We start from the raw sequence: 68,543 nt of genomic DNA on the forward strand, positions 1-68,543 counted from the left end.
GTTACTCTTTGGATGGAGGTGCTGGAGGATTGCTTATAGTTGTTCACTACCAGAAGAGGAATAAATATTAGTAAAGTGAGAATGGATAATTTCTTGAATCTTTTTGTCATCGTGATGAATATAACCCTTCTTATCTTGAATAGAGGTGATGCGGTTCGATGTTTAGATGTTTTACTACTAAAACCTCACTAAATCTATGTAACGTGGTAATACCATCTTTGGTTCTAAATTACTTTTTTGGTTCATTATATATCGATAAATTAATATATTTAATTTCTTATGTTATTAAGTTATAGAGGTTTTAGTAGTAAAACATCTATAAATTAATAAAAATTATAAATTTGTCTGTTCCCAAGTTAAGTAATTGTAATTTTAGATACAATTCGATAATATAATTATATAATATATGTTTTAAGATCTTATATGAATACATGGTCTCACTAATACTATAAATGAGTAATTGTATAAAATTATTTATATATATATATATATATATATATATATGTGTGTGTGTAAGAAAGTTTAGTCAGTTAAAGACTCTTGTGTTTTTTACCTTTCTTAAATTTACATTAATTTTGGTTAGAGTTAATTTCTAATATATTAATGTACTGAAAGCTTTTGGTGCTCTATTCAAAACATTATAATTGTTGTTTTCCTTGTAATTATTTATATAAAAAATAATTATAACAATTAAATCTTATTTTTGAATATATATATTCCCTCTGTTTCAAAATAAAAGATGTTTTAGCCAAAACACGCATAATAAGAAATGTTACTTTTAAAAGGTTTAACCAATGTGAAACAAGAGTGCATAAAATAAATAATAAGAAAATATAAAATTAGTCTAAAAGTTGCCTCAAAATTGAAAACATCTTATATTATGAAACAGAGGGAGTCTATTTTTTAAAAAAATATCATATAGAAAGATTTCACTATAAATTAATAATTTATCGATAAGTTAATATCTCTATCTTATTATATAAAGTTTGGTTCTCAAAGTTAGTAACTCACCAGACCGTGACACGTGTTAGTTTTAACGATCATATATCAAAATTAAAAACTCACCAGATCGTGACATGTGTCAGTTTTAATGATTAAATATCCAAGTTAGTAACTCATCAGATCGTGACACGTGTCAATTTTAACGATCAGAAATCACATATCAAAAGTTAGTAACTCATCAGATAGTGACAAATGTCAATTTTAACGATCCGAAATCACAGTTTTCAAGCTTCGTAAAACGACGCATAAGATAATTGTAACCTTATTATATTAAAAAAAAACTTTGTTAATCCTAAAAGGGAAAGGATTGTAAATACACCATTCTATATAATCAAAGAGATGATGATATATTTTTCACCAAACAAAATAATTTCGACTAGCTTTTTTTTTCTTGCTAAAATTTTCTTCTTTGTTTTTTATTAACCTTTTGTTTGACACATCATTGTTCTTGAACAAGTCTCAAATGCAATTTATTTGTTTTCTAATCGAAGCAACTACATAAAAAGATTCATAGATATTACCACGTGTTTTCGTCATCGTTTCTTTGAATTTTGTTTTGTTTCTCAATTTCATAATGCGCAATCTTTGACTTTGAAGCGTTAAAAAAGTTTCTTATGCATAATAACTAAGGTTTCTGGGATTAACAAATTTCTCACAGTATTATTATTATTTCTATTAATTTACAGGACATGTAGCATAAAAAAAAGATGAATACACAAATGCAAGATAACAATAGAGATTATATAACACTAGATCAACTAAACAGAAAGCGTTCTTATCATCGAACGATCATACGTCTTACAAGAAAGTGGGAAGCAAAAAAAAATTTAAAAAACAATGAGCTCATTGTAATAAATTTTCTAATAAAACAGAAAAAGAATTAGGAAAATATACAAAAAAATATTAATTCTAAAAGATGTAAATACTCACTTCTATATAAACATAGATAGTCTCATATTATTCATCTAACAAAATAATTTATTCAAAAATATTGCTTTCAACTTTGTTTTATTGGTCAAACTTTTTTAATGGGAAGACAAATTTTTCTTATTTTTTAAAACCAAAATATACTCATACTTTCTATTTTTTTCAGTTTGGAATAGGTAAGATTAATATGTTGACCCAAAAAAAATGGAAGATTAATATATGCATCTTCTTTTTAATACTGTATTTTAAAATTTATTGTAGTAGTTTTAGATTGTTTTATTTAATTTATATTTTCATCTTTGAATGATTTGAGATTCATATATTACCGTGCTTATAATTTTCTATTATTTCATTAATTATGTCAAATTAATTTTCTTCTAATTTCTCAACTTTGATTTGTTGGTCATAGAATTTTTTTTTTGTAAATATAATTGTTACCATTCGTTCAATCTCAAAATGAGATAAAGATGAGAATGTCATCAACCTAAATTACCTAATAGTTGGATAAAATAGGTTAATCAAACACAAGCCTACAACAAACATAGATAGATTGGAAAAATATAAATCATTGTTGATAGATCCATAGGAGCTTTAAGACATAGGCTACATCATGGTTTGTCAAAGAAACTTCCATGAATACATTGGAAAATTTAATATTAGTTACTATCAAAAGATTTTGTGACGTTAGAAAATGGTCTTTAATTTCATTGGTTGATGGAGCAAGTCACTTTGAGATAGCTAAAAGACGTGAATATGGATATAAATCAATTTATTATAGCAAAAAAAAGAAAAACTATAAATAATCTACAATAAATTTTAATAAATTATTATTAAATTTTATTTCATTTACGAAATTTTAAACCCGCATATGAGACGGGTTTTTATCTAGTCAACATAACAGAAAAAAAAAATATAAATTGACATCGGGCGGTTTTTTTTTTTTGGGCAAACAAAGATTTCATTATAAAACGAAAAGAGAGAGTTACACTCCATGGTTAGAGGAATTGTTTAAAGCCATTAAGGCAGATTTAGCAACAGAGTCAGCTGCAGCATTGCAGGCTCTTGAAATAAAATTAAAAGAGATAGAAGCAAAGGAGGACTTTAACAGAGCTATATCATGGAGGATCCCCTTGAGCTCTGTAGTACTATCCTTTGTGTTAATGAGTGTCATGAGGATTTTAGAATCCGAGAACACTGAGAGATTAATGGCGCCTAGCTTTTCTGCAGTCTTGGTGAGAGCACTGCGGACGGCGAGAGCCTCTGCTACTAGGGCAGAACCTACAAATTCTCTATTCGCAGAGAAGGATGATGACTGTTGGGACACCGAGTCTTTGATCACCCATCCCAATCCGCTTTGGCACGAAGAGGGTGACCACACAGCATCAACGAAGCAGGAGAAAACCAAAGTGAAAGGTTCTCGAACTTGTGGTTGCAGAGTGATCCCTAATGGTTTGGAGATCTTGGTTTGAGCTTCATACCAGAGTTTGGCTTCCCTGATGGCCATCGGGCGGGTTTTATCTATTATATAAATTGTTGTAATTTGGGTGTGAGAGAAACTGAGAAAACATAACAGGAAACAATAATATACACTACAAAAAAGCTGGATAATGTCGGTATATTAACGCCAGTTGATAAACCGACTTAAAATTTTCGATTAGGAAGGAATTTTGCGTCACTTAAGAAACCGACATTTTGTTTTGTGTCATTTATCTAAGGGGGTGTATTCAACTTGACATTTTAAGTGATTTGTGTAAAAGTTACAAATCCTATGTTATTCAATCATGAATTTTAAAAAGTCTCATGAAATCCACTGTTATTCAACTGATGATTTAAAAATCTACTTTGAAATCAACTGTTATTCAAAACAGTTTGTGGATTTGGATTTTAATAAGTTTTAGGGATTTTGGAGGACTTTGGAGGATTTGTTTAGTTAAAAATATAGAAATACAAATATCATGGTTTTAGTTGGGATTTGAAAGAATTTTACCATAAATCATAACAACTCTCCTAAAATCTATCAAAATTCCAAATTTATTAAATCCCATCAAATCCTCCAAAATCATTGTTTCAATACACCCCCTTAGTATACTCTTGAAACTCCTATTGTTTCGATCGGGTTTGGACTAACTCTCCTCTGTACAATGAAATGATTCTCAGATGGTTTTAGATTACAATGATCAAATGAAGATCCCTTTCTTGAAGAATCTTATAGAAGAGATAACACAAGACTCCGTTAACTTGAGGTATGTTCTTTTATTGACTCTGTTAGAAATAATCAGATGAACCGTAATCATATAACATTTGATTCTGAATCTAGTGATGATTATATTATATGGTCAGGAACGATGAAGAAGGTGAACTGGGAAAACAAGATTTGCATGTGCCTGGGATAGTTCCCAAGATCCCGGGACGGTTTTATGTATACTTTGGGAAACCAATAGAAACAGAAGGTAGAGAGAAAGAGCTAAGTGATAAAGAGAAAGCTCATGAGGTTTACTTGCAGGTCAAGTCTGAGGTAAAAATGTATGACCTATTTGAAGATCAAAAGAGAAACTGATCCTTACAGAAACATTTTGCCGAGGTCGCTCTATTACCTCCTTCATGGTTTCTCTTCCCAAATCCCAACCTTTGTGTTAATGAGTGTCATGAGGAACTGGCCAGAGATTAAGTCACAGATTGACCTGATTCTAAGAGAAGCATGGTTGCTCAGTTTTCACTGTCAATATCGATTTAGAAAAAGGAGTTGATTTAAGCCAAGACGGCCTCAAGTTTTTGTTTTCCACAACTTCAATAAGTTGAGACTTAAGAGTATAATCTTTGAGGATCTTCAAGGAGCATCGTGGACTTGTTCCAATGTTTTAATTTGGTTGATTTACCCTCTAGTTTTGGCAATGATGTTTTTGGTTGCTCATCAAGAAGAGCAACTACGTATATGTTTTGTTTTACATGTCGCAGGGGCAGATGAGTAAGCATAAGCTACAATAGGTGTGAATAACAAGAGATTGTAGTTTTTTTTTTTTTATCAAGATATTGGTATATGGCTTTGAGATTGTTTATAAGTGTGAGAAGAGATTGCAAAATGTTAACTTAGGCCATAGGCTGTTGTAGATTGCAAAAAGTGTGGATGATCAGGATTGGCAACTGATGCAAGAGGTAGAGATGTTACAGTTGGATTAGTACTACTCCCGGTTTCTTTTCCAAAAGATGCTTGATCCTGAAGAGGTAATGGCTATTCCCTGTAGTAATCTTTGAACTGCCAAAATCTGAACAATTTATCTAGCCATTGGAGTTATATGATAAGTCTTTGGTTTTGTATTTCAGCTTCCTTTAAATGATGAACTGATTTTTTTGCTTGACTTCATTTGCTGAGCTGAATTTGGAATTACCTTGTGCAGGAGTAGGAAGGGAGATATATATAGACATGTTTCATCCAGCAGCATTTGACACTTCATCTATTGTATCAAACGACCATGTAAGAATCACATCACATCATTTTCATTATAGTATACTAATTAATTTTTATAATATTTATATAAGTCTGGTATTTGTATATGATTCCAGGCCAGAACAAAAGCAAATAACTGAAGAGGAGAATAGCGAGATACAGGGATAATAAGATGGCATATGTGTGTAACTGTTAAAGTGACATTTATATCCTATGTAAAACAGATTTATTTTATTAATGGAGCTTTTATTTGAGTTTTTTTTTTTTTTGAAATTTGCGTTATTTTTTTAATAACATTTAGATTTGAGTTATATATACTGATGAGCATAAACAATCTGGAGAAAAAAAAAACAAATACACTTCGGTTTACAAGTGAGAACACGTCGGAAGAAAATCGTTGCTAAGATAGCTTCAGTATATTAGCTTCAGTTTATAAAATGACCCTACCAAATATTAAAATTAACACCAGCTCAGTATTCCACGGAAATTTGACTGACTAAACGAAAAAGCATTAGTATATAGCAAGTTAAAAAAAAGCTTAAACTTAGCAGTCAACTCTAACTTCTAAGAGCTCAGCCTCAAACAATAGAAGCAGAGACATAAGACTGATCAGAAAGTGAGTGCAAGCAAACTTTACATGATGATGATTGCAACAGGAATAACATCTAAACCTGCATCCACCGCTGGCTGAATCCCATATAACCAAGGTCAGACCATAACAAGAATAGGACCAAGAAAGAATAAGTAACATGAAACACACTCAAATCAGATGCCATAAGATTTACAAAACTAAAAGAACTCATGCATTATTCAGCTTCAACCGTAACAAGCAGGCTATGTGAGACACGTTTCAGATCAAGATAGATAGCTTTAAATCACTATCTTACGAGAGCAGATGTACCTATTTCTAAAAATTAGGTTAAAGAGACAAATTCACAATAAAATAAAAAGAACAACATAAATGATAGAAACACACAACATCAGAAAAATGAACAATACAGCCAAATTGTGGACATCATCACTTCGAAATTGCAAACAAACAACGGTATACAACAACAATAACAAGAAGACAACCAATACAGCCAAAAATGCAAAAGAGAATTCAAACATAAGCTTCTCTAAGAATCAACTAAGACAGTCAAGATGTTTGATTTTCATACGTGTATACCACGTTTTAATTGTATTTGTTTAAACATCTATATAATGAATTGCTCACATTTTGCAAGGTTGCAAAATCTTTCAAACATAAGTGAAGATATGTGTGAGAATTTTATCTTTTCAACAAACAATAACGAACTAAGAAAAACCAGAGTTATAATTTCTTCTCCTACTCTGAATCTTAGGTTCACACTTACAGCAAGAGAGAGAGGGGGTTGTTATATTCTTAAAGTTGTAAACGATCCTTCATCAAACTCGATGTATCTATCAGATCATAGCACACAATATCATTAAAACATACATGACTAGGATAAGAAAAATGAACAAAAACAGCCAAACTGTAGACATTTTCATCACTGGGAAATCCCAAACAAACAAGGGCATACAAGAATAACAAGAAGACAACCAACACAGCTGATAATGCAAAAGAGACAAAAACCGAGAAAGTAACTAACAGCAAGATGGCTTCATCAATACATGATGCAAAGGGTAACCCAATATTTTAAATTGGATTAAGAACTCACAGTGAGACAATGCACTCTAAATCCAAACATGCAAACCTTTATCGCTGCACACAACTTCCTATCTTTCCATAAGGCAAATGGATCACATCAAGAAAAGCCTGACAGATTTCAGACATAAGCTTCTCTAAGAATGAAATATGAACCAACACAGACAACACTTACTATACTAATCATTCTACACTAGTCAGCGAATACACAGTTTGCTTTTTCAACAATGTGCACACCAAATATAATTTAATCAAAATAAAGATGTCAAGCACAACCAGCTATACGATCTTCCAGAATAATCTGAATTATCACATAGTCACCTACACGGTAACACGGCTACACTTAAAGAAAACACACAAAAAAAAGAAACTATAGTAACACTCACACGGCATGTAAATAAATGATTTTCTAATCAAGCTTGGTTGTCACAATTAAATATATGTAAGTTGTATACAGGAAACAAGATCCTACCAAGACAAACAATTGTAGACATGTCATCACTGGGAAAACCCAAACAAACAAGGGTGTATACAACAATAACAAGACAACCAACAAACACAGCTTAAAAATGCAAAAGAGATTTCAGATATAAGCTTCCCTAAGAATCAAATATGAACCAACACAGACAAAAAACACTCATTGTAATAATCATTCCACACTAGTTAGAGAAAAAATAGTTTGCTCTTTCAACAATGTAAACATCATATATAAATTAATCAAAATAGAAATGACAACCCCAACCAGCTATACGATCTTCAAAAATAAAATTCCTGTCACCTAGTCATCTACATGGTAACACGGCTACACTTGAAGAAAACAGACAAAAGCCCCGACAACTGCATAAAAACTGCAAAGGGAACTAAAGAATAACCTGAAACTCTTATGACGATCTTCAGAAACCCGAGAACAACTGCATGCGAAGAAAGATAAAAAGGCGATGTTAGAAGACCTATGTAAGTTTGTTTGCTACTTGTCGAGAATGGGTACACAAGGTAAAGAATTTTATAAACAACAGAAAATATTAACCTTAAGAAATAGAAATTCACATACCTGATTTTCAGACGTAGAATATCAAGAAATTCACATACCTCAGTTCAAATGTAAGCGTGATCACGCATGCTCCATGGATGTCATACTTCTGCAACCCAAGCAGTTTAAAGATTTGGGACTGCTTCATTTGCTAATAAGAGATCACGACCAGGAACAATCAAAGAGGTAATTTAGATTACCTCAACAACCGAGGCATTTGCTTTTAGCACCAGGTGACTAGGAACCTGAATGCATTATAGCGACAGGGACAACCAAACCGATCGGGACAGGGACAAGGAGAGAGGTAATTTAAATTACCTCAGCCAAACCGAGGCATTTGTTTTCTTTGCTCAGGTGACGAGAAACACGTATGCATTCAAAGGGACAGGGACAATCATACCGATAGGGACAAGGACAAGCTGAGAGGTAATTTAAATTACCTTAGCTAAACCGAGGCATTTGTTTCTTTGCTCAGGTGACTAGGAACATGATACATTCAAGGGACAGGGACAAGCAGAGAGGTAATTTAAATTACCTCAAATAAACCTAGGCATTTGTTTCTTTGCTCAGGTGACTAGAAACCCGAATACACTCAAGGGACAGGGACAATTTAACCGATAGGGACAGGGACAAGCAGAGAGGATTTAAATTACCTCACCCAAACCGAGGCATTTGTTTTCTTTGCTCAGGTGACGAGAAACCCGTATGCATTCAAGGGACAGGGACAATCATACCGATAGGGACAGGGACAAGCTGAGAGGTAATATAAATTACCTCAGCCAAACCGAGGCATTTGTTTCTTTGCTCAGGTGACTAGGAACCTGATACATTCAAGGGACAGGGACAAGCAAAGAGGTAATTTATATTACCTCAAATAAACCGAGGCATTTGGTTCTTTCCTCAGGTGACAATCATACCGATAGGGACAGGGACAGGGACAAGCTGATAGGGACAAGTGATAGGGACATGGACAAGCTGAGAGGTAATTTAAATTACCTCAGCCAAACCGAGGCATTTGTTTCTTTGCTCAGGTGACTAGGAACGTGATACATTCAAGGGACAGGGACAAGCAAAGAGGTAATTTATATTACCTCAAATAAACTGAGGCATTTGGTTCTTTGCGCAGGTGACAATCATACCGATAGGGACAGGGACAGGGACAAGCAGAGAGGCAATTGTTTCTTTGCTCAGGCGACTAGGAACCTGATACTTTTAAGGGACAGGGACAAGCAGAGAGGTAATTTAAATTACCTCAAATAAACCGAGGCATTTGGTTCTTTGCTCAGGTGACAATCATACCGATAAGGACAGGGACAAGCAGAGAGGCAATTGTTTCTTTGCTCAGACGACTACGAACCTGATACTTTTAAGGGACAGGGACAAGCAGAGAGGTAATTTAAATTACCTCAGCCAAACCGAGGCATTTGTTTCTTTGCTCAGGTGATTAGGAACCCGAATACATTCAAGAGACAGGGACAATTAAACCGATAGGGACAGGGACAAGTAGAGAGGTAATTTAAATTACCTCAGCCAAACCGAGGCATTTGTTTACTTTGCTCAGGTGACGAGAAACCCGTATGCATTCAAAGGGACAGGGACAATCATACTGATAGGGACAAGGGACAAGCAGAGAGGTAATTTAAATTACCTCAAATAAACTGAGGCATTTGTTTCTTTGCTCAGGTGACTAAGAACCCAGATGCATTCAAGCGACAGGGACAATTGAACCGATAGGGACAGGGACAAGTAGAGAGGTAATTTAAATTACCTCAGCCAAACCGAGGCATTTGTTTACTTTGCTCAGGTGACGAGAAACCCGTATGCATTCAAGGGACAGGGACAGTAGGGACAGGGACAATTAAACCGATAGGGACAGGGACAAGCTGAGAGGTAATTTAGATTACCTCAGCCAAACCGAGGCATTTGTTTCTTTGCTCAGGTGACTAGGAACCCATAGGAACCCATATGCATTCAAGGGACAGGGACAGTAGGGACAGGGTCAAGGAAAGAGGTAATTTATCTTACCTCAGCCAAACCGAGGCATTTGTATTTTCAGGTGACTAGAAACCCGAATACACTCAAGGGACAGGGACAAGCAGAGAGGTAATTTAAATTACCTCAGCCAAACCGAGGCATTTGTAGTTTTTGCTCAGGTGACTAAGTACAAGGACAAGCAAAGAGGTAATTTAGATTACCTCGATAGAAACAAGACAAAGAGTATTGCATACCAATACATAACAATTGTAGTTATGACTAGCTAGCTCATCATATGAGTGAACGTGAGACTAGTTAATTGGCAAGCAATCAAAAACGTATGATACACAAGATAAAACCAAACCTATAAGGAACACAGACACACACAAAACTATAGGCAGAGTAAACGATTTTGAAACCCAATAGACGTAAAATTGAAAACCAATAACCGAAAATACTAAAACCAAAGAAAGTAAGATCTTTGTTATAAAACCATAGTTATAGCCTAACGCCACACAAACTATGTAGGAGTATTGAGTAGCATCAAAGTCATCCCATACCTTTCGATAACCATTAGGCTTCCCAATAGCTTTTGTCCTGATTTCAAGTAACGAGATTATCTGATATCGAAGCTAACGCTAACGCCCCTCCACGGAATCCAAAATTTTCACTGGCTGACTCCAAATCATGAAACTTTAAAGTGGCTGTTTCCATAGATTGCTTAAGATAAGTTTCTCAATCGAAAACTAAGAAGTGGCCTTTATTTGTGCATCAAACAAAAAAAGATGGCCGCAACTTACTGTATCTTTTTCCCAACAAAACCAAATCATCTTTGGAAACGCCTGATCCTGAAAACAAAAACCAGTAATATATTTCCAAATTAGGACTTAATCATGAGGTAAAAAGTAATCATAGTAGAGCTATACCCAACGTCATCCACAACCTTGACAGAGCACGAAACAACACCACGAAGATAGGAGAAACCTGAATATAGAGAGATCAATCAGAAGAAATCGAAGTACAAGGGGAGAATTTGACTTTTGTCGCACCAGCAACGAGACTGTTGAACCACGGGTTCCAGAACGCTTGGAGTGATGAACACCCTCGGGCAAAGGCTTGATCGACTTCATCCCTCGAATGAAACACGGAGAAACAAAAACCCTAAAACCCAAAAATTTCAAAAAGCAATTCCGGCGGATATCAATTATTGGAGATTGAGAAGCAATTTATCGCGATTAGACCCAAAAAAAAAACCTAACGACAATCAAATCGAACTTACCTAGAGATGGCGATTTCATGGGAACTGGGAAGTGATTGATCATCGCTAAAGGATGAAAAGAACAAAACAGAGTCAGTCAATACAATCGAAATTGAAAACCCTAAAAAGGGAAAATCAAAAAAGGCAAAGAAAGATCTAGAAACTCATATAAAAATAAGCGAAGAGAACTTATCTAGAGACTGTGGATCTCTCCTCGCAAGAGATTTGATTGATTTCTTCTCTTGAACTTGATTTCGTCGGGAGTGAATCAACAAATCGCCTCTTTCCTTTCAAGGAAGAAGACGATGAGAGCAGAGAGAACTTTAATTTACAAAGGGAGCAACGGGTCGGGTGTTAAAATAAGACTTTTCTCTCTCTAAGCCTTTAAACGGTGCCGTTTGGTTGTTTATCGTACGTACCATATACAATATAGCCGTTGGAAAATATTGAGATTCGGAATTGGAAAATAACCGTTGTAAAAGCCTCACAAAAGTTAAATAAAAAAACTCTAAGTTCTTTTTTGTATATTGCACAGTTGGCTTTTTTTACAACGGTTTTTTTCCAATATGCTGAACCCATTGCAATTGTGACCCAAAAAAGAAAGATAAATGATTTGCTTCTCATTTAAGATCACAAATAAAACGAGCCAAAAACACAAGACACTGGGAAAAATCCCACGAGTTGCGTGGGTTATATTAATACTAGTCTATACCCAGTGCATTCGCACCGAAAAGGCATATAATTTACCGTTTAAAGTTGAACCAATTTTTATTAATTTACCTAATTAAATTCCCTTTATAAAAAAGAACATACGTGCGAAAAAATGTAATAAATTTTGTTGTGATTGATCATCACTGTTACAACCAATAGAACAACATTCAGAAGTGACCAAAAATTTAGTAATTTAAATAAAAGTAAAATTTGACTTTTTGGTTGTATTCATACCTGATGGTTGAGTATTTTAATTTGCAAGAAATAATCTACATAGCATGGCTTATGTTTCATAGCTTTCTTAATACATGCTGTTAACAATTTCATTTATGTATGCTTTAAAGCCTTTTCTTGTTACATTTATGAAGCAATAAAATGTAATTGTACTTAAGATATTAAGAAAATAGAGCGTGAGAACCTTTTTATTGATGATCAAAAAGTACTACAGGTAATACTTCTTAGAATTTAAATAAACTACAATGTAAACTCTAATAATATTTTTTCTTAAGAAAACATTGTTAAACAAACCAAAATCTCTAAATCCTTCGTCTGCACATAAAAAAGATAACTTGCTTTGCACATATATCATTAACCAAACATTTCCTCCTCATCAGGTGACTTCTTCTTATAACTCACTTATCTCTTCCTCGTTGCAGAAACTCTTCTTGAAGGTTTGAATTTTCAAGTTTCGCATCTTGTCACGATCCACACATAGAATGACATTCCAATACTTCTCTCTGAAGTGAGATCACATTATATCAAGGTAGAGCAATTTATCTAACACCACCTGATTGACTGTTGCAGCTCCATTGTAACAAAAAGAGATGCAAAACCAGACATCTAACAGAGAATGTGTTGAGATGGTGAAATACAAAAGACATAAATTGATCAGAAGCAATTCAGCAATAGATATAGATACAGTAGGGATATAACCATTAAAAACAATATGTTTCATCGGTTCTATAATGTAACTTTCTTAGAATGCTGAACTTCATGGTTCCTGATGAATTAATCTATTAAAAAAGTTAAGAAATAGAATAATCATGCACCCTAATGAATATATAGAAGCCAAATCCCACCTTTTTACTTGTAGATTCATGAGAATTGATGGAGAATACAAAACCATAACGGATTGGAAAATCCAAATTTTTATTTTATGGTAATCATGTTTTGTCTTCTTAAGAGTTCTAGGATTGTTGTGTATTTCTCGAGAGTTTTATAGTGAGAAAAAGTGATCTTTGACTCTTGAGATAGAGGGATTTAATGGGGATCGTGAATTGAAAAGGAAAACTGTTTATTTCATGTGTTAAATGGGATCGTGAACGGTGGATCCTTTTACGTCTCTATTTTTTTGTTTTTAATTTTTTATGTTATTTTTTAATATAAACAATATCTATGTGACAGAATGTTATTGGTCAAGTGACTTGTGATTTATAAAATAAAGGATATTAGTTATATATATATATATATTTAATTATAGTTCTTTATTTTAAATTTTGTATTAAAAGTAGTTTATTTTATATGTTCCAAGATAAAATACTTACACATAGAATTTTAAATATGTAATATCAGAAAACATTTATTTATTAAATTTAGTAAAAATATACGGTCAAATACTTACACATAGATTTTTTTGGGAATCATAGTATCTGCAAATGTTAAATTTCTAAGAAAATTGAAATTATAAGAGTTTTAGGAGAAGGAAATTAGGAAGTAAGTGATATGCTCAAATTAAACCCTATAGCTACTCTCTCAAATTAAGAGGCCACTGCAGTACTTAGGGGTCGAATTCCACAAGGACTCTAGATTACACAATAAATTGTAGAATTTTATAATTAAGCTAAACAAGATGATTTAAATTAAAAAGGCAATGCAAAATATTAAATAAAAGCTGTGAAAATTCAGTGGATCAAAAAGCTAGGTCTAGGGAATTTCTCAGGAAATTATGAAATATTAAATCAATCAATAAATTAGGATTCAAACAATTAAAAATCAGATCTAGAACTCTAAACATTTTTGTAAAATAAATCAGTTCTCACTGCAAATATTATCTAAATTTAAAACCAGAAATTCCAAATCTCTTTGCAAAATTCAAGGTAATAAATCAGCTTTAAAAACAAGTTTAGATTGTTCACAAAATTATTATATCAAATCTCTTTGCAAGAAATAATTTTGCTCATCAAAAGGTTTTATCAGGAAAATCTATTATATTCTCATATCAATTTATTTTCCTAAGTTATTAATTCTAGGTGATCAATCAAGAATTAATATGAAGAACAACCTAAGATGAAGATCTAGAAAGATAAACAATCCTAAATAAATAGATCTAATAGTTCATAAAATCCCTGTGAAAAACCCTGAACCTAACAAGCAAACTGCTCCGACATATTCAATGAAGAACAAAACATAATTCTGAATAATAAGCAATTGAAATTAAAAGAGTAAAAAGGGAGTTCAAGAATTCTTCTCTCAAAGCAGTTCAGATCTCTCTCCCAAAAGCTCTCAAAATATCACAGGGTTGCAGAAAAATAAATCTTGCTAGAATAAAACTTAAGGGTTTTAAAAACCTAAAAACTATATATATATATATATATATATATATATATATATATATATATATATATATCCTAAAACACGCCAGGGACTTATGTTGCAATTATGGAAGACTTTGGGCAAAATTGTAAAACTTCCAATTTTTTACTCTCTCGTCGGTTTGGACTGGGTGTCGATCGATGCTCCAAATTGACTTCTTTTATTAAATGCTCCAAAACGATCCAAATTGCTCCATTTCGCTCCATCCGTGCCAAAATCCTAGATAACCTGCAAAGACTCAAAAACATCCTAGAAACAATTCAAAAGACTCTAAAAGACTTCTTATATCAGTAAGTAAATATTTTATTTAAGGGACGTCTGAGGGAATCATGGTTTCGAGTGTTTATTTATTTTGATTTGGGATTTCAAATTTCGATACTGCTAACTTATGTTCGTATAGTAATTAGAAGAGGGATTTGGGATATTTTATATTGGCAAATATTTTAGCGATTGTTTTGGTAAGAATTGAGTGTTCACAACAGCAAATTTACTGAGACGCTAAATACATTTGAGATTCTAATGTACCTCTCCTGCAAGTTAAATAAACTTTTAACTTTCATCAGGGCATAACCTGAAGCTCCTAAAGCCAACATTCCAGGAGCGAAGAATGCCAATTCATCCATCTGAATAATAGAGAAAGAAACAATGTCATACCCACAAAGTTATCGAGTAAGAAAATCCAACAGGCCATATGAGAAAGTGAACAGGGAAAACCTAAGCAGCACAGGAAAATAGTGGTAGCAGATCCCATTGTCTCACAATTCTAGAACTCTAGATGTATGTTTCTCTTTTCATCATTCAAGTTAGATTGTTTGTAGTCACTGACAGCAGCTGCAGAGGAGAAGAAATATCTAAAGAGTCATTATATAAAATTCACATGTAAAGTGAAACAACTTAAAATTACCTGTGATAAGAACCACTGCAAATGCAATGCTTCATCCATTCAAGTTTTGAGGTTGGAGAGACAGTCTGTAGTCACGGACAGCACTAGAGGAGAAGAAAGCATCAGAACAACACTAAGAGTCATTATCGAAAAGGAAATCTAATATATTAAGTGAAAAATTACCTATGACAAACCTCTGTTTTTGTTTTTATCCCAAGTGCTACTGCAGCAACCATCAAATCAGCTGAAACGAGAAAGAGAAAACAACATTAGAAGCAGGGTTAGTAGTATAACTTGGTAAATCTCAAAAATCCAAGTAAAAAAGAACAAAGAGAGGAGAACAAAGTTAACTTACCTTAGTCAGTTAACTTTAAAACCATATTAGTTAATTTTACAAGTCTGAATCAAACAACGACATAAAAGAGAAACCCTGAAAAAAAAAGAACTCTAGAATTTTTAAAACCTGTACTTGGCCGTCGGTCAAACCAGAAGAAGAGACACCAACTACGGAAACAAAACAACCAACGTCCTCCGATCCTCACCGGGCATCAAAATGCTCCTGCAAAATCATCAACCGAGATACTCACGAGTTAGAAGACAAAGACAAGACAAGAGAAGATGTTTTACCTTAACTTAAAAAAATAAACCCTAGGATTTGTATACCTTAACTTGCTCGTTCGAATAAGAAGCGCCCGTGGAAACCCTAATTCATCAATTAGAAGACAAAAAGAGAAGAGACACTGAGTGAGTCAGTGTACGTTTTATCAAATTATTTTCTAATTATAATGAAAACAACAAAATCAAACATGAAATTGAACTAACACACACGATGGACTGGGGAAGAAGCAGATATTTACCGTTTTTTAACAGCAACACCACCTAGTTTCTTCTCTGAGTTAAACGGAAAAGCATAAAGGATAGAAGACCTGCGACCTGGTTGTCTCGAAATTCATTCCCAGCTGAAGGAGAGAATACATACGTATCTTTCTCCCACTCATTATGAGAAAGTGAGACAGGAAAAACCTAAGAAACACAGAACAAAAAAACAAATGTGGATCTCCATACCAGAAACCATAAATGGCCTTGCGCTCTAGCAAGTCATCATCATGTCCACTGATGCCTTTCTGGTAGTACGTATCTGATCAAATTTGACAATCATTGAGGCTGATGCAACAAATTAAAAAAAAGGAAAACCAAAGTTGGCTAAAGAAGAGAGATTTAAAAAAAGTAATCATACATATATAAGCACGTCTCATGAGAGGAAACCTACAGAAGGACATTTTGTAAGTGTAAGTGTTTCTTAGAAATAAATATAACAATTAAAATGTTCCAAATTTGGAATTAGGAAGAATAAAAGTTGTACCTCCTCATCCAGAAGAAGACACTAGACACTAAGAAGAAGATTGTTGGGTTTGAAATCACGGGCATCCCAGAAATGGAGTAGACGAATGACGATGGTTGGTGTGTCTATGGACTCGGTAATTTCATCGAGCTTGAGATAGGAGAAAGTAGGGCTATATGAAGGAGGATCTTTGGAAGACATTGGTGTTTTTTTAGGTCGGAGGAAGGGTTGTTTGGGTTTTAAATTTCATGAGGGATGAAATCAAATATATATGTAAAAAGGTAAAGCTTTAAATCGGGGTAGTAATTAGTAAGTTATGGTGGAATCGTAACGGATTGCACAATTAAGGGAAGGCAAATAATCAGGAAGGTAATTAGGAAAACACAGCGGTTAGACGATTTAACCATTAAGTAAAGGCATATAATCAGGGTTGAATTACCTTTTATGGCAGGAAAATAGTAATGTGATAGAGCTTAGGAAGGTAATTAGGGAGTCACGGTGGTTAGGCCATTTAACCATTAAGGAGAGGCATAAAATCAGGGTAGGATTAGTTTTAATGGGAGGAAAACCTAAGGACATTTCAAATTTAATAGTTTACCAACCTGGCCTGCAGTAAAGAAATAGTTCTATCCAGCGAGTCCAAGCAACCTGCAGTTAAATGGGAGGAAACAACAATAAGAAGTGCCCAGTAAATTAACAGAGACGCTAAATACATTTGAGATTCTAATGGACCTCTCCTGCAAGTTTAATAAAATTTATAACTTCATCAAGGCCATAACCTGAAACTCCTAAAGCCAACATTCAAAAGAAACCTCACTAAAGAAGAAGAAGAGAAGAAGAAGAAAATAACAGATCAACACTAAAGAGTCACTGACAAACCTCAGTTTGTTTTTGGTCTATGGAATGAGATGAGATCATACCTTCCTCTGGTAGTACGTAGCTGATCAAATTTGATAATCATTGAGGGTGGTTCCAACACAAAAAAAAAAAAAAAAAAAAAAAAAAAAAAAAAAACAGCATACCAAAGTAAGCTAAAGAAGACAGATTTTAAAAAAGAAATCATACACATATAAGCACGTCTCATGAGAGGAAACCTACACGGTCCATATCTCTCTGACAGGACACAATGTAGTAAACTGAAACGAAAAATGATTCTATCTCAATGATCGTTTTAGAACAATTAAAAAGACCCCCAAATCTGAAACAAATGGTCAATTATGCAAACTAAAAAGGATCACACGACCATGACCCGACCTTTTAAAGAGAATCGAAACACGAGATTAACTCTCCAACCAAATAAAAGAAGTAACCTTCACATAATTCTACGGGTGAAATTTAAATGGGTATGGCAAGTATCGATTTTAAAACATAACTTTGCCGGTCAAAACTTGGAATTACGGAGAGGTGAAGGAAGTTTTGGCTTCTTTGTTTATTACTTGACGCCATTGATAAAATATCACTCACACAACCCTGAAATTTTGAGAATACTAAAATTGCACTTTCAAATAGGAAATGAAGACCTTTGATTAGGAAAAGAGAGGAATTGAGGAGATCGGCAACGGGATCTGCTGGAGATGGACGGAGTGGGGAAGAAAGAGAGGCGAGGAAGAGGAGAAGACTATACTCCGAGGGTCCATCGTAATATTTGTGTGGCCATAACCCAGTTACAGCCCATTAACAAATGCATAAGATATGTTGGGAAGGTTAAAAAAAAAAAGGATTTAGAAGGTGACCATGTCAGGTAGATGGAGCTTCTTAGAGGGTGTAACCCTATATTATTATATTAGATTGTAGTTTTTGTCAAGTACTCACAGTGTAAATGCTCAAAGAGTGATCCGTTTGGAGCATATTCAAAATATCAAGATCCTGGTGAAAGGTTCCTTTTCCTCACAGTTCCCAAGCAGGTTTTACAAAATTCTGGTTAAATTGGGTCAATCAACACCACCCATATCTCCACCTTCACCGATTAAATCTCCGTCGTCGACGCCGGTTTAAATTATATCATCAGCCATAATGCATCGTTGGCAGTAGAAGAATCCGTCGTCTCCTTCGTCAAAGGCTTCGTTGTCGCACTCCTTGCAGATCATCGTAGTCATTGTCATTGATATTGGTAATATTACAAATTTTCTCTGTTTTAAAAATGTACCCTTTACCAGCAAAATCCTGAAGCAGAGTCCGTCCTTTACTATATGATAAACACTAAATCTTCGATTTCTATCTTATGTTGTTGAATTGGCCATTAACAGATATTAGACTTTTAGGCTGAATGGTTATTTTGTTGCATGTCCTATTGGGATGTGGTGATGGCATCCATGGATCCTGTCAGGTTCTCACGGCGAAATTCTCCATTACCCTATGGACTGGTCCAGCCTTAATGTTGCATAATGGGAGTGGAAGTTGACAAAGTTGTAAGTATGACATGTGTTAGGGGTGGATTTCACCCCAACAATAGGTCCAGCCTAGAAAGAGCCCAAAAGAATTATTAGGCCGGGAGACGAACCGACACAGTAATCTATAAATAGTGATTGTACGGCGTACGGTCAAGGGACAGAAAAATGGAGAGGGAATCGATACGAGAGAATTGGTTCTAGAAGTATAGACTCGACGAACTCGCAGTTCGCGAAGTGTTTCCCTTTTTGCCATTTTCTAGCTCGTCTTTATTAATTGTGGTCCGACCTTTTTCATATAATAAAGAGAACTTCGACCCTCGAAACACCGAACTAAAATACACTAATTGGACCGATTTGGACATCAAGATGAGCTTTTTTTCCTTTTTTAAAAGTTTATGATGGGGAAATGTTTTGTTTGATTGATTAAGGAAGTTGCTACCAAGTATTCCACATGAGAAAGATGCATATTATAAAAATATGATTGGCCGCATGTACTTGGTTTGAGTAAAGATGATTCACATGTTCTTAGATTAGTGAATCAGAAACATTTTGTGTCCGGTTGCTTTGAATATTTCTCACTATTTGTGTAACCTTCTTTCATTCTAGAGTCCTTTATACTCTCCTATATAGTATCTTGTTAGCATTTGCTTTACTGCGAGTTTTGTCTCAAAACCATGATTTTCGACAATAATTTTGAAAGGATTATACAATTCTTAATTATGGATTTATATTCCAATAGACCCTAACCATGCTTAAATAATGAAACGGAAAAAATCACTTCTCCACTAACAAATAAAACAAAACACTCCCAAAAAAAAAACCAATAAAAAGTTGAAAAGATCATTACTCTATTAGTCATTCGTTTCAATCAGAATCATAATAGTCAATAAAATCTTCATCAACACCAACATCAACGCTAGTACCAGCGTTCTTCACCACTTCTTCTTCACCTTCAAGAGGCATCTTGTATCTACACTGAGGACACGAGGCGTGAATCTTCAACCACTTCTTCACACACTCCAAGTGATACTTGTGTTTACATGGCAACTCAGCAGCCACTTCACCTTTACCCCATTCCCCCAAACATATCACACACTCTCCTTTCTCCACGACCGCTACACTTGGCAACATCTCTATCGTCCATCTCGAAGCCGGCGGTCTCCCGTTTTCAGTGTCACGGAAGCGACGAGATCCATATCCTCCCGTTATAACTGTAAATGCTGCAACTTCATCGAAGAAATCCTCTTGGTCGCTGCCGATTTGGATTAAATCATCAGCCATAAGACCGCATCGTCGGCAGTAGATAAACCCGTCGTCTCCTTCGTCAAAGGCGTCGTTTTCGCACTCGTTGCAGATCATCGTCGTATCTATCTCGTACTTGTAATAATGTTAGAAAGAAAGGGAAGAAACTTTGTGAGCGTGAAAAGAAACCCTAGACCAGGTAGGTGAAGAAACAAGTAGACGAAGAGGGTGAATGAGGAAAAATATTATAATTAGGGGTTTAAATATGGGGAAATTGCAAAAATATATAATGTAAACCATGGAGGGGTTGGTAGAGATTTCCATATATTCTCCAATTCTCTCTATATTGCTTATTTCATATGTAGTAGTATGTTTTATGGTGAGGATCAATTTTCCATTTATTGGATGACGTATTTGGAAATTGACGAATAACGTAAAAATATTCAATGCCAATTAATACATAAAGCAATTTTGGATTCCAAATTCCCGATATACGTATATATTTTGTTGATTGATCACACCCTTTATCATAACAAAAACTTTGTCTTTCACACTTCAACAAACCTTCAGATTACATTAATGGACATACATACATAACTTTGACACCTCATACGATAAGATTGTTGGAATAGATTGTGATGAGAACAAAAGTGATAACGTGGACATGAAGGTTCAAGGTTGAGCGTGGTTCACTTTGATAAAAAAAAGTTGAGTATTTTATTTTCTTTTTATAATTGCAAGTAAAGTTAGTTTGTGTCGTCGTATTTATAAATGGCAATTCACCGTTTCTTAGTAGTAAAAATCATGATTGATTCCATTTTCATCGCTGATTTGATTTCCTATATATATATATCTCAAAAATCTAATCTAAACTCGCCACCATTAAGAAATTAAAGGATATCACATAAATAGATTGGTGATCATAATGTGTTTTTAAAATTATGATTGATATTGGTAAGTGGTTGCTACTTGTAAATCTTTTTTAACGCAATGGTAAAAAGAAATTGCTAATCACATACAATGATCATTTTTTGGTTGTTTTTTTTTCTCTTCTATTGGACAAAAAAGGTTGAGAACGAGAATCAAGCACGTATGTTGTAGGGTCGAGCTTAAAATGCTACCATTCATTTGTCGACTATTACAACTAATACGCATATTTAATAAATTCCATTACACAATTTCCTTGATTGACAGATACATGGATTTTATGTTTGAGTTTATTTAATTCTCCTTATGTATTTGACGAATATAATACACATTACAATTATTTGATATGTATTATATCACACAAGATACGACGAGCCTATGAATTTTCTAATATTTATGCACCTAAATTATAGAGTGTACGTCAAATCATTACATGAAATATTAATATACTTAACAGAACCCAACTCGATGGTCTTTGTCAATATCTCCCCATGCAACAAAATACGTACATCCCTCGTGCTTCCAATTTTTTGTATTTTTGTTCCTCGAGTGAAAGTACTAGTCAAGTATTTTCTTTTAATTATGCGCATTTACTTCTTCTTCGTCATTAATTTGTTAATCGTATGATGGATTAATAAGTTTATATCTTTATACAATGTATTATTTTTATTTCAAATTTTCAAAACATGCTAAATTGCTAATCAGATCACTTTTGGCTTAACTAAGACAGCCCTTTAACAAACACACACAAAAAGAAATGAAGAACTTTTGGTTTTAAGAGAAAAGTATTGAAGGACTGGGACATGAATACAGTATGCAAATTAGGCCGGTGCATAAGATATCGTGTTAATAAACTGAATTATATATCGTGTTAGAAAAGAAGTTATAGGAGAAAAATAAAATACACTGTAATGCTGTTTAAATCGGCGTCATAATCGTGGTTTTATATGTCGTACGTGCATATAAAACGTAGTGTTTATAAAAGCTTTATGAAGCCTCTTTAGTTGCTAATTCTAGTCTCTTTATAAACAGTAGTGTTAAAAAGAAGTTAGTTGCTAATTCTAGTCGTTTATAAACAGTAGTGTTTATAAAAGCTTTATGAAGCCTCTTTAACCAAAAAAAACAGAGCCTAAAGGATAGACCAGAATTCAAGAGATCCAATTGCAAGATGAATTGTAGTACTAGTTCATGTAAATCATAAGTCTCAATCGTACTAATACCATGTCATTTTTGCCACTTTAATTCCTCTATTTAGTGGTCGCGGTGTAACATTATATAATCTATCTATTTAGTCTCCATTGACTGACAAAGATTCATCATCCAACATTTTTTATCCAAATATATATATATATATATATATATAAATCAGTTCACACACAACTGGCCAAATAACTCTCAATGTGGAACCCTCTCACATTGATCAGATCAGAACACTTTAGCTTCAGAGAAAGAAAAGAAAACAGCTATCAAACATTTCGTCTTTGTTTCTCTATTTATACCCTAATTCCACATATCCACAAGCAAGAAAAAAGAAAAAGAAACATTAAGCCACCACAAAGTTTTTTTTTTTTTTAATGGTGACATTTACATCATCTTCTTCAACTCCAAAGACATCTTTTGATTTCATGAAGAATAACAACAGTACTCACAGTCTCTATGTTCCTTTCTCTTCTCCTCCTCCTCCTTCTTCTTCTTCTTCCTCTTACTTGAGCATCAAGGAAGATGCTGTTGTCACAACCAAGAAGCTCATGGAACCCAGCAAAACCCTAAGCGTGAGCATGAAACCAAAAGAAGAGGAGCTTGGTGATGAGAAGAAAATTTCGAAGAAAGCTTCTGAAGAACCAGAGATTGGTGTATTTGGAGCTGAGAAGTACTTCAATGGAGACATGGATTCAGACCAAGGCTCTAGTGTTCTATCTCTGTCTCTGACAAATCCTGAAGTTGAGAGAAGCATCGTCGTCGATTCAAAGCAGAGCGCGAAGAAATCTACAGGAACTCCGAGTGTCCGGTCTGAATCAAGCTGGAATAGTCAGAGCGTGTTGCTTCAGAACAAATTGGTGAATAGCTGCAACAGTTCCGTGCAGGAGAAGAAGAAGAACAACAGTAGTGGTCAGATTCAAAAGGTGAGTAATAATAAGAAGAGTTTCCTCGCAAATCTGGGGTGTAAATGCGCATGTTCTGATGGTGACTCAAAAATCTCTCCATTTTTTTTAAATACCCTACCATTTTTCAAAAATACTCCTTTCATCTATCCATTTTAAAAAATGGTGTACTTCTAGATATCACTACCTCTAGACTCTATCCAAATATTTATAAAGTTTTGACACATTTTAAAAGGTTTTTACAAGGTTTTTAAAAGGTTTACAAGATTTTTAAATTTTTTTTCCAAATATTTATAAAGTTTTGACATATTTTAAAACGTTTTTAAAATTTTTTAAAAAAGTTTTTAAAATGTATTTATTATATATATAATTTACATACATATAAAGGTAATTTGTGTATATTTTTAAAATTAACATACAAAATTTACATACACACAATTTTGAAAATTTGCAAATTTTTAGTGGTTTTTTTGGTAAAGTTTAAAAGATGGGGTAGTTTTGAAAAATGATATTGCAAAAGGGATATTTTTGAAATTCTCATAATTGTTTTACTAGCTAGTAGTATAAATGTTGATAACTTTTATGATGGTTGCAACTTTTATCATAATTTTTTATAGAATACCTTATTTTTATAATATATATTAAATAATATTTTTGGCAAGATTGCCTCAATTCAGTATGACTTTTCACTATATTATTTTTTATAGATTTATGTCTCTTTGCCATAACATTTTGTTACAAAAGTTTTGTAGTTAATATTTAGCCTTACTTATTATTTTCTCTTTTTAAAATAATTTTTATTAATATCACATACTCTTAACTAGAGTATTATTTTCAAATAAATTTATAACATATAATTTTAAATTTTAAATTTTATTTTATTTATTTTATCAAATACTCACTCGCCACATTGTGGAGCTGAGTCCTAGTTAAATTTTAAAAATACAAATTAATTCCAAATATATATTTTTTTTTTCAGAAACACTTTTCACTTAAAAATATATATATTTGGACTTAACTATTTTGTGTTTTTTTTTTTTTTTTGTGACAAGATCTATTATTGGTTATGGCCTATGAGTTTCTTTGTAAACGATTTCTACAAATTATCACCAGAGTAGTTATAAAGGAAAAGAAGTATTGAGTGGAGTTTGTGAGTGTTTCTTACCATCTTAAAATGGAGGAAGAGCCCATTTCTCTGGTCTTATGTCGAGTAGAGAATTGATGACTTCATTAGCGGATGTATAAAGATGTGTCTGTTTACAGTTTAGGAATAGAAGGAACAACAATCACTTTTGTCCCAGCAGCTTTACAAGCCATAACACCAGGCCTTGCCCATTTAAACTAACTGTAAGTAAGAAACAACCAAACACGCAACTGCAAAACAATACCCTATAAAAGTGAGACTCACATCACACAGAATCTTCAATAACCATACAGTCTGCTGGATCTTTATTCAATCTTTTAGCTGTTTCAAGAAAACTTTATACAAGAATGATCATTGTCATTAGAATTGTGATCATTCTAAAAGATCATTCTTTTATATGTCAGCTCCGCAGGGATAGTGAATACATCATTTTCGTCTTTCTTCACTATCTTAATACCAATATCCCATCCTTGAATAACCTGACCTGCAAAACCACAATACCACACGATAACAAACAAACAAAAAACCAAGCCAACTACCACAAACAAGTACTTGATTTTTAACAACTCAATAAATCAGAAAGCTTATTGTCAAGTTCAACACTATAATCACCGAGTTCTTACTGATAACAATATAATCGTTAGTCACAAATCCAAGATATGGAAACTATTACAAGACTCTGTAAACATTCCCAAACAAAATTCAGAGGTTCAATGATTTAAGAATGAGAAAGGAAGATGAATTACCTTGTATGAGCTCTTAATACGGTCTCCACCAAGGGCGGATCCACGTTGTACTAGAGACGGGAAGTTGTCACTGTCAATTTTTTTTTGAGGTAAGTGTTATTTTATAAAAGTTTTGAATTATGCCCCTATTAAATATATATTAAATGTCCCTAGTATTCTGTTTGTTCTATACTTTTTTTTACCCTATTATTCTTCGAATTCATACAAACACAAGTCAAAGGACCAATTTTTTTTATTTAATTTATCATTACAAGCCCAAATATTTTAATAACATTGGGTTACGTACAAATTATTAACCAAATTTTTAGAAATTTAGTTTAAAAAGAAAGAAAAATTAAAGTTTTTCACTAAACTATATTTCAATTCCTAAATGTTTTTGTCTTTTTTCCTTTTTAATTCTAATCAAATTTTACCTCATGTAAATTTATTTTCTAAATCCACCATTGATCTCCACTTCGTAATCGACGCCATCAATTGAACCAAATTCTCCAATTTGCCACATGAATCTCCCATTTAGATTTGATGAACCAAAATCGCGGATGGTGCCAACGTTTGTGGAGATGATGATAACGATGGATTTTGGGTTGGAGAATAGATGATGATAACGATGGACAAAAACGAATTTCCAACTTAATTCCTTTCTCTATTCGACAAATCGTCTTTTGTCGGAGAGTTTTCTCCATAAGCAGAGACGAATAAATAAACGAGAGACGACGAATAAACAAATTTATTTTCTAAATCCACCATTGATCTCCACTTCGTAATCGACGCCATCAATTGAACCAAATTCTCCAATTTGCCACATGAATCTCCCATTTAGATTTGATGAACCAAAATCGCGGATGGTGCCAACGTTTGTGGAGATGATGATAACGATGGATTTTGGGTTGGAGAATAGATGATGATAACGATGGACAAAAACGAATTTCCAACTTAATTCCTTTCTCTATTCGACAAATCGTCTTTTGTCGGAGAGTTTTCTCCATAAGCAGAGACGAATAAATAAACGAGAGACGACGAATAAACAATAAAAAACAAAAAAAATCTTTTGCCATTCAGAAACCGACAGATTATGGTTAAGATACAACTCTAAGGTAGAACATTTGTGGGTGTTCTTAGAGTAAAAATATTATGAAAATAATGTAAAATCATTAGTTTAGATATTTTATTAAAAAGTTGGTTATTGGGAGAACATGTTTAGATCATAAGATTTAATAATATAATAATTTTAAACATATTATAATTTTAAAAACTTTAAAAAATAACATTTAAATTGTAAACTTAAAAAAACTTATACTAAAATTCAAAATACAATACCAAATTTTTGTGAAACAAAAAAACATTAAAGATATATATATAAAAAAACATATTACAATTTTAAAAACTTTAAAAAATAACATTTAAATTGCAAACTTAAAAAACTTATTCTAGAATTCAAAATACAATACCAAATTTTTATGAAACAAAAAAACATTAAAGATATAAATAAAAAAAAACAAACAAAACTTCCTCCAAACAAATAAATGTTTTCTCCTTTGCAAAAAATTGTATTCATTCATGAGTTGCCACGTCACCCAAGAACTGACCCAAATTCAGTTCTACATCAAGAACTAACAACATGTTCTTCACCCACTCTTCTCTATATTTTTGATTTTAAAAAGGCTTAGAACACCTTAGAACACCCAAGGTGTTCCTTCAATACACATGGCCTAAGACTATCACTGTTCATTTATTAAAAATAACTAAATAATAATAAAAGAAGAAAGAATGTGAGAAAATTAATGAGAGAAGTGAGAAATGATTCTTGAGCAACTATAGAACCGTTTCTAGACACATATAACATTACTAATAGTCAATTTTTTATCCTGATTTAGGCCCTAATTGGTAAGAGACTTTTAAGACTTTAAAATTATTTAAAGCATTTACAGCCATTTTTTAGACAATCAGACTTTTATTGCTTTTATTTTTTTAAAAGTTTTGAAAGCAACTTCTTTTTTTTCCTTCCTAGTTTTCTCATTTTTTTAAAAGCGTCAAAACCATGCTTTAAAACTAAACAATTACAAAAACATTTTTTTTTCTCCCTATTATATTTTAAAGCTCTCCAAAGTATTTGTATATATATTTTACATATTATACTTTTACAGCTACAGCTTTAAAAGTTGCTAGTAAACAATCAGATTTTAACAGTTAAAGTTTTTACAGTCAAAACATCTACAGCCAAATTCTCTACAGCTAAAATTTTAAAAAGTCTCTACAGCCAAAAGTAACAGCCATTACCAATCATGCCTTAATCTTTAAATAAATAATCATATTACTAGATAATCACCCGTGCTGGTAGCACGGGGAATTTTTGTATTTCGTTATTTGTTAAGATTATGATTATGTTGTATCATTCATTTACATGTTATATAATGTATAGTACTATATGGTGAGTTTTGAGTTATATTAAACTACTAATTGGTAGGTATAGAAAAAGGGTAGGTTACCCGTATTCGATCCGTTATTTGGCTTGTTTCCGTCCCAAAAAAGGGTACCCGCAGCTTTAGGGTCGAGTGAAATGTATTATAATTATATTATTTGTGAGTAAGGATCGAGTATTGGATATTAATTTAATTTTTGATATCCATGCCGTTATCCGTCTCGTTACCCGACCCGTAAATACCCGTTAATATTTTGTAGTATTATCATTTATTAATAATATATATATATATTCTAGAATAAAAAGTTATAGTCAAAGTTTTATTTTTAATGAAAAATAATTGTTATTTGTACATTTTATTTACATATGAATCATCTAATTATTTTTTGTGTATAATATAAAATAAATACATATGATCAGCGGGTATAATATGTAAAATGTCAGGATCTTAATATGAATGACCGCTATCAATCCTCAAACACCCATTACGTTTACTACAGATATAATTATATATATTGATCAGGTAAAATTCCCCTAATTCTCTCATCAATAACTTATCTCTAGATTTTTTTGTTTTTTGTGAAACACTTCATAATAGGTTATATTTTATTTGCTATTTTTGTGGATAAACATTTTCTGGTTACAACAAATTAATATTAAGATTCTGTTATTATATTTTGTATTAAAATACAGTGGCATTTTGTATAATATACTATATGAAGTGAGATTATTTATTTAAAGGGTTGCTTAAATAATATAATAGAGATATTAAGTTTAGTAAAATTATATATTTGGAGAAACTCATCTAATTTTAACCGGTGGACATGCCCTAAAAACCTTTACATTAGGATTGATGGTTAAGTTTTGATTTCAAAAGTAAGCGTCATTTTATAAACTGAAGCTAATATACTTAACGTGACGTAGTGTTACGACGGTTTTTAAACCGATGTTATTACTTTAAAGTCAGTTTGAAAATGACGTTAAAGTCACTAATGACCGACGTTAAATTAATACCGTTTTTGTTGTAGTGATATTGTAAAAAGGGGGGCCCTAGATACAACTAACAGGTAAAAGATGCTTTCTTTTTGATAAATGTGATTATGTGAATATGTAAAAGAAGAGAACTAATCGACAAAAAAAAGAAAAGCTGTACCATTATCATTATATTACTTTAAGTTACATATGGTAGCGTGTAAGAGAACGTGCGATCCCGGGAAATGATATATACGTATCACGTATGCAAGTAGCGAAGGAAAGAGAATATGATCAGTGAGGAGGACGAAGATGGAGAACCGCTCAGCCCTATGGCTCGTGTGTTCCAATCGCCGGGCAACGACTGTTGCATCCTCACCATGATCGGTTGCAAAACTAAGATCAACGCTGATGTTATACAACATGCCTTGAAGCTGAATGTTTCTAAGCATCCTCGTTTCTCAAGAAGATTGGTAAGAACGCATATTATAATTAAACCAATTTTACTTAGTGTTTAATCGATCTAATATATGACTTAATTAGTTTGGTCGTTAATTAATCTCCAATTTCACAGTCTAATGATGGTGCATGCTGGATTAAGACTCAAGTCAATGTTGAAAACCATGTATTTGAACCTGATATAGACCCCGGGGAGATCGGCGACAATGGAGAAGGTTATGTTGAAGACTATGTTTCACGTCTAACAATGCTTCATCTCGATAAATCAAGACCTTTATGGGACATGCACATCCTCAACGTCAAAACGGTTTATTATGATATAAACCAGTCTGATGTTGGTTAGACTTTTAATTCCCGGATTAGTTGGTTTACTTGTAAGATCAGAGATATATAATCTGATTGTACGGTAGACTAACAACTTAACAATTGTGTAACAAACTTTTATCATTGAAAGGAGTATCTCGTTTTTTGGATCTTCGGATCTTCTTCTTCTTCATCTTCATGTTGTTAAGCTCCGGTGTATCGGGTTTGTTATGGTATCAAAGCTTTCTTTTGTAATTTCCGCTTTTCTCTTTACATTGGAGCTTGAATTGAGTGATTGAGTTAGAGAAGATGATTTTACCAGTCGTTACTTATTCATGGATTGCGAGAATCATCATGGCTGTGATCTCTGAGCTCATCGATGCAATCATAGTTTGTTTTCTGGTTCTTCTTCTTATTGTTTCTTTCAATTAACCTAGTACCTCCCTCGTCTGTTACAAATCCGGTGAATCGCACTTCTAATTCAGCGAATTCACCATCGCGTTATCAAACGGATCAATATGAGAATCCTTTTTATCTGAATAACAATGATCATGCTGGTTGAATCTTTTTTCAGATCGTCTTGTTGCAGCTTCAGATTTTCATTCATGGAAGCGTTCTGTGTGGATGGGATTGAATGTCAGGAATAAACTTGGCTTCATCAATGGTACGATCACTAAACCACCTGAAACGCATCGAGATTTTGGAGCTTGGTCTAGATGTAACGATATGGTGTCTACATGGCTTATGAATTCTGTATCCAAGAAGATTGGACAGAGCTTGTTATTCATACCTACAGCAGAAGGTATTTGGAAGAGCATATGTTCTCGTTATCAACAGGATGATGCCCCTAGGTTGTTTGCTATAGAACAACGTCTAAGTAAGCTTGAGCAAGTTTCTATGGATATCTCTACTTATTACACTGAGTTACTTACTCTTTGGGAGGAATATAGGAATTATGTAGATGTTCCTGTTTGTACTTGCGGAAGATGCGAGTGTGATGCTGCTGTTAAGTGGGAGAAACTTCAGCAGAGAAGTCGTGTCACTAAGTTCCTTATGGGATTAAATGAGTGTTATGATCAAACAAGGCGACATATCTTGATGTTAAAACCGATACCCACTATGGAAGCAGCTTTCAATATGTTAACTCAGGATGAGCGTCAAACTACTGTTAAGCATGTTACACAAGTAGATAATGTGGCTTTCCAAGTTGAGGGAGAAATGGAGAATGCTTATATAGCTGCTTATAATACTTTTCGTTCCAATCAGAAGTCGGTTTGTACTCATTGTGGAAAGCTTGGTCATACAGTTCAGAAATGTTCCAAATTGCACGGTTTTCCTCCAGGCTATAAGACGACTACAATGGGTTACAATCCTAGACCTCAGGCTAATAATCAGTTTCAGCCGAGGATGTCTATGTCTCAGCCACAACCTAGGATGACTCACTTTCAGCCGAGAGGATCTTTGACACCTAATGATGCAATGCAGAGAGCAAATGCTATTGCTAATGTACATTCTGAGATGACCCCCAATGCTTCTGACTATGGTTCTTATCAATTCATGCCTCCACAGCAGATGTCCTCTCAGTATATGCCTGCTCATAATACAGCTCCTATTCAGAGTATTCAGGAGATACCTCCACAACAACTACAACAGTTGATTCAACTACACATTATGCATGTTACACTATTTTTCGTTTGCTTATACTCCTCAACAAAATTCTGTTGTTGAGCGTAAACACCAACATTTACTCAATGTTGCTCGTTCCTTGCTTTTTCAATCTAATATTCCTTTACAGTATTGGAATGATTGTGTTCTTATTGCAGTCTTCTTAATAAATAGACTTCCCTCACCATTATTAGATAATAAGTCGCCTATAGAACTTCTACTTAAGAAAATACCAGATTATACTTTGTTAAAGAATTTTGGTTGCCTTTGTTATGTTTCAACATATGTTCAGGATAGGCATAAATTTTCTCCCAGAGCTAAACCTTGTGTGTTTTTAGGTTACCCTGTTGGTTATAAAGGATACAAAGTACTAGATTTAGAATCACACTCAGTTTCAATTTCTAGGAATGTTGTGTTTCATGAAAGTACTTTTCCTTTTAAGACTAGTGATATGTTATCTCACTCTGTGGATATGTTTCCTAACACAATTTTGCCTCTGCCTGCTCCTCTACATTTTGTTCAAACTTTTCATATTGATGATATCATTCCTTCTACACATCATGCATGTACATCATCATCTCCACATATACATAGGGACTCTAGTGCCACCATTGTGGAACCTATTTCAGAGACACGGGACTCGGATCTTAATGGTGTACCTAATGCTAGACCTAAGCGGGCTACTAAAGCTCCTCGTCATCTAGCTGAGTATCACTGTGCCTTAGTTCCTTCTATTTCCACTTTACCACCTACATCTATCACCCAACATCCTATTGCTACTGAACCTATCATCACCACACCTACCAATCCCGTTAATCCTCTACACCTTCCTTCATCATATCCTCTTCTTACACCTACAACCCCAAATATCACCGCAACTATCTCTACCACTACTGAGCCTAACAATCCCATCCCACCTAAGACACATACAACCCCATATCCTATCTCTTCTGTCATATCCTATGATAAACTGAATCCTCTTTTTTGTTCATATATTTGTGCTTACAATACTGAAACCGAACCCAAAACCTTCCTTCAAGCCATGGAATCAGACAAGTGGACTAATGCGGCTAATACAGAGCTTTCTGCTCTCGAACTGGCTAAGACTTGGGAGGTGGAGTCCTTACCACCAGGTAAGAATGTTGTTGGTTGTAAATGGATCTTCACAATCAAATATAATGCAGACGGTTCTATTGAATGGTATAAAGCAAGACTTGTGGCACAAGGTTTTACTCAACAAGAAGGTGTTGATTACATTGACACTTTTTCACCAGTTGCGAAACTAACCAGTGTGAAGCCTTTACTTGGACTTGCTGCTGCAACAGGATGGTCCTTGACACATATGGATGTGTCTAATGCTTTTTTTGCATGGTGATCTCGATGAGGAGATATACATGAGCTTGCCTCAGGGTTACACTCCACCTCCTGGTACTATTTTGCCACCACATCTGGTATGTCGCCTTCTTAAATCTCTCTATGGCCTTAAACAGGCGTCTAGGCAGTGGTATAAACGATTGTCCTCAGTCCTGTTAGGCGCGAACTTTGTTCAATCCCCTACTGATAACACATTGTTTGTTAAGCTGCAAGCCTCGTCTATGATAGTTGTTCTAGTTTATGTCGATGACATCATGATAGCTAGTAACAATGATGCTGCAGTAGAAACCTTGAAAGATTTGCTGAAATCAGAGTTCAAGATCAAGGATCTAGGACCAGCCAGGTTATTCCTAGGATTGGAGATAGCTAGATCTACAAAGGGAATATCTGTTTGCCAGAGGAAGTATGCGATGAATTTATTAGAGGATGTTGGTTTCTTAGGCTGCAAACAGTAATATTCTGATGGATCCCAATTTACATCTCACAAAGGATATGGGAACCAGGTTGACGAATCCAAAATCTTATAGAGAACTCATAGGCCGAATGCTCTACCTCACGATCACATGACCTGACATTACTTTTGCTGTTCATCAACTGAGTCAATTCATCTCTGCACCAACGGATATACATTTACAAGCAGCTCATAAGGTTATGCGATATATAAAAGGTAACCCGGGTCAAGGTTTGATGTATGCGGCTGACACGGAACTGTGTATTAATGCTTTTGCGGATGCTGATTGGGGAGCTTGTCGTAATACACGACGTTCTGTTTCTGCTTTCTGCATTTATTTAGGATACTCTCTCATTTCTTGGAGATCAAAGAAGCAACAACACGTTGCTAGCAGGAGTAGCACATATTCTGAATACCGAAGCATGACGCAAGCGACTTTTGAAATAATATGGATTCAACAATTATTGAAGGATCTTCATGTTCAGGTCACTTGTCCAGCGATGTTGTTTTGTGATAACAAATCTGCACTTCACATAGCTATGAATCCTGTGTTTCACGAACAGACAAAACATATTGAGATTGACTGTCATACGGTACAAGATCAGCTGAAGGCAGGAACGCTGAAGACTTTTCATGTTCAGAGTGAGAACCAACATGCGGATATACTCACTAAACCTCTTCAACCAGGGCCATTCTATCACCTACTTCAGAGGATGTCCTTATCAAATCTATATCTTCCAAACCAGACACTTTGAAGATATTGATTTGAGGGGGGCATATTATAATATAAACCGGTCTGATGTTGGTTAGACTTTTAATTCCCGGTTTAGTTGGTTTACTTGTAAGATCAGAGATATATAATCTGATTGTACGGTAGACTAACAACTTAACAATTGTGTAACAAACTTTTATCATTGAATGGAGTATCTCGTTCTTTGGATCTTTGGATCTTTTTCTTCTTCATCTTCATGTTGTTAAGCTCAATTTATCTTTCCGGTGTATCAGGTTTGTTACGGTTGATGCCGAAGCGGTCTGTGTAACAAGATCTCACCATTCATTGGGAGATGGAACATCCCTCATGTCTCTCCTAGTTGTGTGTACTCAGAATACATCACACCGAGATACTATTCCTGTTCTTAAACGGACGGTGCATAAAGATATAGACATCCCATGGTTCTTAAGCTTGGTACTACCAATTTTTTGGTCAATGAGATTGATCTGCAATACTTTTGTGGATCTTTTGCTTCTCTTGGCTACAGCTTTGTTCTTGAAGGATACAAAGACGCCTCTGAAAGGTGTTGTGGGCGTCGAAAATAATCAGAAGATGTTTTGTCACAAAATTGTCTCATTAGATGACATAAAACTTATAAAGGAAGTTATGAACATGGTATGTACGCTTAGGGTCTTTAAGCTAATCAAAATCTATTTTATTTATATTTTTCTTTTTCATTTGCGTCAACATTGTACATGTTTGTTGTTAGACTATCAATGATGTTCTACTTGGAGTTACACAAGCCGCTCTCTCGCGTTATCTAAGCAATTTTCCTGGAAAAATACGACTTATCGCAGGTGTTTGTGTAAACCTAAGGTCAAATATTGGAATCCAGGTTAGAAACCTACACAACTAAATTTACTTAACCATCTGTCTAAATATATAGAAAGGTAAATATAAATTGTGACACAAGGTGAAAACGTGAATGAAGCCATTGGCAGATATGTTGGCCAAGGATTCGAAATGCAGATGGGGCAACTACTTCAGCTCTATTAGCTTCCCGATCTCAATCGGCTTGGAGACTGATCCATTGTTGTACCTATCAAAGGCTCAATTTGCTATGAATCGGGAAAAACACTCACGTCAAGCTGCTTTGGCATATTGGATTACAGATTATATCTTTAATACTTTCGGAGCTAAGGTATATGATTTGATCAAACGAGTTCCAGATTGTTGTTATTGTCACGCTTATGAACTTAAAAATAAGTCTCCTATCATTGTAGGTAGGTGCAATATTTCCAGAACGAATTGTTTCGAACACGACCACATTCATTTCAAACATGATTGGTCCCAAAGAAGAAATCAGTTTTCTTGGCCACGCCATTGCTTACATCGCTCCAAGTGTCTATGGACACGCTCATGTACGTATACAACACTACAAGAAAACATGCCATTTGCCACTCCTACTATAGTCGCTCTTTAGTCGCAAATAAGGGTTTTGCGACTACTTCGCGACTCTTTTCGATGGTCGCAAAAAAACGGTCGCAAAATATGTTGGTCGCAACATGGTCGCTTATTTGCGACGGATTACAGACTCTTTTTTATAGTCGTATATTTGCGACGATACTGTGACTATAATTGGTAGTTGTACATTTCCGACTAAACTGCAACGAAGTCTACTTAGGGACAGTTTTGTGACTACATATAACAGTCGTATGTTTACGACCGTATTACGATTAACGGTAGAGTCTGGGTTTAGCGACGGATTAAGGACGACCTATTAGTCCCAAAAGGGTTGCAAAGTCTGTTTTAGTTTAGTAGCAGTTGAGTCGCAAATTAGTCGTTTATTATTGCGACTATGTTAAGACTGTTTTTGTAGTCGCTAAGGAGTTCGTTTTTAGTAACTATTCTGCCACTATTTTGTGAATTGGTTTAGTCACAAAATAGTCACATTTTGTGAATTGGGTTAGTCACAAAATAGTCACATTATTTGAATTCGTTTAGTCACAAAATAGTTACATTATTTGAATTGGTATAGTCACAAAAGAGTCACATTTATTAATTGGTTTAGTCACAAATCAGAAACGTTTTAGCAATCCTAATTGTGATTAATTTGGGAATTTCAAATGCTAATAATCAAAAGGAATGATGATTGAAACTACCACACAAGCAAACTTATCATCCAAAACAAAAAGATCATCCTAAACATCCAAGAAACAATATTCAAAAGCAAGTTCATACATAAAGAAAAGGAGAATTAGAAGTTTAGTTGGAAGAAGTATTAGAGGTAGGGGTTTGTGCAGCTGGACTGGAGGGTGGTGTGGTGCCTCCATCGATGGTTTGTGCAGTGGTTGTAGGCGCGATAGCTGGTTGGGTGGCTGCAGGAGGAGGAACCGTAAAAGCTGAGTATTCAGGAATTTTTTCAGAGATGAAGAGGACAAGCTTGTTGATCACAGCTTGAGACTCTCGGTGTTCCTGATCACATCGTGCATTCTCAGACTCATGTTCAGATATCTTGCGCCGAAGTTGATCTTGAAGCTCCGCAAGAGTTGCTGCAGAAGAGCTCGCATAACTCTCTTTCCTTTTTCCTTTCCTTAGTGTCTCAACAAGTGATCCAAGGCCAAATGGGTTACCTCTGTTATCTATTTGAGTACACTAAACCAAAAGATAAACATTCGCTAATCAGCACAAACCAGATAACCAAATGCAGAATCAACATCAAATATTCTAGGTTCCTAAGCATAGCTCATTAAACAAATTTAAGAAAACCAGGAGACTGTTAATCTAAGAATAAACATCAATCATCATTCACATTAAGAAACCAAAATTGACAAAGAAAAATCACACACAAAAGACAAACGAATTACCTCAAGGAAGAGCTCATTTCTTTCTTCAAGGGAAAGAGTTCAATGTGTTGAACTCTCTGAACCATCTGGACCATCATTGTCCGTGTCAGTTTGTCTGTCTTCTATGGTCTTCTCATAGGTCTCAGCAACTTGTTTGGCTTTTTGATCCACAAATGATCCATCTGGCCGAGTGTGTGTTTTAAGAAACACTTCGATCAGTGATACAGGATGCCCCAGCTCTTCCTCCTACAATGATAGTGAAACACATTAAATTATGAAAATTTTAGAAAAACATTAGGAGCTTAAGTGGCCGTGAGAGCATTAAATTATGAAAACTTTAGAAAAACTTTGAGGTGAAGTGGATGGAAAGAGAAGTGTTACCATTTCTTGATGAATTTGTACATATGATTTCTGACCAGCTAAGTGTTTGTGCACTCCAAGGCCTCCACGGTCCGAGTTTCTGCAATGAGAAGCATTCTCACTCCTCTCCATGGCATCAGGGGTGTTCCAATATTCGCACATAATACGCCATACTTTATCACCAATCCATGGTGGTTGTACACCACTCCTCCTAACTTGACTGACAATGCCTTTCATCCTGCTCTTTGCTATCTTCAAGAAACCTTCTTTAACAAGCTCAGTAATCCCGATATCCCAATTATACTTCCGCTACAATAACACAAAACATTTAAGTTAGCAAATTGACCAATTCATTTATATAGAGTTAAGTGTTTAAAGCATTGTCAAAACTATAATTTGACTTACCGCAAATGTCCTGAAGTATCGCTCTTGAATGTGTTGTGGAGTAACCTTCCAACTATAGTAAGGCCCATCAAACTTTCTCCTTAAGATTCCAGCAATGACTCGAGAAAGCTTTCCTTTGTGCCGGTTAAACCTGTTACATTAACTGAGTAAGTCTACTTGAAAATATGAACCAATAACCTATTGAAACTATTGAATATCTAATAACAACCGTTTACTGAACATCAAACAACAACAAACAACAAACAACAAACAACAAACAACCGATTAGTGAACCTATTACCGCAAGAGGAGAGAGTGTTACCGAGTATACTTAAAGATCAAACTATTGAACACATTCATGCTTTTAAGATTCTATGTGACATACCGAGTATACTTAAAGAAAAATTACAAGAGGAGAGAGTTTTTATACCATAGAGTTTCGACTCCAGGGATAGGATTCTGAGACAGGAGTGGTAGATGTTCTCGGCCTGGAAGAGCTAGCAAACCATCTAACAGATCTTGGTAGTGATCGACATTTTGATTAGGGTTTTGTTCTTCCTCGTTTGCTTCGTCGCCGTTATCTCCCTCTGGAACAAGCTCCGGTTGCGGTTGAGGGTGAGAAACAGGAAGAGGCGCTTGTTGAGGAATCGGAGGCGGTTGAGGGTGAGGAACAGGAAGAGGCGCTTGTTGAGGAATCGGAGGCGGTGTAAGTATCCTCCGCGGTGGATGACTACTCGACGGTTGATTTGTCCTCGACGGTGGATGACTACTCGACGGTTGGTTTGTCCTCGACGGTGGATGACTACTCGACGGTTGGTTTGTCCTCGACGGTTGATTTGTCCTCGACGGTGGATCTGTAGTCGGCAATGGACTACTTATTGGCGCTGGATTTGTCGGGGGAAACTGTGAAGGACGGCTTTGATGTGAATGGGTTGCAGACTGTGTTGCAGAGTCTGTGCGTTCAGAAGGGTTCGGCGAATGAGAAGAGGATCTGCTAGAATTGAAGATTCGGACACCGTTGGCGGTTCTGCCACCGCGACCTCTGGAAGCAACCTTGGTCTTAGGAGGCATCGGATCGACGATTGAGAGAGAGAGAGAGAGAAGAAAAAGATTTAAAGAGAAAGCAATAGAGGATTGAGAGATTGAGAGAGAAGGAGAGATCGATGTGTTTGAGAGAGAAGGAGAGTGAAGAGGTTTGAGAGAAAAAACCCTAGATCGATTGAAAAAAGAAAATAAGAAGTGTTAAAATGTTTAAGTGTTTGCCTAGTTATTAACGAACGGACGTCGCAATGTAGTCGCAAAACAGTCGCAGTATAAAATTTTGGGGAAAAAAAACGCGTAAATAATTAGACAAATTTCACAAAATTATTGGTGGGAACATAAACCGCCAAAACAGGGTGGCAAAACAGTCGCAAAAACAGTAGCAACGGTAGCAAAGCAGTCTCAAGACAGTTGCAAAGTGGTGGCAAAGTGTTACTCTTTTGTGATTGTATTTTACTAGTCAATTTAAAAGTTTGATTTTCACACATTAGGAGCTTATTTGCATCTGTACATCACTCATACTAGTAGTAAAGAGTATATAAAATAGGAAGAGTATGTAAAACATTAGTAACCTAAATCAACTACGCTACCATTAGTAACCTTTCTCTTTTATTTTTTCTCATATCATGATTCTGTTTTTGTAGGCACTGACAATACATTTTCTAAGTTATGCGGAAAAGATGGTAATCTCGCTAGGGGTTGATCGGATCCTACTGTCATACCCAAACCGGACAAGCTTTGTGATGAAATGGAGGACTCTCTCCAAGCTATGAAAGCCACTATTTTCAGAATGAGGGTTACTCTAATAGGTGTTACAAGTAGCTAATATGCACAAATTAAACATGCCAAATATATGAATTTTTTATGTAGAAAAAAAAAAGAAAAGAGAAGAATTCTTGGTGGAAGCTGGAGCATGTTCGGATATCTTGTTCAAGATTCTCGTTGGTTCGTGTTGATTTACTTGTCAGCCTAATGTACTTGACTAATTGTAGAGAATAATGTTCTACTTCATGGTCAAAGACTCAAAGTGAGACATAAGAAATGAAATTTAGTTAACGAATTATTGTAGATTCATGATTAGAAAGCACAATAATTAATGCAAAACAGGTTTTACATTGTATTTATTTTTAGGTGTTTAATATTACAAAAGGAACACTTGAGTTTATGCGGGAGGAGGACCGGGCACTCCAGGAGAAATACAATAGTGTTTACCCGGAGGACAATAAATTGGGACTGGGAACTGCTTCACTGATGTATGCGGATCCTGGCTTGGTGGAGGTGGAGGAAATGGCTCGGTTGGGATAATCGGTGGTAGATGGATCGGTTTAGAGTCTATTTGTTGAGGGTCTTGCATGGTCCTAGCCTGGGCAAGACTAGATGCAAGAACAAGTAGAGTCACCACAACTATTATATTAGAGAGCCTCATGATATTATTCATCATATTTTATTGTGATTGAGATTGAAAAATGTTTAATCTACTTATTTATATTGTTCCTTATGACCCAAAAAGAAAGCAATATACTAAGAAATGTTTTTTTTTGACTGACTCGATATGTTGTGATTAGTTACCATGAAAGGGAAAGCAATATGATAAGTATTGTTGACTAGAATTCTCTGTCCTATTCAGTATACAAAGATTTTAAAAGAGTTCTAAGTTTTGTTAAAATCATATGTAACCTTCTCAAATGGATGTTCTTGAATTAAAAAATTTATAGAAAATTATTTAAATTATTCAAGACTTCAGTGTTATTTAGCTAGTAATTTTTTTTTTTAAATAACATACCATTGAGCATTGATTTTTTTTTATTTCATTGAACTATATGGTAAACACAAGTCAACAACGCTAAACAGTAGGTAAAACTGTAAAAGACAAACAAAAGGTAATAATAATAATACCAAAACGGCGTCGTTTGTTTCTCCTGTTTACAAATGTTTGGGAGCTGCTATATAAAGATTTATCTTTGTTTTTTTTTTTTTGAAAAGATTGCAAAATCCAATGTTGTACATAGATATTATTGCTTCATCTTCTTCGCCTTCACTTTCTCTTCCATTATTACCCTTAAGCAGACCTCATATCTCCACCATTCCTAAAGCTAGACAACGCAATCTCATATTCACAGTCTCTGCTTCTTCATCACCTTCACAAACCAGAATGGTATGGAAAAAACAACAACCAGAGAAGAAGAAGAACTCAACGTCGTCGTTTCAAGCGTTGAGGAAACATCGGAGGTATCAAAGGTCTACTTTTCTCGATCACGACGTCGATATGGACGAGCTTTTAGCTTCAATTCACCAGACCCAGAACGAAAGTGAGCTTTTTTCTCTGCTTTCAACTTACAAAGACAGACAGTTATCTATACGGTTCATGGTTTCGCTTCTCTCTCGAGAAAATGATTGGCAGAGATCATTGGCGTTGCTCGATTGGGTTCACGAGGAAGCTAAATACACACCCTCTGTGTTCGCCTACAATGTAGTTCTTCGTAATGTGTTGAGATCTAAGCAGTTTGATATTGCACACGGACTGTTCGACGAAATGCGTCAGAGAGCTCTTACTCCTGATAGGTATACTTATTCGACGCTTATCACTTCGTTTGGGAAAGAGGGTATGTTTGATTCGGCTTTGTCTTGGCTTCAGAAGATGGAGCAAGACCGTGTCTCAGGTGACCTTGTTTTGTATAGCAACCTCATTGAGCTTTCTAGGAGGCTGTGTGATTATTCAAAGGCTATTTCGATTTTCTCGAGGTTGAAGAGGTCTGGTATTACTCCTGATCTTGTTGCGTATAATTCTATGATCAATGTTTATGGAAAGGCCAAATTGTTTAGAGAGGCGCGGTTACTTATTAAGGAGATGAACGAAGCTGGTGTGTTACCAAACACAGTTAGTTACTCCACTCTCTTGAGTGTTTATGTAGAGAACCAGAAGTTTTTAGAAGCTTTGTCGGTTTTCGCAGAGATGAAAGAGGTGAATTGTGAGTTGGATCTCACGACTTGTAATATAATGATCGATGTTTATGGTCAGCTTGACATGGTTAAAGAAGCTGATAGGTTGTTTTGGAGTTTGAGGAAAATAGATATCGAACCAAATGTTGTTAGCTACAATACCATCCTTCGTGTTTACGGCGAGGCTGAGCTTTTCGGTGAAGCAATTCATCTTTTCAGGTTGATGCAGAGGAAAGACATTGTACAAAACGTTGTTACGTACAACACGATGATTAAGATCTATGGGAAAACTATGGAGCACGAAAAGGCTACGAATCTTGTTCAAGAGATGCAGAACCGAGGTATTGAACCTAACGCCATTACCTACTCAACTATTATATCAATATGGGGGAAAGCTGGGAAATTGGACCGAGCTGCGACACTGTTTCAGAAGCTGAGGAGCTCGGGTGTGGAAATCGATCAAGTTCTGTATCAGACCATGATTGTGGCTTATGAAAGAGTTGGTCTGATGGGTCATGCTAAACGACTGCTTCACGAGTTAAAACTCCCGGATAATATCCCTCGGGAAACCGCTATCACCATTCTGGCTAAAGCCGGGAGAACTGAAGAGGCGACATGGGTTTTTCGTCAAGCTTTTGAATCCGGGGAGGTAAAAGACATATCAGTATTTGGCTGTATGATCAATCTTTACTCAAGAAACCAAAGGTATGTAAATGTCATCGAAGTGTTTGAGAAAATGAGAACCGCTGGTTACTTTCCGGATTCAAATGCAATAGCTATGGTGTTGAACGCGTACGGGAAACAAAGAGAGTTTGAAAAAGCAGACACGGTTTACAGAGAAATGCAAGAGGAAGGATGTGTTTTCCCTGATGAAGTTCATTTCCAAATGCTGAGTTTATACTCATCGAAGAAAGATTTTGAGATGGTTGAATCGTTGTTTGAGATATTGGAATCTGATCCTAATGTTAATAGCAAGGAGTTGCATTTGGTTGTGGCGGCTTTGTACGAGAGAGCAGATAAACTAAACGATGCTTCAAGAGTCATGAATCGAATGAGAGAACGTGGAGTCTTAAAGCCGTTTTCTGGATGACAAATGTCATATGATTCTTCTTGTGCTTTCTTGAGTTAAGACAATTGTATATTCACACTGTTCTTTGCAACAATCCATGGCATTTGCGGTTGGGATAAAGAAAGATTGTTATTTTTCTTCTTTTTCTAAAGGTTGTGCTTGTGGCCGCGTTGTACGAGAGAGCAGATAAACTAAACGATGCTTCAAGAGTCATGAATCGAATGAGAGAAAGAGGAATTTTTAAAGCGTTATCTGGATGACAAATGTCATATGATTTTTCTAGTTGCTTGTGAAACACTTAAAACATAAAACTTAACATATCATCATCAGAATACAAGACTCTAAATAAAATGAACCAACCACAATTAAAGACTCAAAACCATTAGAAAGAGTAGAGATATACTCTGCAACACACATGCATAATTAAACAAATCATAATTACTAGATGAATACCCTATACGCGGGCTTATGCCTTAGAGTTCTTTAAACAATTTTGCTACTAATTTGTCTCTTTTTTTTTATGTAAAGTTTATCTTTTTTTTTTTTTTTTTTTTTTTTTTTTTTTTTTTTTTATATTGTGGATATATTGAAAACTATAATTCAACGTTGATTTTTTTTTAATACTTCACATAGGTTTTCTCATTTTGTAATTGAATTATTAGATACATGAACAACTTTGTTTTGTATTTTACTAAACAGAAATTAGTTCCTTTATGTTGATGATAGTAATTTAATATAAATGTTAAAGCTTTTATAATAAGTACAAGATACAAATAAACTCTATATACGGAAAATCCAAGAGTTTTTACAACCAAATTGGAAAATTATAAAGTAAGATCTTTTTAGAGTTCTATAGAAAAGTAGTGAAAACAAACCAAATGGAAGTACACCCATGGACTATATTGGGTTCATGTACAGAAAAGTACAACTCTTATGCATAAAATCGGTAAACAGAACAATCCCTTGAATGAGACTGAGAGCCTATTCATTTAGTGCAATTCAGTCGGTTTTGGGGTGGATAATCTGGTGTCTCTACACAACAATTAAAGAGTTCTGTCCCCCTTTTCTATGCCCATGTGACCAGTTGTTTCCATCAAAGTTGGAAATACACATTCTTCCGCCATACAAAAGGCAAAACAGAGTCAAAAACCATTCCAAAAAGAATATAGAGTAACAAATGAGACCATTATTCTTTGATATCATGACACGACATTGTTGACAATACATACCCTCACCAATTGCCTCTTCTCTTGGTTTAGGATTTTTCTGTTGTGAGTTCCTTCAAATTTAATATTAGGCAACCTCGTCTCAACAACATCACCTCTGCTTCATTATCTTCACATCATCACTTTTTTTTTGTTCAAATGCTTCTTATTAAGATCTCCCAGCTTCATATTTTTTTTTTGGCTCAGCTCGTAAAGCTACTTCCCCAATACAAAAATTGCTAATTCTTTAGTATGGCTTCGTACCCACATTGCATCAAAACCTCTTGGTATGCCATCCAAATCAAACTTGATGGTAACACATATAATTTTCCTAAGACCTACATACAATATAAACACGTTTCATACAATATATAAAAGACGTTAATCAAAATTCCAAGAATTGAAAATGTTTTAACCCAAAATACCTTATATTGTATAGTGAAGAAGCAACTCAAGTTATATTATTCACCGAAGACCAATTTGTGCTGGGAAGCTTAAAACCGAGCTGGATAAAGAACAACAAGCATAAATCTAACCAGTATATGATGCACAAATTAAAGAATTGGCAAATACTTAATTTGATCTTTTTTTTTTTTTCATCTTACGATCAGATAAATTGATATACTATATATTGGGACGTTGTAGCCAGAGAGAACTATTGTATTCTCCTTTGACTATAGGATTGGGATTACAGAGAGGTACTATGTCAAACAATGAAGCAATTCAAATCAGTGATGGAATATTAAAAGATTCAAACGATTATTACTTTGCAACATTATGACTTAGTCCATGCATGGATGTTCAAAAGGAGGCAAATCTATGGCTATGAACACCGATAACAAAAAAGGACATGACGTAACGTGAGATATACGAACTCCTTGACTTGCTTTGATACACAAACAAAAAAAAATCAATATGATAAGGTACCAAATTCTATAGAGTTAGACAATCAATCCGAAAGAACAATCATATCCTAAGAGTACTAAGAGCGCGAATTTGAAATTTTAACTTCAAGACATCATATAGGACTTCCTCAAATCCAAATTTATGTAGATTAACATAGACCTCCAATTTATAATAGAAAGAAAAATTTTCAAATTTCACAATAATGGAACTCAAGGTGGAAGCTTACCGATCGAGGCTCACATCGTTTAATTCCCTACATAGAGCATATAATTTGAAGGAGGTCCATCCATGCAATCACATTAATTCCCTACATGGATCTGCTTGTGATTTGGTACCTTTTAGCCCATGTCTACAATTTCTATAGGTTTTTTTTGTCGATATTTCTATCCCTTTTATCTGTTTTAACCCTTGTTTGTAGTTTCTTTGATTCATGCCTTCTATTGGCTGAACATCTAAAATTTGTAACCTCTATCCTTGAATGAATGAATTAATAGCCGAGGCTTTTGAACAAAAAAAAATTAGTAAGATGACAATGCTACCAACAAAATTATATATTTGTTTAATTTACTTAGTTCAAATGGAGATGTATAAAAACAATTGTTACTTGAAAAATGCCTAAAATACACTTGTATCTTAGATTCACAGTGTGTGGACTACATTTTTTTTTGTTTGCAGCCATACCATAACTACAATAATGTTCAATTATGATTCCCCCAAATTTAACATATATTCAACTATGATTAGACTATGATACGTTACAACACATTTATAATTGAATATCAAAAAATATTTGTTTGTTATGAACAGAGGATTTAGGGAAATAGTTATCTCTGTTATTTATCTGTTGCATAAGATACAACATATATATAGGATACAATATTAGGGTTTAGGGTTTACACTAATGGGCCGATAATGGGTATCCATATAATACAATATATCTATAACACTCCCCCTTGGATGACCATTATTAAATATAGTCCCAAATGCGCATATGAGATGCTGCCTCGTTAAAAACTTTACCAGGAAAACTCATTGGGAAAAACCATGGTTAAGGGAAAAAGAGTGCAGCGCGCTTTTATTCCCCCTCATGAGTACATCACTTGAAATCTTCGAGATGACCGATCCAATATGATGAAGTAGCTTCTTAAAAGTAGTGGTTGGAAACGTCTTGGTAAATGGTTCGCCAAATCTTCACTTGAACGAATCTGTAATAAACGTGTATCGCCATTCTTCTATTGGTCATGAGTCTCGCAAGTGACTCATCTTTATCATTATCTTTGTTTCTCACAATCTCATCAATGTATTTCAAAGACTTTGAAGATGATAGTCTTTCACCATTGGAATCATAATATTCCTCTGAAGATATTTATCTTTCGTGTGTACTTTTGTTGTCTCGTTAAAAACCTTTCTTGGAAAAACCCAATGGGATAAAAACCATGATAAGAGAAAAAGAGTACAATCACACTTATGATCATATTTCTCCCCCTAAAAGCATCATCTTCAGGTTATGTATTATGATTATATATATATCAACTTTCTGAAATGTTATAAACTGAGCTTTAGTGTATAATAACACATATGATCATCATATATTCTCTCGGGTCATTAAACTTCAAGTCATTTGAACTCCTTTCACTTAAAAGACATATTTGAACTTTAAGCCCAAATCTTCTTTTACATACAATCTTCCAAACAATCTTCTTATACATAGGAGTTATTCATAATCTCCTAGTAAAATTTTCTCTTTCAACTCTTCTATATAAGATGATGTAAGCATCCTGAGATAGCATTTCTTTCATCAGATGTCAAATCTGAAACCTCAAGAAATTTCATGAAATATCTGATATTATACAATCTTATTTCTCCATCTTTCAGGAGTAATATTTCATCACTGATTATTTCTCCATATATTCCTTGGTATGTGAAATATCTACCGGAGATCAGATAATATTTTCATCATCAGCATAGTTTGCACTTGTTCTTGTATCTTTCTTCTAACAAGAACCAATTTTTCTTTTAACGAGGTTCAGCAAATGCCTACATCCTCAAATTTTCATGAAAATACTTCATGAACACAATTACAGTTAGTGTTCAATCTAGGATTTACACAACCCTAAGATTTTTCTTAGCTTGTTTCCGATCTATTTTCAATCCACTATGAGATCCCTAAGATCAACAACAATGATCTACACCCAAGATTCTCTCATAAAGATAAACTCTCACCCTTTTCTCCCTAAAGGTGTCAAAGAGCATCAAAACGTTTTCTCACTTTTACAATGTTCTCAAGAACTATAAAATATTGCCTTTAGCAATATAATCACTTTAATGGATACTTATGACAGTTTGAAAACATGCTGGATAGACTGAATCAAGTCTTGCTTTTACTGTCAAACTCATAAGGGATCTAAAATAGTTGCTTCCACCATATGAGAGTATAATTCTCATAATCAATATCAAGAATTTATGAAAATCATTGTACTACTAATCGTACTTTATATCTCATAAATATCCTCTTATGTCCCATTCATTTTACACTTTCAAGTGTAAGGACTACAAGTCCAAATATTATCTCTTTAAGAGATTTGAATTATTTCATAGCTATTTCTTTCAATGATTAACCAATCATTCTTTGTGTACACTTTTCAATAAAAGTTTCTATTAACAGCGGTTTATGATCCTCGATTTTCATCAATAACATTATCAACTGCAACATTGCATGCAAAAATATTTACGACGTCGATTTGCCTTTTGGTTCCTTTTCATTCGAGACATGACTCAACTTGTTGAGATTTCCTTTCATTATGATTCTCAGGTACCTGAATCTCTTTCTTACTCATGTCTACATCTCTTCTAGGGATTTTCCATAACTCTTTGCTTCCTCGGTGCCATATTAAATTATGCTCCTTTTCTTTTTCGAGGATGCTTATATTTGGAACCATAAGTCTATCACACTTTATGTGATCTTTAGACTTACTAGCAGTTGATCTTATCCTTCTAGGACATTAATTGGAGCACAACTGGTATATGAGAATTTTCACTCAAGATCAGAAAATGGCTCTTGCATGCCTTTAGCATCTTTGCAACTTTGCCAATAAATTATCTTTTCAATTTCTAGCGCACATTTCAAAGTACGAGGATCAAGATAATTTCTCTCAAAATATTTCTTTACCAGCTGTTTATTTTCTCCCCCTTATGTTGGAAATACTGACTCACTAAACCAACAGTCTCTGCATCTCGAGATATTCAATCATCAACAGAGATTTATATCCAACATATTTCCAACATTCTTTCAAATCCCATTTTAATCACTGTGGTGGAGCAACTCAATATGTATTTCACATTTAGATGGGATACATATGGTTTCTGACCCAAACCAATTGTAATGGGGAGTACTCACGATTATTCGTTGGCATGATGCGAAATACTTGACATATAGAGTCATTTATGTCAATTACTTGACATGGTTTCACCACCATTGTCAATTAACCAAATACTCTTGCAAACTCCATGTTGCAAGTTAATAACAAACATATATAGTGGATGATCAGTCCACAATATCTCTTTGTATACATACCAGAAAATTGACACTATCCAAATTCATGGGGTCAGTGAAAGTCATAAAATCGAGTTGCTTTGTAAGCAGCACACATAAGAAATCACTAGGAAAACTCTTCAGATTCTCTAGTGGATGTTTTCAGAAATTTCTGATTATTCTTTAGCATCATTACTGAACCGGAATGGCTTAACCGGTCATGCCAAACAGTGAGATTTTCACAATGCATTTCATCTTCATAATGCATGTAATCTCTAAAATACTTTTATTGTCTTGGGTAATAATACTTATGATTTCAAAGTATTTCCTTCGCTTATTGTCTCAAGATGATTACTTTTCAAATCCTCAAGATTTGCTTTATCATACGAGTGATTAAACACATTTTGGGTGTGAACATAATCTTATTTTTGTTCCATCACCTCTTGTGGGATTCATTAATTCTCCCCATCGAGATGATGACACTTCATGTCTATCAATCTCGATTTGAATCTCACTTTGTAATCAGAGATTAATTGGGAGACTATAATACATTAATATCAAATTGTGTTCCCGTAGACAATAGTATATATACTCTTCAAGAGCTTTCAATACTTTTTCTACTACTTCTTAATATTGTAGTAGAATAGTGGAAACCACTTATAGCATAAAGTCATATTCACTTCAAAGAATAGACCAGCCCAATAGGATGTGATTCACATCAACATCTCATAAATTTACTCATTCACAAATAACAAGATTATAAAATTTTAAAATATAATTTTCACTATATTGTGTCTACATGACAACAATATTTTGTGACAAGTAAATTATGTATTTTTTAATATCTTTCCATAAATGATATTATTTTCTATTATATAATTTTGGTAATAATAGAAACAAGTTGATTTGTATATATTCTTTTACTTTCTTTAGATTATTCTAAAGAACTAGTGAATTTATATTGTCATATACTTGAACTTAAACCTCCTACTAGAAGTGATTCCAATAAAATATGATCAATAATCATTATTTAGTAATTTGTTACTAAATTTTCAATTTATTCACCAAACAAGTTGGATGACATTATTTAAAATATTTAGTCATGATACTATATCTAATTTTGATTAGATTTATATTTGTGATTAAACAAATAAAGTAATTCACAAACATTATAACAATTATATAAATGAGTGCTAAATAAATATTAAGCATCATTATATATATATATATATATATATATTTACTTATTTATTTAGTTTACTATATATGTACAATACACATACATATTCCTTACGTATAATATACATATATGTATAATATTAAGTCGAAAGATACTAAAAATCAATTAAGCAAATTAAGCTTATGGATTTATTGTATCAAACAATTAATTCACGCAGCTCTTGATTTTCATGAATGATACTAATAAAATATGTGTCAGTCTATTGTATATTAAATTAAAACATGTTACGATTGATCACATATTAAAGTATATTTTGGTGTTCTAATGAAATTTTAGTTTTATCTATCAAACTTTGATAATATGATAGACAGATAAGTGATCTCATATATAGAATATCACAAGAACTGTTATCATTGCACCAATATATAATATGTTATGCGTGTCTTTAACATATAAAGATCTCATGATTTTACCAGATTAATAATTATATAAACATGAATTAATAATTGATCACCGTCAATTTAGTTGTAGTTATACCTTATATGTAAGATCTAATATGCAAAGCAAATTTAGTTGGACTTATCTCGATAGATGAACTGAGTCGTTACGTCTAATATATCTCGAGTTTGGCTACGGGAATCACCAATCATGAAAACGACTAACACCATCACTAGATCTCTCTTAGCATATTCATTGTATTTTCCAACGAACATCTCTCCCCTTCATGACAATTAATCCAACAAATCGATTAATTAAAACATTATTCCATAAACACAATAAAGCATGAATCAATAAAGTGTAAACATAGATTCAAAGTCCATACATCGGTTGTATTACCAAAGCGGTATAAACATGGGGGTTTTAGACATATGATGTAATTGACCAAACAATAAAATAATGCTTTCAGTTCGTGAGAATGAACCAAAACAAACAGGATAATATTGACCAGGTGAAATCAATAATAAAAATAAGATTTAGCTGTTTATACTTATGACACAAACAAATAATCGACACTAAACCAATAAGCATGTAATAATATTCTAGCAAGAACATCGATCCCAACAAAATATACATGCAAATCAAACTATATGAGCATAATTTAACGAACAACAAGAGATCGTATACAAAGTGATAAACTATAAAGAATGGACCGATTGAACATAAAGCATACGGTTACTTATCTTTAGATTGAAAATTACTGGCTGAGAGAGATCGAAGACAAAACCGGAGACAGAGGCAAAGACGTTTGTGAAGTCCAGAACGTACGGTAAGTTACAGCTGCCGGGTTTTTTTTTTTTTCTTAAAATGGCTAGGATTATTAGAGACTCGTGCTGATAAAGTGTTATGAACAGAGGTTTTAGGGAAATAGTTATCTCTGTTATTTATCTGTTGCATAAGATATAACATATATATAAGATACAATATTAGGGTTTAGAGTTTATACTAATAGGCCGATAATGAACATCCATATAATACAATATATCTATAACATTGTTGAGATTGTGAAACAAATAATTGAAAACTCTTATAACAAAATTTAGAATAAAATTCAAAACGACGAAACGGCACCTCAAACGCGTTTAAGGTCTACAAATTTTGGATCAATATAGATTATTATACCTTACGTTACATTGACTATCATACACATAAAATTAGCATATGAATTATTTAACAAATAGTATAATTTTTGATTATAAGAAGCTATAAAATTTTAAAATCAAGTATCACATAAACTTTTTTTTTAATATAAATATGTATATATAATATGCAAAAATGAGTTCAGTATATGTAACGTTAGGTAGAAAGTAAAACATTTACTCTAATAAAAAATCAGATAATAATTTATAAATAACAGTACTATATAATTCTGCTAAGTATAGAAATATTTAAATGAAATGAAAAATGTTTAGGGTTACAGATAATAATAGATAAGCATAATTCATAAACATGATCTCAGTTCCGTCCACTCCACATAGACATGAAGCGAATGGAGTTGGACACGATATATTTAACATTTCTACAACACGATATCCAACATATGATCTCATCCATCATTGTCTGAAAATAGACAAAAGCCTAAACGAACACTCTAAGTCTTTTTTTATTTTTTTCCAACATAGTATAAGATTGGCTCAAACAAATCAATTAGAAGGAAAATTGTTCACAAAGTTAATTGGATGTGATTCCACTCTAGCTCGACGCGCCAGTTTGTTTGCACTTTTATTTTGTGATCTTGGAATTGAACTACAGAGAATGATAAGAATTCATCCTTATCTTTTTCAATAACACCCAGATATATCTTGAAAGCAGACCACTCGGAAGTTGAAAACACCATTTTCACCAAATAAGAATAGTCTGTCAACACTCAAGTCTCTAAATTAGTTATAATCATCACATCACTTATCTATTTGTGTCTGTTTTTTTTTAACGAATAAAGTCATACGTTGACTTATAATGTTCCAAGTTTATGGGCTTTTTAGTGGCCCATCACATAGATTCCAGATCTTTTTTAGTTTATTTCCTACCTACTAAAAGAGATCTGATCTGATTTAAATGCGCTTGACCAGTATCATCCCTTACTCTTTTTCGTTTGTCTCTCCCAATTTCAGTTCTTTCTTCAATCTCTCTTCTTAGTAACGTTTATTTCCATATATCTCTATCCAGATACAAAAAAAAACAACCCTTAAACAAAAAGTTTCAGTTTTTATATAAAAATGGGGTTTTTGTAACGTTTCTTTCCAAATCCGAGAAAATAGTGAAAAAGATGTCAACTTTGAATTGACCTCTCTCTTTTTTTTTTTTTTTCTTTTGGGTGAGGGGTTTGGGGGATTCGATGAAGAAATTGAGAAGCTATTACTCAAATGTGAGACATCATCAGAATCATCATCAACAACAACATCATCAGCACAAATGGATATTTTTCCCTCTTTTGATTGGTTCAATCTTCGCTTTGTTCTTACTCTTCCTCACAACCCTAACATCACCATCCGGAGCCAGGTTCCTCCCTTTTACCCGACCCGTTTTGTTATCCGGATCTGGCTCTTCTTCAGCTTTCGTTGAATCCAAGATCAAACCTCAACAAGTCTCATCACTCCCTTCGCCTCCACGTTTTGCTTACTTGGTCTCCGGATCCGCCGGCGACGGCAAATCTCTCCGGCGAACTCTTTTGGCTCTTTACCATCCGAATAACCGGTACGTTGTTCATTTAGATAGAGAGTCTTCTCATGAGGAGAGAGAGGAGCTTCATGGGTACATCAAGAACTCGTCTTTGTTCTCGAGGTTTATGAACGTTCATATGATTGAGAAGGCTAACCTTGTCACGTATCGTGGCCCTACGATGGTTGCGAATACACTTCACGCTGCTGCGATTTTGCTTAGGGAAGGAGCTGATTGGGATTGGTTTATTAATCTTAGCTCATCAGATTATCCTCTAGTGACTCAAGATGGTGAGAGGTTTCTCAAAAAGATTGAAACTTTTGGTTCTGTGTGACTTGTGTGGATTCTTCTTAACTAAAGATTTGACCTTTTTGAGTGTTGTTGTTGTTGTTGTATCAGATTTGTTGCATATCTTTTCGCATTTGCCGCGGGATTTGAACTTCATTGATCATACGAGTAACATTGGATGGAAAGCGTAAGAGATTTTGGAGTTTATTTTGTTTCTCTGTTGTTTTCATAGAGTTTAAAGCTCATCTTTTGATTTGGTCGTTTCAGATCACAAAGAGCTAAACCGGTGATTATAGATCCTGGACTGTATTTGAACAAGAAGTCTGATGTTTTTTGGGTTACTCAAAGACGAAGCATCCCAACAGCATTCAAGCTCTTCACAGGTGCTTGATCTCTCTGAGACTTGTAAAGTTCAAGACTGTTTATTGCTAGTCAATTCGTAGACTTGGTTGTTTAGTTTCGGTGTTTCGTACATTTGCTACATTTCTCATTGGTTGGACAATGTGGAATCATTATGCTTAGATTGCTAGACAAAGCTTTCATCTTATTCAATACCTTTGCTGAGTATTTAAGTTGGTGTTGTGTGTTGCCTTTGATTGTTGGGAAGACTTATGTTACATTGTGTTGATTTCAGTTTCTCTTTAACTAACAAGTGATTCTTGGAAACAGGCTCTGCGTGGATGGCGTTATCACGGCCATTCATAGACTACTGTATATGGGGTTGGGATAATCTACCTCGTACGGTCTTAATGTATTACTCGAATTTTCTCTCATCTCCGGAAGGATATTTTCACACTGTTCTCTGCAACGCTGAGGAGTTCAGAAACACGACAGTAAATAGCGACCTGCACTACATATCGTGGGACAATCCGCCTAAGCAGCATCCACACCATCTCAACCTTGCAGACATGACTAAAATGGTAAATAGCAATGCCCCGTTTGCAAGAAAATTCAGAAGAGAAGATCCTGTACTTGATAAGATCGACGATGAGCTGCTTAACAGAGGTTCTGGGATGGCTACACCTGGAGGTTGGTGCATTGGAAGCAATGAGAATGGGAGTGACCCTTGTGCTGTTATTGGTGACACTAATGTTATCAGGCCTGGTCCAGGCGCTAAGCGGGTAGAGAATCTGGTCACTTGGTTATTATCCACTGAGAATTTCAGACCAAAACAGTGCAAGTGATCTGAATATCTTAGAGAACGCCATCAGAGAGATTGGTTGAGTGTAGCAGCCTTGATTATTTGGGATTAGATGTGATTTAGGATCTGATAGAATCCCTCAGTTAGTCAAGAATATAAGTGAAGATACAGAACAATTAGGCTATGGCTGTGGGAAGTATTTGTCTTGTTGCTCCACACAACATGCCTTTTTAAGGTATTGTTGTAGTTCGCACATTTTCTCAGATTTATCAGATTGGAATTTTGAGATGTTGAAGTGTTCCCTTTGTGAAAATTTTGTACTCTGCCTTTTTATTTTCTTAAAGTTAGTGTCTATTCTTCCAACTTTTAAATTCACCAAGTCGTTTCTCCTGTTTGTAGCTTTATACGTTGTGTTGCACAGACTGAGACCGAACGCAGGTTGAACCGGTCTACATACTTCCCAATTTTAGTTGTTGGTGGTGTTGTTTGTTTTCCACACCCTCAGGCCTTAGTTTCATAAAAAAAATGTTGTTCTTAAATTATATATTTTGGTTTATGGAGAATGTCACTATATATTTTCAACAAAAAATTTACTAACAAAGTACAATTTCTAACCCTGTTATTCTAAGTTTATTAGTTAGAGACGGAATTAAATTTAGTGTATTATAATAAGGATTTATACATTTTTCTTAACACGTGTGAAAATGGTAGTAGAATGATTCTTTGTGAAATAGAATATTAGTAATTTTAAAACAAAACTGAGGTTGTAAACTAGAGAATTTAGGAAGTGAAATCTCTTAGTCTTATTTATTAATGTCGAGGTTACAAGTATATATATAGGAGTACAAGGGCTAAAGCCCATAAAGCAATCGAGTACATAAGATAGGCCATGGGCCGTGAAGCAATGGCCATGGACCGTAAAGCTATGACCGATGGGCCGTACATGTGCGGATAGTAAATGGGCCGTAAGGTCATGTCCTAACGGACTGTGAGCGGGCCGGTCTATGGAGTCCACAAGTGTTTTACAACACTCCCCCTTGGACGAGATGACCGTGCCATGTTGGATGGGATCGCTGCAATGTGCTTAGGGGATGCTGCCTCATTAAAACCTTACCAGGAAAACCCAATGGGACAAAACCTTGGTGAAGGAAAAAGAGTACAGCACACATTGCTCCCCCTGATCCAAACATCACTCCAAGTCCTGAAGTCTCCGCATCCCAATCTTGTGCGTGAGCTTCCTGAACGTCGATGTCGACAATGCTTTGGTGAAGAGATCGGCTGAGTTGTCGCAGGACTGTACTTGCACCACTTGAACTTCTCCGGCCTTTTGTAGTTCATGTGTGAAGAAGAACTTCGGCAGTATGTGCTTCGTCCGATCTCCCTTGATGTATCCTTCCTTGAGCTGGGCGATGCAAGCCGTATTGTCCTTGTAGATGACGGTTGCTCCCTTGCTGTCTTCTAAGCCGCTATCCATCCGAATATGCTGAGTCATTGACCGCAACCAAACACACTCACGGCTGGCTTCATGGATGGCTAGGATCTCCGCGTGATTTGACGATGTGGCCACAAGAGTCTGCTTCATTGAACGCCAAGAGATCGCCGTACCGCCGTGCGTAAACACATAACCTGTTTGTGACTTACCGTTGTGTGGATCGGATAGGTAACCTGCATCAGCAAAACCAACTAGACAGTCTCGGTTATGGTTAGTATAAAATAAACCAAAATCAACCGTCCCTCGCAGGTACCGTAGTACGTGTTTAATACCATTCCAGTGCCGTATAGTTGGACAAGAACTATATCTTGCTAGGAGGTTCACGGCAAAGCATATGTCCGGCCTAGTATGACTAGCCAGGAACATTAACGCTCCTATAGCACTGAGGTAAGGCACTTCAGGTCCAAGAATTTCTTCATTGGCCTTCTTAGGAGCAAATGGATCTTTATCCAAGTCTAAGCTTCTAACAACCATTGGGCTAGTCAATGGGTGAGCTTGCTCCATATTAAATCTTTTGAGTACTTTTTCTGTGTATGCCTTTTGATGCACAAGGATTCCATTATTTACGTACTCAAGCTGCAATCCCAAACAGAATTTTTTTTTGCCTAGGTCTTTCATCTCAAATTCTTTCTTGAGGTATTCTACAGTTTGGGCGATTTCCCCAGAGGTACCGAGGATGTTTAAATCATCCACGTAAACTGCTATTATCACAAATCCTTTGTTTGCAAACTTCTTTATGAATATACATGGACTGATTGGGTCGTTCTTATAGCCTTTCTTAGCTAAATAATCACTTAAGCGATTATACCACATTCGACCACTTTGTTTCAGTCCATAAAGCGATTTGTCTAGCCTTATGCAGTATTGGTCTCGAGTACCATTTTTACATTTATGTTCTATACCCTCTGGTAATCTCATATAAATCTCATTATCCAGTGGACCATATAAATAGGCGGTTACAACATCCATTAACCGTAAATCCAAATTTTCTCTTATGGCCAGACTTATTAGATATCTAAAAGTCGTTGCATCCATCACAGGGGAGTATGTCTCCTCATAATCTATGCCGGGTCTTTGAGAGAATCCTTGTGCTACAAGTCGTGCTTTGTATCTCACTATCTCATTTTTCTCATTTCTCTTTCTTACAAAGACCCACTTGTGTCCAACTGGTTTAATGGTAGGTGTCGTCCTTAAGATCGGACCAAACACACTTCTCTTCTTTAAAGAGTTTAACTCCACATCAATGGCTTCTTTCCATTTAAGCCAATCTTTACTTTGAGTGCACTCTAATATGGATGTGGGTTCTAGATCCTCGTTTATTTCAAGTGCTACCTTGTTTATAAATATTTCATCAATGTCGACATTTTTCCGGTTCCATTTTATTCCAGACATTATGTAATTGATTGATACCTCATTGTTATCAATTCCTTCAGGTTCTTGAGGTTCAGCGTCCTGAACTTCACCTGGTACATTAATTATTTCCGCGGCCATGTCTGGTTTTTCGGTAATTCCCTGAACCTCGGTCTGTTTTGCACCTTTAGACTTTCGAGGATTTTTATCTTTGGAACCTAACGGTCTGCCTCGTTTCAAACGTGGTTTAGACTCTGTAGCAACTTGTTTATTGTGTTCCTTTTGAACATCAATACGTACTGGTGCACTGCAAGCTGGTATGTACGATTTTGTTACTCTCTTTGGGTCAGCAAAGGAATCTGGCAATTGATTAGCTAGCTGTTGTAAATGTATAATCTTTTGAACCTCTGCATCACATGCTAGAGTTCGAGGATCTTGCCAATTTAAGGATGTTTGATTCCATGTTAATTCTTTGACCAGCTTGCCGGTCTCACCACCTATAGTAGGGAATTCGGACACAACGAATTGACAATCCGCATATCTGGCCTTAAATAGATCCCCTGTCAATGGCTCAAGATACTTTATTATGGTGGGAGACTCATATCCCACATATATTCCCATCCTCCTTTGAGGTCCCATCTTAGTTCTCTGTGGTGGAGCAACGGGTGTATAAACGGCACAACCAAATGTTTTGAGATGGGATAAGTCTGGCTCTTGACCCGATAATAGTTGGGATGGTGAATATATGTGTTCACTAGATGGCCTGATGCGTATGAGTTCTGCTGCATGTAAGACCGCGTGTCCCCAAGCCGACACAGGAAGCTTCGATCTCATTAACAATGGTCGAGCTATTAATTGTATACGTTTAATGAAGGATTCAGCTAATCCGTTTTGTGTATGGACATGTGCCACAGGATGTTCCACACTCACCCCCATGGACATACAGTAATCATTAAACGCTTGGGATGTAAATTCACCAGCATTATCTAGACGTATAGTCTTTAGTGGAAAGTCTGGAAAATGTGCTCTTAATCTTATGATTTGAGCCAACAGCCTAGCAAATGCTAGGTTCCTTGTGGATAACAAGCATACGTGAGACCATCTGGTTGATGCATCGATCATAACCATGAAATATCTAAACGACCCACAAGGTGGGTGTATTGGTCCACATATGTCACCTTGTATCCTTTCCAGAAAATGCAAAGTCTCTTTTGTGACTTTTACTGGTGATGGTCTTGTAATGAGTTTCCCTTGTGCACATGCTACACAAGTGAGATTTTTAGGGAAAACTCTTTTCTCTTTAAGGTTGTGCCCATTTGAACTCTTAATTACTTTACGCATCATGTTCGAACCCGGGTGGCCTAACCGGTCATGCCATAGAGTGAATTGTTCAGTGAACATTTTGTGCTTAGCCATGTTAGCTTCTATCATGTTTATCTTAGCATGGTATAAACCAGTGGCTAGTGCGGGTATGGTCTCTAGGACCTTCTTTTGGCCATTTACATTTTCAGTAATGTATAGGAATTCTTTAGTTCCTTCACCCTTGGTTTCAACATTATAACCATTTAATCTTATATCTTTAAAGCTCAATAAGTTTCTCTTAGAGCTGGGTGAGTATAGGGCATCACTTAGTTCAATATGTGTGCCGTTAGGCAACAAAATGTGAGCCTGGCCGTAGCATGTTGGCTATACCCGCAATTGTACTAACATTTGCACTTTTCATTTTAAGATCTATGAAATATCTTTTGTCTCTTAGTATAGTGTGGCTGGATCCACTGTCCACTACTAGTTCACTCATGTCCTTGGCCATTTCTATAAAATAGGACATAATTTTGTATTTTAATGAGACAATTATAAAATAAAAACCATTGCATTTAAAATAAAATAATCATCCAATACAATAAAAGAAAATAAAGCATAAAAGCATTGAAATTAACCGCATTGAAACGAAAATCAATCATCTTGAAAACAATCGGAAGTCTCTAGCAAGTCGTCATTCTCATGATCGAAGTCTTCTTCATCATCGATGTACGCATAGTTGGCTTCCGGGTTTTTCTTTAGAACTTCTTGGTATGCATCAATGAGGTGTTTGGGAGTTCTACAAGTATTGGACCAGTGGTTTGACATACCACATCTGTGGCAGACCGATTTGACCTTGGTACGTGGTTTAAAGGACGTATGGCCCTTACCACCTCGTCCGCGGCCTCCTCGGCCGGCCTGTCCGCCACGGCCGCCACGGCCACTACGTCCTCTGCCACCACTGCCTTGGCCGTAGTGTCTTTCTCTGTGGACATAGTTGGTCTCATGGGGCACTTTTGGCTCCTTAGACTCCATTGTAGTTTTCTTTCCCAAATCAACCTTATTTGCTTCCGGTAATGGAGCTGTACCGGGAGGTCTCATAGCATTGTTCATCAGCAGCAACTCATCATTCTGCTCAGCTAGCAGTAAACATTCAATGAGTGCCCCATAATCGGCAAAGCCTTGGTGCCTATACTGTTGCTGAAGAACTCTATTGTTAGGGCTGAAAGTCGACAAGGTCTTTTCTATCAGTTCCCTCTCAGTCACCTCTTTTCCACATAACCTAAGGAGTGAGACAATCCTAAAAAGCTCAGAGTTATACTCCTCCACGGATTTGTAATCCTGGATTCTTAGGTTCTTCCAATCAAACTCGGCCTTTGGAAGGAGCACCATCTTTTGGTGCCCGTAACGGCGTTTAAGCTGTGTCCAAAGGGCGAGTGGATTGTCTATAAAGAGGTACTGGCTCTTGAGACTCTCTGCATTGTGATGGTGCATATGTTGGAGACACTTATTCTTCCTCTTATCAGTGCTCTCAACTTCCTCATCAATGCAACCAGCTAGGCCATTGGACCTTAGGTGGATTTCGGTGTCTTTGACCCAATCCAAAGTAGTTCTTTCCAGAAGCTTGCAAGATGGGATAGTCAAGGCTTTTGAGGTTTGCCATCTGCATATAATATAGACAACCGATAGTTAGCATGCGATATTTGAGACCGAATCATGCAACAAACATTTATTCAGGTCATGCGGTATTTGAGACCGAAACATGCCTTGGGCCATGCGATATTTGAGACCGAAACATGTCCTTGCCCATTATAGATTTCGTATGGTTTAAATTCATGCATGCAAATACAACAAAATCAAATATGTATGCATGCAATAATTTCCTTATTTCTAGATAGGATTTCCTTTTAGTCTAGGATTTAGTAAATTTGTTTTAAGAGTTTTAGATGATTAGGAACTTGTCCTAACCAATATTTAATTTCCGATTTCATGTTTTAATTTTATAGAAACTTAACAAAAGTTTTTAATTTAATCGGACATACTCTTAGAACATTAAAGTTAATTTTATTTAAATTTTAAGATAATGATTAAAAGTTTATGGAAGTTATCCTAATAATCCTAGAACAAGATTCATGCTCGATTTTATGTTTTCATGGCCGAAAATTTGCAGGAAATTTATGTTCAAATTTATGCTTAAGGAATCCTAAGAATTAGTTCATGCAGCCGATTTTTCTAGCATCCTATACATGGTCCAATTTTAGTTATGATGCATGAATGATCCAAGTTTTAAATCCTAGAACAGTTTAACAATATTCGATTTTAACAAGTTCATGTTCTAGGCTCTTATGCAACAAACAATCCAAACAACCAAATTCGATTTCATGTTTGACAAAGTTTGGTGCAATTTACAAACAACCTAACAGCCCTATGCAATCCGATTTTAAGATTTACATGGATATAACTTTAAGGTTTGTTTGTTTATGTACTTGGAAGTATTAGGGTTTAATAGTTCATTAATGTTCATGTTCGATAATAGGGTTCTAAGAGGGTTCAGCCATATCTATACCTTTCACCGATTTGGATCTGACTGGATATGGACCGGGAGCTAACAGACCTCGGTTTTACCTCTCTCTCATTCACGGACCACGAACAGAAACACGAACCAGATCTCGGACGGAACCACGAACCAGATCTCAGACAGAAACACGTACTGGATCACGTACAGCGTCCGCGGACAGAACAACGAACAGGTTCCGCGGATGATGAACAGCTTCCCACGAACAGCTTTGTACTTCTCTCGTCCGGTATCACGAACCACGAACAGACGAACTCACCCCCGAACACGGACCAAGAATCTCCGATCAGGCTGTCGATAGAAGCTTGATCACGAGCTTAAGGTATGCTCGTGAACAAGGAGATCTTCGAACAGAAAAGGTTTGATCTCGGATGGGAGCAAGAAAGAAAGATGGTTTAGGGTTTGTGAAAGAGAGAAGAAGATCGGCGGCTGCCTTAGGGTTTTAGGGTTTAGGAAGCGGCGGCTGCTTTAGGGTTTAGGGTTAGAGGCTATCGTGCTGATAACGTGTTGTAAACTAGAGAATTTAGGAAGTGAAATCTCTTTGTCTTATTTATTAATGTCGAGGTTACAAGTATATATATAGGAGTATAAGGGCTAAAGCCCATAAAGCAATCGAGTACATAAGATAGGCCATGGGCCGTGAAGCAATGGCCATGGGCCGTAAAGCTATGGCCGATGGGCCATACATGTGCGGACAGTAAATGGGCCGTAAGGTCATGTCCTAACGGACTGTGAGCGGGCCGGTCTATGGAGTCCACAAGTGTTTTACAACAACCGAATATTAAATAGATTGGTTTTCTTTCCTACTCCACTGTCAGACTTAATTATTTACAAACCGGCCTGATATTGCGGGTTTTAGTGATTTTCAATCGAAGAACAACAGATCTTCAATTCTTACACACATATTAGGCCATTACATGAATCTCACTCAAGCTTCACCTTTATATGGTTTCCATATGTAAATATGTGAGTTAAAATCTTCCTTCGGTAAATTTGTCTCCAACACAAACAATGGACTGCCCTGTGATACTGTTTAATTTCCAAAGTCAAAGTTTAGAAAAGAAGAAAGATTTGAACGAAAAAATATTGGGAAACATACTTTTCAAAAACTTTCCATATTTGTTTCATCATGTTAGCTACTCGTAGTGCTATTTTTGTAGATCATGTATCAGTTTGGGTTACAAGACCTATTGATTTTTTTGGTAAAACAAGACCTATTAATTTAACATATTTTGCTACGAATTTTGAAATAACAATTACTGACACAAATTAATGACGATTGATTTTTGTTCTTAACACTGAAATGCTATATCTGAAATAAATTCACAATTACAAAAATAAAAATTCTATTTTACAGGAAACTTCTTTTCTGTTATATACGTAAAAATTATACATCCAATATATAATTTATATTTTGACTATACCCTTTTCATGATCTAAATCATATCAACTTTATTGTTTTATATTTTCAAATTCTAGAAAAATAATTTGTGTTTTTTTACTCTAAACTTGAAAATAACTTACAGAATTAAGTATATTAACTTAAATGGAAACCATAGTCAACCAACTATTTTATTTCCAACAACTCTTCTTAACAAATTTACCAAAAAATTAGTCAAAATGCTATTGAAACTTTACACTAACATCTTATGGTAGAAAATCCAAATAAAAACCTAACAATACAGTCAAAACTTTTAAGCATTTAATATTATTGTATGGTATATATTAAGTGAAAGCGATATATATATATATATATATATATATATATATATATATATATATTAATTAGTAGTTTTTCATCTAATTAACTTAATCAAACATTCGAGTATCACTTCAATGGAGTCGTCTCTCTCGTCAGCTTTTAAGGTATAAACAGATAATCATCCATCTTTTCTTTACCATTGATGGTTTTTTTATTAGAAAATTATTAAATTATATTTAAAACAAAAGCAACAATTTTTGAGTTTGTAATTTGTAGAGGTAAGCGAAATGAGGTACAAAGCACCTTTCCGCTCTTTGCTTTGCGTATGCTGGTTTGGAATCCAGCAAGACTAATCGGATTTCTTTATAGTTGAAGGAGCCGGCATCTCTTGAAATCTGTTCTAAAGAGAGTGAGTCGATTTCTCGAGTTATGTGTACTGATGCTATCTTTAATTTGTGTTCAGTGTACCGAGAAAGATATCCAACGGGCTAGGTTCATGATTGAATATTCTGCTGGCGTCTCTACTTAATGACGAGGTGAGGAGAGGAGAAGTTGAGAAGCAAGTGATTTGAGGAGGACCGAGAATAAGATCAAGTCGAAATATCCAAATTCTTAAAATATAAAATTTCGTATGAAATATAAATAAATATCGTTAAGACAAAGCGTCCGTTCACGTCAAGAATAGACTTTTTTGATTTCGTTGCTTCTAGTTCTCAGAGTTTCATCGATATTTTTTAATATTTGATATATTTTTGCTTTGTTTTATAGTGTTAATATTCTAATTATACGATGATTGTGTGATTTATTATTGATATGTTTTATTAATTCTGTTGATATGATTTATTTTCGTATACAGTATATAGCGAAATGGACTCCATTTATTTTAGGATACCTGGATCCATATCAAGATTTTGTCTTCATCTAAAATGAGTCTTGGATTGAATATTAGATCCCTAGTATTTAGTTTTGTTTGTTGAATTCACTCTCCTTGGACCTGAATATCACATATATTTGTTGTATCTGTTTTTTTTTGTGTGTATGGATTTTGACACTTCACGTACATATCCAAAATACATTACCTCTATTTTGCAGAGACCATTAGATGATGTCCAGGAAGAAATGAATGCACTGTTGAGAAGGTCGGATAAGGTGAAGGAGAAACAGGTCAGACGTTGGACTTTTTTAGAGGATTTGAAACTCAAAGGGCTTGTGGCTATTTGTGGTCCTCGAAATTGGACGCACATTGAAAAAAAAATGCATGGAAGAACTGGTCAGAAATGTGCTTTTTGTTTTTGCTTGAGGTATATATATATCTTAGGGTTTTTGTTTCTCTGAAAGTTGAATTATTTTCTTCGTTTTCGTGTGTGAAAGCTAAGACTTGTAGATCAAGGTGGTTTAACCATCTGGATCCAAGGATCAACGATGATGCTTTTAGTGATGAGGAAAATAAAAAGCTACTCGAAGCTCACAAAGAATTAGGTAGCAAATGGTCTAAGATCGCTAGGCGTTTTCATGGAAGGACAGATAGAGAAGTGCATAACCAGTGGGACAAACTTATGAAACAAAAACTGAAAAAGCCATCAACTCCTCCTCATCAAGTAACTGCCAATGACAAAACAGAAGGTGAGAGAAAAGATTCAATATTTGTTCTTGAGTTTAGTTTGTGTCTCTTTTTTAAAACTAACGATCTCATAGATTCTGTTTTAGGGTTTATAGATAGTGTACGTGATGAAAACACAAAGATAAATAACTCTAGCTTGAAGATACCACAAGAGGAAACAACCAATTACCTCAGATCGAAGCATCTCACAGAAGCAATGGAATACTCAGCTCGTCATCACCACTTTTCTAACTTGATCCCTACAGTTTCCTTGGCAATGTTCACACCGCATGTCCCCATCTCTCAACCATCATCATCATCATTACCATCAAAAGCAAACGATACAAAGGCCAAAATACCCCCGAAGTTTATAGATTTTCTCGGGGTAGGGGATTCTTGAAAGATATAAGAAACTACTTGTACAACTTCTTGATTGTTACAATATTTATACATATGATGAGGACTCTATATATAAAACATCAACATAACTTTCTAATTAGTGTTTGGTTGACAAAAAGAAAAAACATCTAACATAAACAAGGATGTATTTTCACAAGAAATAAAACTCAAGATTGTGTTTTTCTATTTTCCGAATTTTCAAGTCCAATGGTAAAGGGAGGTAAGTCAAGAAATAAATCAATTGTTGACAAATTTAGATATATAAAGAATTACAAAATATATAACAATTAGTACACACCCAAATTAATTTTATCATTAGTCAACAATTTAGAGATATATAGATAGAAATAAATCAATTGTTGACAGTTTATATATAGTCTTTAGCTATGTTGCATGGAAACGGATACGGAAACGCGGAAACGAAACGTTTCGGAAACTGGAAACGGGTTTTTTTGAAAAATAGGTAATGGAAACGTATATGAAACGTATATATATATATAATATAGATATAATAAATCCCTAAACATAAAAATCATAATAAAAAAAATTCTGAAACAACATAAATATTAAATAGTTTAATTAAAAACTGTAACATATTATTGCAGAGTTGATCATAGACTGTTTGTGTTGAAATTATATTATTTATTGCAGAGTTGATCATAGACAGGTAACATATTATTTAAAAGTTAAAATTATATTATTTATTTATTAAATTTCAAAATTATAAAAAAGAGTTTCCTTCGCGTTTCCAAAACGGAAACGGAGTTTCCAACATGTTTCCAAAACAGAAATGGAGTTTCCATCGTGTTTCCAAACTGGGATTTTTAGGAAACGTGTTTATGTGGCTTGTTTCCGAGTTTCCACGAGTTTCCGTTTCCGAAACGTTTCGGAAACGGGAAACGCACCTCAAAAAGAGTTTCCATCCAACATAGGTCTTTAGAGTAGTTTAATAATCATATAACGGCAGATCATTGACGATGATCTTGTATCTTTTGAGTCAGATTAAAAGTCTTTGGTAAAATTTTCATTTAAAAACGATCATGGAAATCAACAGCATCATTCAAACGCAAGATGTAACAATAAATTGAAGTGACACTTAATTCAATGGTTAAAGACTTCACCATACTATTACTTTATGACCATAAACAAAAAATTTGGATCCGTATTCCTATGGGTTAAAGGTGAACATGGTGAAAATGAAACCGTATATGTAAAGTTTAACTGTCCTTTGTAAATTTGTGTATATGCCAGCCTAAGACTCTCGCACAAACCTGCTATCCTCTGTTATTGTACCTAATATGCTATTACATATTCTAATCTGCTATTTAAATGTCATCGTAGACATGATTATTTAAAATTTGCTATTATACTGTAATGGGCCCTTCTCAAACGAGTAAGAGCAATGCCACATACAAAAATATATTTATAATGAGACAAATTTTTAGCATAGCTTCTGTGGTTAAAAGGAGAAAACGATATCTTATAATTTTCATAAATTACTTTTTTTACATTTTTAGTTCTTATTGTATATATAATGGTCATAAAAATAAAAGATTATGTGGAAAGTAGTTTAATTGTTCAGGTGTACTGTTTCTTCATAGATTTGCTTCTTTGTTGGCACGCAACAACAACTCTTGGTTCCAATTCCAATAGATTGACACAACCATGTATTATAACCTTGTGACTTGCACAACTGCTCACATTTCACAGGGTCAGTGCACGGTCCATTACAGAAAATATCTTGACCGGTTGCACTTGCTTGTTCTGCAAAGTAAATAATTTAGTTAGAAAAGAAATCTAATGTCTTAGAAATATAAAATAAAATAATAGTTAATGTCGAAGTTAAAGAAAGCTACAAAATAGCTTAGAGACTATTAAAGAAAAGTGAGAAAGTTTGATTAACCTGTAATGACCAACAACAAAATTATTGTGATGGTACTCACAACAACTAAAGATTTGATCTTTTCCATAGTTTGTTTTTGGGTTCTGAAGTATTTATTTGTTTGTATAACGTGTGTTATATATACTCCTATGGTTTTTGTTGATGAATTTCGTTTGAGATCTAATAGGTCCTTTATATAGGTAACTAGTTACGTTACATGAACTCCTAAATCAAATGTAACGGATACTTTGAACCAATTGGCTCTTTTTGGAATTTTAAAAATCAATTCTTGAAAGTTTGACCAAGGATATTTTACCTAGTAAGTTTGGTAGGAAATTAATTTACGAAAATAAAATTTAAAAACTAATCTGCCATCAAGTTAATTTGGTAGAAAATGATTCTAGTGTTATATGACTTTGACTAATTGTATGTAAAAAATATTAAAACGCTAAACGAAAACCTTATACTCTTTCTCTCTTCCTAGTTGATCCATTTTTTTTTTTGACACATTTTAAAACTTGAATAAAAATGTCTTGTTTTTTTTTTTTGTAATTTATAATTTCCTACCATTCTTTTTGGTCAACAATTTTCAACAACTTTAAACCTATAATACACAATTGTTTTTCTTGAAGTTTACAAATTATAGTTATAATTAATTAATATTGCCTTAAAAACTTAAAGATTAGATCTTTTTGAAGCAATTTTTTTTATTTACAAATTGGATTAATTAGGAACGGAAGGAGTAGTAAATAACTTATTATACTTATACTGTAATTTCGATCTTAACAAACCTCCCATGCTCGAGCCTATACTTCTGAATGATTCGCCAATCAGTATTACTTGTGTAACGTCCTGATCGCCACTTTTTAGTGGGTTTTATGTCCACTTCCGTTTGATAAGCCTACCTTATTTAATGGACCTCACGTCTTTTCACTAGGCTCGTGAGTCCACCCATATTCGACAGTCGGTTTGCTATGTTTAGGAGGTTTTTAAGACTTGTTTACCATCTCTACAAACCACCACATGATATTTCTCTTTGTTTTGTCCTCACTAGCATAGTTCGACAATCACTTTCCGGAAGATCATCCATCCTGAAATTACTCTAGCATATGCACGCTTAACAGTGAAGTTCTAGAACCATTGACCAGAAAGATAAATGCACTTTTTGTGACATAGGTGGTCAAATCAATTATTTTAAACCTATCTGCAAACCAGAGTGTCACAATTCATCCTCACTAACAGACCGCAACGTCCTCGTTGCGCACCAAGACTGTCACTCCCAACAGTGTGAGCCCACTCGACTCCATACTTGTTTGGATGCAGCTCTGATACTATTTGTTACGCCCCGACCACCACCTCTTATTGGGCCCTATGTCAACTCTCAGCCCATAGATCCATCTCGCTTAGTGGGCTTCACATTCTCTCACTAGGCTCGTGAACCCACCCATATCCGACGGTCAGTTTGCTATGTCCAGGAGGCTTTAAAGACTTCTTTACCGTCTCTATAAATCACCACATCCCTGTGTTTTGTCCTCACTCGTACAATTCCGACAATCATTTTTTGGAAGATCACTCATCTTGAAATTATTTCAGCATAAGCACGCTTAACTATGAAGTTTTTTCGGGACCTTTGACCGAAAAAATATATGCACTTTAATGACATAAGGGGTCAAATAAATTATTTTAAATTTATCCGTAAACCGGAATGAACACCGATAAACAATCTTTTTTTACTTTCTTTTTCTTCTTTGTGTATTTGTTAATAATTTTTGTTCTTTATTATAAAGTCTTGCGTGGTACGAATTTTTAAACAGTGTCAAATAATGGTCGATGACCCGTCGATAATTATAAAAAGATAACTAAAAGGCCAGTGTTAAAAATCATTGAGGATCGAGTGACACCACTGAACCAAAAATTGCCTCATAAAGTATCAACACACAAAAATTCCCTCAAAGGCTCAAAGTATAAAACGTATTTCTCTACTAACAAACCGATCACTTCAAAGACGGTCTTTCTTCTCATGTTTGCTTTTTTTTCTTTTCTAAATCAAAATAATTATGGCTAAGGTTTGATCTATTTCTCAAACAACTTTTAAATCTCTATGCTTAGGTTTGTAGGAAAAAACGTTCATCACTTATGCACATAAATCGGTGAACCATTTGATTCCAAGTTGTTTCAATTGATGATAATTATCTTAATTAAAATAACAAATAATAATAATAATAATCTTAATTAACTAGGTTTAAGAGTTATACTGTCACTATATTGTACACTAGATGCGTGCATGACGAATCAATAAAATTATATTAACTTAAACTGTAAATTTTCTTTTTGTGTTCGTAGTTAATGCTAGTTAACGAAAAAATGTAAAATTTCTAGTTTTCCTAGTTAAGGTTCCTTAATAGTGAAAAATGTGAAAATGTAAAAAATAAAAATTTCACCGATTTATTTACAAAA

The 68,543-nt window shown here is 34.7% G+C and overlaps 4 protein-coding genes, 1 long non-coding RNA gene and 3 pseudogenes across 12 annotated transcripts; 5 read left to right on the forward strand and 3 right to left on the reverse strand.

Moving 5' to 3' along the window:
- Positions 1-2,911: 2,911 nt before the first annotated feature.
- LOC147934578 (uncharacterized) lies at positions 2,912-3,433 on the reverse strand. Its single transcript, XM_087472684.1, has one exon. The coding sequence runs from the start codon at positions 3,431-3,433 to the stop codon at positions 2,912-2,914; it is 522 nt and encodes a 173-aa protein (XP_087328810.1).
- A 2,155-nt stretch (positions 3,434-5,588) lies between these two features.
- Positions 5,589-11,635, reverse strand: LOC109127531 (DNA mismatch repair protein MLH3-like). Of its 2 annotated transcripts, XR_002034101.2 has the most exons (8): positions 11,327-11,635; positions 11,097-11,208; positions 10,991-11,031; positions 10,848-10,895; positions 8,274-10,751; positions 8,133-8,182; positions 7,916-7,954; positions 5,589-5,817 (listed from the first exon to the last, which is right to left on the reverse strand). XR_002034101.2 is itself a non-coding variant. In XM_087471139.1 (7 exons), exons 2-5 carry the CDS (start codon positions 11,175-11,177, stop codon positions 10,651-10,653), a joined length of 288 nt encoding a protein of 95 aa, XP_087327265.1. In that variant the 5' UTR covers positions 11,178-11,208; positions 11,327-11,597; the 3' UTR covers positions 5,589-5,817; positions 7,916-8,182; positions 8,274-10,650. The 2 variants fall into 2 exon arrangements, 1 of the variants encoding a protein (XP_087327265.1); XM_087471139.1 differs by having other exon boundaries at positions 7,916-8,182; positions 10,974-11,031; positions 11,327-11,597.
- An 11,155-nt stretch (positions 11,636-22,790) lies between these two features.
- LOC147934579 (protein PHYTOCHROME KINASE SUBSTRATE 1 pseudogene) lies at positions 22,791-24,781 on the forward strand (annotated as a pseudogene). The gene has a single exon (XR_015573132.1). The product of XR_015573132.1 is annotated as a protein PHYTOCHROME KINASE SUBSTRATE 1 pseudogene (transcript).
- A 4,189-nt stretch (positions 24,782-28,970) lies between these two features.
- LOC104773574 (wax ester synthase/diacylglycerol acyltransferase 7-like) lies at positions 28,971-39,196 on the forward strand (annotated as a pseudogene).
- Positions 39,197-40,348: 1,152 nt separating this feature from the next.
- LOC104773573 (pentatricopeptide repeat-containing protein At5g39980, chloroplastic pseudogene) lies at positions 40,349-42,516 on the forward strand (annotated as a pseudogene). Its single transcript, XR_015570401.1, has one exon. The product of XR_015570401.1 is annotated as a pentatricopeptide repeat-containing protein At5g39980, chloroplastic pseudogene (transcript).
- A 9,153-nt stretch (positions 42,517-51,669) lies between these two features.
- LOC104773572 (beta-glucuronosyltransferase GlcAT14A) lies at positions 51,670-54,150 on the forward strand. Its single transcript, XM_087475289.1, has 4 exons — positions 51,670-52,648; positions 52,758-52,833; positions 52,914-53,029; positions 53,316-54,150. Exons 1-4 carry the CDS (start codon positions 52,036-52,038, stop codon positions 53,828-53,830), a joined length of 1,320 nt encoding a protein of 439 aa, XP_087331415.1. The 5' UTR covers positions 51,670-52,035; the 3' UTR covers positions 53,831-54,150.
- Positions 54,151-62,296: 8,146 nt separating this feature from the next.
- Positions 62,297-64,338, forward strand: LOC104773576 (transcription factor MYB64-like). Of its 5 annotated transcripts, XM_087470831.1 has the most exons (6): positions 62,330-62,369; positions 62,482-62,497; positions 62,669-62,741; positions 63,298-63,475; positions 63,577-63,828; positions 63,901-64,338. In XM_087470831.1, exons 4-6 carry the CDS (start codon positions 63,325-63,327, stop codon positions 64,203-64,205), a joined length of 708 nt encoding a protein of 235 aa, XP_087326957.1. In that variant the 5' UTR covers positions 62,330-62,369; positions 62,482-62,497; positions 62,669-62,741; positions 63,298-63,324; the 3' UTR covers positions 64,206-64,338. The 5 variants fall into 5 exon arrangements, with proteins under 5 accessions (XP_087326958.1, XP_087326959.1, XP_087326960.1 ...); XM_087470832.1 differs by lacking the exon at positions 62,482-62,497 and having other exon boundaries at positions 62,297-62,369; XM_087470833.1 differs by having other exon boundaries at positions 62,299-62,369; positions 62,482-62,741; positions 63,913-64,338.
- Positions 64,339-65,666: 1,328 nt separating this feature from the next.
- Positions 65,667-66,250, reverse strand: LOC147934580 (uncharacterized). Its single transcript, XR_015570670.1, has 2 exons — positions 66,108-66,250; positions 65,667-65,968 (listed from the first exon to the last, which is right to left on the reverse strand). It is a non-coding gene; the product is annotated as an uncharacterized LOC147934580 (long non-coding RNA).
- Between the last annotated feature and the right edge of the window lie 2,293 nt (positions 66,251-68,543).

Source organism: Camelina sativa, chromosome 11 (assembly GCF_030686135.1).
Source record: "Camelina sativa cultivar CO46 ecotype springtype chromosome 11, ASM3068613v1".
Taxonomy (NCBI): domain Eukaryota; kingdom Viridiplantae; phylum Streptophyta; class Magnoliopsida; order Brassicales; family Brassicaceae; genus Camelina; species Camelina sativa.

Bases quoted from the DNA above. Each gene is read 5' to 3' on its own strand.
- LOC147934578 (XM_087472684.1), bottom strand. From the start codon at position 3,433: ATGGCCATCAGGGAAGCCAAACTCTGGTATGAAGCTCAAACCAAGATC.
- LOC109127531 (XM_087471139.1), bottom strand. From the start codon at position 11,177: ATGAAGTCGATCAAGCCTTTGCCCGAGGGTGTTCATCACTCCAAGCGT. The intron at 11,032-11,096 runs GTGCGACAAAAG...CTCTATATTCAG, and splicing joins GTTCAACAGTCTCGTTGCTG to GTTTCTCCTATCTTCGTGGT. The intron at 10,752-10,847 runs GTAAGTTGCGGC...CTATGGAAACAG, and splicing joins TTTGTTGGGAAAAAGATACA to CCACTTTAAAGTTTCATGAT.
- LOC104773572 (XM_087475289.1), top strand. From the start codon at position 52,036: ATGAAGAAATTGAGAAGCTATTACTCAAATGTGAGACATCATCAGAAT. The intron at 52,834-52,913 runs GTAAGAGATTTT...TGGTCGTTTCAG, and splicing joins AGTAACATTGGATGGAAAGC to ATCACAAAGAGCTAAACCGG. The intron at 53,030-53,315 runs GTGCTTGATCTC...TCTTGGAAACAG, and splicing joins AGCATTCAAGCTCTTCACAG to GCTCTGCGTGGATGGCGTTA.
- LOC104773576 (XM_087470832.1), top strand. From the start codon at position 63,325: ATGAATGCACTGTTGAGAAGGTCGGATAAGGTGAAGGAGAAACAGGTC. The intron at 63,476-63,576 runs GTCAGAAATGTG...CGTGTGTGAAAG, and splicing joins AAAAATGCATGGAAGAACTG to CTAAGACTTGTAGATCAAGG. The intron at 63,829-63,900 runs GTGAGAGAAAAG...ACGATCTCATAG, and splicing joins TGCCAATGACAAAACAGAAG to ATTCTGTTTTAGGGTTTATA.